The 70,306-nt window shown below is 44.9% G+C and overlaps 2 protein-coding genes, 1 long non-coding RNA gene and 1 pseudogene across 4 annotated transcripts in view; 3 read left to right on the top strand and 1 right to left on the bottom strand.

Moving 5' to 3' along the window:
- Positions 1 to 26,485: 26,485 nt before the first annotated feature.
- On the top strand, positions 26,486 to 32,537 carry LOC147185906 (uncharacterized). Its single transcript, XM_086103862.1, has 4 exons — positions 26,486 to 26,576; positions 26,761 to 26,852; positions 29,272 to 29,445; positions 31,362 to 32,537. Exons 2-4 carry the CDS (start codon positions 26,781 to 26,783, stop codon positions 32,145 to 32,147), a joined length of 1,032 nt encoding a protein of 343 aa, XP_085959988.1. The 5' UTR covers positions 26,486 to 26,576; positions 26,761 to 26,780; the 3' UTR covers positions 32,148 to 32,537.
- A 2,333-nt stretch (positions 32,538 to 34,870) lies between these two features.
- LOC147185905 (uncharacterized) lies at positions 34,871 to 46,062 on the top strand. Its single transcript, XM_086102924.1, has 4 exons — positions 34,871 to 35,063; positions 35,232 to 35,323; positions 41,814 to 42,182; positions 43,391 to 46,062. The coding sequence occupies exons 1-4, from the start codon at positions 35,059 to 35,061 to the stop codon at positions 45,301 to 45,303; spliced, it is 2,379 nt and encodes a 792-aa protein (XP_085959050.1). The 5' UTR covers positions 34,871 to 35,058; the 3' UTR covers positions 45,304 to 46,062.
- Positions 46,063 to 47,672: 1,610 nt separating this feature from the next.
- LOC147185904 (uncharacterized) lies at positions 47,673 to 64,248 on the top strand. The gene is made up of 3 exons (XR_015099190.1): positions 47,673 to 48,369; positions 54,659 to 54,835; positions 63,510 to 64,248. It is a non-coding gene; the product is annotated as an uncharacterized LOC147185904 (long non-coding RNA).
- A 5,552-nt stretch (positions 64,249 to 69,800) lies between these two features.
- The window catches only part of LOC147185903 (caspase recruitment domain-containing protein 8-like), a 14,841-nt pseudogene continuing 14,335 nt past the window's right edge, over positions 69,801 to 70,306 (bottom strand). Inside the window, exon 4 of the transcript XR_015099397.1 lies at positions 69,801 to 70,306. This exon is cut by the window's right edge and continues 2,855 nt beyond it. The product of XR_015099397.1 is annotated as a caspase recruitment domain-containing protein 8-like (transcript).

Genomic DNA, 70,306 nt, shown 5'->3' with positions numbered 1-70,306 from the left:
GAGGTGGAACAAGGGCGCCCCGATGCAAGAGAATCCCTTCACGAACCGTCTGTAGTACGAGGCCAGCCCCAAGAAGCTTTTCAACTGCTTCTGGTCCCTTGGTACTGGCCAATCTTTAATGGTGCGGACCTTCTCCTCCAGCATGCTGATGCCCTCACCGTTCACTCGGTGGCCCAGGAACTCCACCTCCCGCTGCATAAAGTGGCACTTTTCTGGGTGCAGTTTCAGCCCAGCCGCTGCAATTCTTCCCAGCACCAGTCTCAGAGACTCCATTGCAGCCTGAAAAGACCCACCATGGACGAGGACATCATCCAAATACACCAGGCACCTTTTCCTCGGAATGTTCGAGAGCACTGTGTCCATCAAACGCTCAAATGTTCCTGGTGCATTGCATAGTCCGAAACTCATGACCTTAAACTGCCAGTGTCCTCGGGTGGTGCAGAATGCTGTCTTGGGTCTGGACTCCATGGTGATGGGGACTTGCCAGTAGCCACTGCGCAGGTCAAGTGATGAGAACCACGCGGAGCCTGAGACCAAATCCAATGTCTCGTCTATCCGTGGGAGTGGGTAGCAGTCCTTCTTTGTCACCTTATTGAGCGGCCTGTAGTCTACACAGAACCGTGGTCTGGTGCTCTTTTTCCGGGGGACCATGACCACGCCAGACGCCCACGGACTATCGGAAGGCTCTATGATCCCTGCCTCGAGCATGGCACGGATCTCCTGATCCGCGGCCTCCTGCTGGGCCAGAGGCAGGCGTCGGGGCCGAACCTTTACTGGTCGCGCGTCACCGGTGTCGAGGTGGTGCTCAACCAAGTGAGTGAGGCCCACCTCATTCTCACTGAGGGCAAAGATGTTCTCAAAGTCCCACAGTACCTGCCACAGCTGCTCACGCTGCTCGACATCCAAGCCATCACAGTTCTTCTCCCAAATGGACCGGATAGCCCCAGTCCGGTTCTCTGTTGGCCGACCCGGGGTTAACTCCACTGACGTGGCTGGGCTGGATGTCATTGGCCCCGCCAGTGAGCAGTCCATCACGGGGCGAGTGGACTCTACCCGATCTACCGTCGACTGTCGAGGAGTCAGCGCTGCTGCTGCATTGGACAGGCTGGGTCTGGTCATCCGCACATCTGTGTTCTCCGCTGCAGGGTCTGCATTGTTGACGGCCACCCCCGGAGTACCCTGCCTAGACGCCAGGATCAGCCCTACATGCTGACCACTCGGCAGGGTGAGCACCCCAGCTCCCAAGTCCACCACACATTTCGCAGCTTTCAAAAAGTCAGGTCCAAGAATACAGGGATCACTCACGTCAGCTACCCAAGCTGAGTGGGTTGTCGAAAGACCCCCCAGGACGAACGAAAATGTCCCTTTGCCTCTCATCTCGGCTGTTTCACCGGTCACGGTCCTCAGTTTTGTAAAGGTCGATGTTAAGACGGTCCCTACTGGAACAACGTCAGGCCTCACAATTGTGGCTGAAGACCCAGTTTCCACCAGGGCTGTACAGGAAACGTCCCCAATCTGCACACGAACGTGACTGGGGTCCCCCACGTCCGTCCAGCCCACCGTTATAGCTTTCTCTCCGAATGCGGGTTGCAGTTCCCGGTTAACAACTGTAGGGGTCCGCGTTGTCGGGGCTACACGGACCCTTTTCCGTTTCCCTGCTGGTTCAACACTTTTGGGCAGCGCCGCAGCAGATGACCTGGCTGTCCACAACCCCAGCAGACAGCGGGGCGTGCACGATGTCCGCTTCTTTCCTCCTGCTGTGCTGGGCGGGTCTTTATTGCGCACACCAGCTCCTCCAACCACGCTGGCCTGGGCTCCTCCCCTTCCGACAACGAGGTGGCCAAAACGGGGGAGGCGGATGTCTGTAGCGCCGCCTTGGTTGCAATCTCCCACTCTGTAGCGAGAGAGAGTGCCTCTCCCAGGGCTGCCGGGTGGGCAAGCTGGACGTGCAGGCGCAGCTCATCCGGTCTGAGAGCTTGGATGAACTGATCGCGTATCAGTTCATTTTGGATCTCATTTGGCATTCCAGCATATGCGCGCCGACCCAGGCTCTCGATCTCATGAGCAAGACAACGGAGTGGCTCACCGGGATGTCGATCCCGCTGCTTGAACTCACAGCGCAAAGAGTCCCTCAAATTAAACTCCCCAAAGCGCCTCTGCAAAGCACCCACCAGGGCGCTGTAATCGAGTCTCTCTCCGGGGCTCAGCAGCAGCAGACAGGATGTAGCCTCCTCCGTCAGCGAAAGCGCTAACTGCACCGCTTTCACCTTGTCCGACCAATCCGCTGCGTTGGCCACCAACTCGAACTGTGCTCTATACGCCTCCCAACTCCCTTTCCCGGAGAATTTAAGAGCTTTCATGGAGGGCCACGCGAGCCCAAGGGCGCCGCCATGCATGTTTACATCCGTTGCGATGGCGACGGCACCTGCCGCTACGTCATGGCGTAACTCCGTTTTGGCGGGCCCGCGCTCATTTTGGCGCGAATCAACAGCTTCATGGCGACCGCGCCCGTTGCAACTCGACAAAGGCATATCAATCACGCACGGTACGGCTTCATCCTTTACCGTCCGCCGGGTAACGGGATCGCCGCACGGAACGGCCTCTTCCTTCACCTTCCGCCGAGTACCAGAGTCGCCGAACATCCTTACGCAAAAACGGGAGTGCGACGGGTGAATCCAAAACTTCTGACACCAATGTAATGCCCTTCAGTAGCGGAGAGAAGGATGCTCGCAGTCGCTGATACTGTCAATCATTTTTAATAACAAAATAAGTAATAAACACACGCATTCAAAGGAGTTGCTGTTAGCCACAACTCACGCCCATGCGCTCCTCACTCAGACTAACTGCCTGAGCCAATATTCTCCCAACCTGGCTCCTCCCCTCCCTATGACGTCACACAAATACAAGAAACAGATATTACACTATGAAAGCTCTCTCAGAATACCACCAAGAAGCGTTCTAATGTTGAAACAGAAAATAAAGTTAATGTGAACTCTCCATCAATCACTAAAATGTCACCTCATTCAAAATAAATGAATAAATTGACAAATTAATTAATTTTCATCTCAAGCTGCTTCAAACAACAAAGCGTGTGACGGAAAAGTGGTTAGGACTGCACAACTGTCCGTGTGTTGTGTTTATTATTTTACTTGATGTTAACTGTTTTGTTAAGCGCTTTGTTATAGCTGCCGCTGTTGTGAAAGCGCTATATAAATCAGCATGTATTGTTTTGTATTGTATTTCAAAATAAAAGGCCTCTAAAATCAGAATTTTTACCTTTGCGCTTGTTTCAAAAAAAGTACCGTAATAAAAAATGTGGCCCTTGTGAGAAAAAGCGAATCGGAAATGGATGGATGGACGGACGGATGCATGTTTGGTTTCTCTTTGGTTGTTGTTGTGTTTTCTTTTCCCCTGGCTGTTTCATTTGGGTGAAATTAACAGTTTGGTTTGTTGAGTTAACCTTAAATGTGCGGTGATTTTGTTTTACTGTATTCCAAAGCAGTTATTTCAGCTTGAGTTCTTCAATTAAACGATGTGGACTCAAATGTTACTTTTAAATTCAGTTTATATACTTCACACAAATATCAATAAAATTGCGTTCAATAATGTTGTACTGATTAAATACGTATTTACTTTATTATATGTCAATTGGTTGGATTCAAATCAAGATAATGACGAACCACAGTGCGGTGCTGCGACGCAGGGCGTCAATCAGAGCAATGCACGACTTGATTGATTGTGATTGTGAATGTCACTGTTCAGAACAAGTCGGCATTCGTGCAAACTACGAGTGCAGACATGAGTCGGGCGTTTCTAAGTGCTGTTAAGGAGGTGCGAATCACGAAGAATGGCCGGTAAACTCGTGTAATAGTAAGACACGTTTAGATGATCAGTTCAGGCATATTTATTCTATTGCCAAAACAACTTGGCAGCACGGTGCAACACAACCGACGGGAGCGGCTCTATTGGAAGTGAAGAGGCTGCCGGTCTAAGGATGGCAAAGTGCGGATGTCCAACACTCAGACTCAGACTGTGCTCAACCACAAACTGTTGCGGTTTTGGAGCGTCTCTGCAAGATGGTCAAGAACTTGGAGAAACTGGAACCCGTGCTCAAATATTGACTGAAATCACGGATTTGGTTGATCGACGCCACTAAAGAGACATAAGCCACGGACTCAAGGCTGTCGTAAATTCTTGGGCAGCCTGCTACCAAAACAACATCTGTTATCTCGACCTTCCCCTGATGAAAGTATGCACGGAAGCTCGTCCCCCACAATCACCCCCTCCTTCATACATTTCCTTGGTTCACCGTCTTCATTGTTTATGTCTTGTGACCACTGTCATATGTTTGTGCATGTTAAGAAACAATATCTTGTATCCTCATTTCTGTAATGATGTGTTCTTTATTTTGAACGGATCTGGCAACCCAAGAAACTACGCCATATCGAGAACGAGGAGCAGCAAGCAGGCCACTCCGACTGGCATTCGACGGAGATGAAGCTAAGTACGAAATATGGGAAACAAAAATGCTTGGACATTTTCATTTATTGGGACTGAAGAAGACTGTGCTAGGAGAGCCAGTGACAAGCCCCGAAAGAGTGACTGACGCACAGAAAAATGCCGATGCTTATGCTGAATTAATACAAATGTTAGATGACAAAAGCCTCTCACTAATTATGAGAGATGCGCCTGATGATGGAAGAAAGTCTCTGAAGATATTAAGAGAGTGTTATGCCGGGAAAGGAACACCACGGATAATAAATCTGTACACCACGCTCACATTGCTTCAAAAGGGGAACGATGAATGCGTTACGGATTACATTATCAGAGCTGAGACCGCCATCACAGCACTGCGGAATGCAGGCGAGACTATGGGCGATGGACTACTTGTTGCCATGGTTTTAAAAGGACTACCAGAGAGTTTTAAACCATTCGCAATACATGTGGCACATTCAGATGACCAAATCAAGTTTGTAGATTTCAAGACTAAACTACGAAGTTATGAAGCAACTGAGAAATTAAACAAAGAGTCAGGTGACGGTGTGATGAAGACACAGGCCCAGGGTCGAAATGGGCGGCGACCCACAAAGACCAACACCCGAGAACGGATCAAGGATGACACCGATATGATTTGTTTCAAGTGTGGAATCAAAGGCCACAGAGCAAAAGAATGTCGACAGAAAACTTGGTGCAGTCGTTGTAAAAGCGACACACACAAGGACGACACATGTAGGCGCAGGGACAAGGATAATAAGAACAGACGAGATGACGCCAGTAAAGTTTCAGAAGATGGTGACACCGACAACGTGTTCAAGATGAGAAACAGCGACACCGGGTACAGAGAGCGGTTGGATGCCAGCATCCGGGAGAGAGGGCTGATGGTGGACACAGGGGCCACTTCTCACATCATCACAGACGTGACCATGTTTAAGGATTTCGACAGCACGTTCAGGCCGAAAAACACAGTGTGGAGCTGGCGGACGGCACGCGATGCAGCGGGGTCGCACAGAGGAGGGGGAATGCTGAGGTTTCTCTGATAGACAGCAAAGGACTGAGACACAAAACGACGCTGAGGAATGCTCTATACATTCCTTCATATCCCCAAGATATTTTCTCCGTGAAGAAGGCGACCACCAGCGGAGCTACAGTTGTATTTAAAGAAGGCAAAGACGAACTGATTACTAAAGGAGGTACAAAATATGATATTCATGTGTATGGCAAGTTGTATTATTTGCATACTGAGAGTGAGCCTAATGACAAATGTAATACATGTCACGACATTCAGAAATGGCACGAGATATTAGGCCACTGCAATTATGATGATATCCTTAAATTGCAGAGTGTGGTTGATGGCATGCAGATTAAGGGTAAAGCATGTAAACCTGAACAAGAGTGTGATGTCTGTATTCAGGGAAAGTTCACTCAGAGTAGGAACAGGAACCCCGATACCAGAGCTAACGCTCCCCTAGAGCTGGTGCACACCGACCTTGCGGGTCCTATGAACACTGAATCTATTGATGGTCACAAATATGCAGTATCATTCACCGATGATTACTCGGGTGCAATGTCTGTTTATTTTCTAAAGAAGAAAAGTGACACGGTACAAGCGACGGAGAAGTTTCTTGCAGATGTAACCCCCTATGGGAATGTGAAGCGTATGAGGTCAGGTGGGGGCACAGAATACAAAAGTAATGATTTCCAAACATTGATGAGGGAAAACAAAATCAGACATGAGACATCAGCTCCCTATTCACCCCACCAGAATGGGACAGCGGAGAGGGGCTGGCGTACTCTTTCTGAGATGGGAAAATGTATGTTAGTTGAAAGTAAGCTACCAAGAGAGCTTTGGCACTATGCAGTACAAATGGCAGCGCATATACGCAACAGATGCTTTAGCAGACGTACAGGGCAGACCCCCTATCAGATGTTAAGCGGAAAGAGACCTAATGTATCCAAACTGCAAAGATTTGGGTCTACATGTTACACATATAAACACGACAAAGGAAAGCTGGATTCTAAATGTGACCAAGGACTTTTTGTGGGATTTGATAAATATAGCCCATCTTACTTGGTATATAATCCAGACACAAACAGAGTATCAAAACACAGGTTTGTGAAATTTGTGAACAAGGCAGCTGTTGAGAAACAGACACAGACAAATGAGACAGACCTAAACACAGATTATGACATGAGGCAGCCTCGGACTCGTGAGCTCATTCAAGAAAACGATAAGAAAGTAGAGAGTACTCGAAAGCCAAGTGTACACAACAGGGATGTACAAAATGATAGTCCAGGTACAGAAATGGCATCAAATGAGAATAGCCTCACACAACAGAGTGACACAAGAGATGAACCTGAAAGTAGAAGATATCCTACAAGAGAGAGAAAGAAACCTAGACACTTAGATGATTTTGTGGATGAATGTAATGATAACGATGCGACACACACCACAGTGGACTATTGATACAGAGCAGTGTGTGGTGTTCCACAAACATATACAGAGGCTATGAGGTCGACTAATTCTAAAGAATGGGTAAAGGCTATGGATGAGGATATCCGGTCGTTAAATGACAAAACGTTTACCCTAGCAACCCTACCAGTGGGCAAGAAAAGAGTGGGGGGTAAATGGGTATACTCGATCAAAAGTGATTTGGATGGAAAAGACAAGTACAAAGCTCGGTTTGTGGCAAAGGGCTACAGCCAGGTGAAGGACATAGACTATGGAGAGACGTTTTCACCAACTGCAAATCTAACAAGTGTAAGAGTGGTGCTACAAAAAGCAGCTCAGGAGAATTTACTCCTTCACCAAATGGACGTGAGCACAGCGCACAGCGTACACGCGCCATTGGACTATGACATCTACATGAACCCTCCAGACGGTTTTGAAGAGAAAGATGATGGACTAGTGTACAAACTACAAAAATCACTTTATGGTCTCAAACAATCTGGACGCAACTGGAAAAGAGTTCTACATGACTATTTAACAGATAATGAGTAAAAGCAAAACCCAGCCGACCATTGTATCTATACCAAAGAGTCAAAAAGTGATCATAATCATATGGGTCGACGATTTGATTATCACGGCCAGCAATGAAATGATTTTGAAAGACGTGAAAGAGATGCTTTCGGTAAAGTTCAAAATGAAAGATCTTGGCACACTCAAGCATTTTCTAGGTATCGATTTCAATCAGTCTGATGGATGTGTAAAAATGTCACAGGAGAAATACGTTAACAAGATATTAGAGCGTTTCAATATGCAAGACTGTAAAGTACGAAAAACACCCTGTGAACAAAAGCTGGAATATTCAAATGATGCAGTGAAAATGAGTGATGTCAGAACCTACAGAGAAGCAGTAGGTAGCCTAATCTATTTGACCACTTGTACCAGACCAGATTTAAGCTTTGTTGTAAGCAGGTTGTCACAGTATTTTGCAGAGCCGACAGAGGAGCAGTGGGTTACTGTGAAACATGTGTTAAGATACCTAAAAGGCACCTCCGACAAAGGTTTGAATTTCAAAAGAGATGAGAATGAGGAGTTAGGCATTAAGGCATACAGTGATGCAGACTGGGCATCTGACTCCAATGACAGGCGCAGTACCACAGGATATTGTGTTAGTCTCAGTAAAAACAGCTCTTTATTTTCCTGGAAAACTAAGAAGCAGCCTACAGTTGCGCTTTCCACCTGCGAAGCGGAATATATGGCTCTAGCTTCAACAATACAAGAGTGCTTGTATCTAGAACAGTTGCTAGAGGCTATTGACAATTACCAATACACAAAAACAACGGTGTACGAGGACAACCAGGGGACAATTGCCCTTGCTAAAAATCCTGTTCAGAGACAGAGGTGTAAGCATGTGGACATAAAGTACCACTTTATCAGGTCCACAGTTAATGAGGTTAAAATAAATTTGGTATACTGTCCTACTGAAGCTATGGTTGCTGATATTATGACTAAGCCAGCCACCAAGTCAAAGCTGATTGCGTTTGCACCTATTGTTTTTGGGATTTGAAATGTGTGAGACAGGGTCCACATTGTTTTCTACTTTGGTGCATTTAATTTTGTTTACATTACAGCAAACTGAGTATAAGTGGGGGTGTTAAGAAACAATATCTTGTATCCTCATTTCTGTAATGATGTGTTCTTTATTTTGAACGGATCTGGCAACCCAAGACACTACGCCATATCCGGTCTGTACTCGGCGCGAAATATTTTTTTTCTTCCTGTTCGGTGGCGATGAGAAGCGGCTGCTCTCTGTGCAGACGGCAAATAAAACATGCCACGTGTTTGAGTCTAACAAGTAAATTCATCTCTCGTCGTTATTCTCCCAAATACATCCCGACGAAGCGCACACCTCAACAGTGCAGGAGGGGTTTTTTTTCGCCTAATTCAAATTATCCTCAAAATGAGGGTAGTTCGAGCGTGTTTTTTTTCTCCCCCTCTCCCTCCCTTGTGATTTCTTTCTGACTTCTGGGTTGAGTGAACGCTGGCGCGTTTTGGCTGCCGCTGCTCAACCCGTATTGTTTTGTGTTTTTTGTTATTGTAAAGTGTCCTTGGGTGTCCAGAAAGGCGCTTATAAATAAAATGTATTATTATTATTATTAACACGAACCGTGGCCATGAGCATAGCGTCTGCTAATTGAAAGCGGAGGTTTTGTTCATATGTACATCCGGCATGCTTCTCCACAACAAAAGCAGTGAGCAAGAGCGCTACACATAACATGAATCTCCAACACCCCCAACGCTGTTAGCTCACTGGGTAAAACAACAAAATTGCATAACACAACACATTCACATTTCAACACCCTCCACAGATCCGCATCGCAAATTCCCTCAACCCTTGTTTTGTCGCTGGTTTTGTTGTTCTTTTAAATATCTGAATACATGTTTTACTGTATTCCAATGCTCCACAGTTGGTTCACTGAAATGCTGAGATAGTTTGCTGACAACATACAGTAATTGATTTCAGGTCTTGTACATGTAGATAAGTATATGATACTTCCCACTGCTTCCCTGTACTGTCTCGGCTGTTTTAGCTTTTCTCCATTTTCAGTGTATTCTAGTTTTGGTTCACAAGGGGTCTGTCTTGGTTGGCAGTTTTGCATTTCAAACCTTTCTAGAATCTTTTTCACATATCTTTCCTGTGACATTTTAATTTGTCCATCTATTTGTTCAAAATCGATTCCTAGGAAATGTTTCAATGTCCCTAAGTCCTTCATTTTGAATCTCTGAGTGAGTATTTGTTTTACATCATCCATTACTTTTTCCCATTTTGCTGTCAGCATACAGGGAATAAACTGCTGTCACCACAACCTTGGTTAGCTCCTGTGATTTTGTTTCTGTGAAGATATTGTCACCTTTGCGTGTGAGCCGAAGCAGGTTTTGGATCCCAATAATCGCAGACGTCAACAAGATATGCGTGAAAAACAAAATAGTTTAATATTTACAATAAGAATGGCTAACAAAAAAACGCTTGGATCCAAAAGGCAAGGGAACAGAAATAGAACCGAGTATGCGAAAGAAAAACAACGTATCGGAAAACACGCGAGAAAAATCCAATGTGTAAAATAAAGGTCTGCCGAGCAGAAAAAATAGTACAGAGAAACTGGAACGAGAAACACAACGAGAACGATAGCAAACAACAGGTCAACGAGCGTGAAAGTGGCAATTAGTGATGGGTCCAGCGACACCGATGCGTTGACGCAAGGTGGTGGGCAGGGTGCGGGGGATCCAGGAGGATTTTCCGTGCCCTTGTCTTGATTCTTGCAGTGTGCAAGTCCTCAAGAGTGGTGTATCTACCCCGGTCAAGGATGACGCCTCATACTGATGTCCAGAAACGTTTAATCGTGGAACACCGTGAAAACTAAAACACATTTCAAACAACATCAAAATTACAATATCTTTAACAAGACATTAAAATAAATCAACACAAAATGACATACCGTGTGCACTTTGGTAAACCGAAAGTAGATCAAATTAAATCATGTAGACCACACGGTATCGTCGCTCTGTCTCTGTCTCAAGTTGTCTTCTCGATCTTTCTCTCATTTCTCGCTAGCCACGGCACGTGACCCGGAAGTGAGTCTTAACAAAACATTCCAAATAACATATTCAGAGGATTTAAAGAAAAAACAAATATGAAAGTTCACATAGAAATATAAAATACTTTTGCAAAACAACAAGCCTAAAATAAATTGTATTTTCGTTGTCATGGCAGTTACACCGGTATTTTTCCATCAAAAATGAAAACAGCTAAAGCCATTCCAACTTTTAAAAGTGGAGAAAGACAATTATTTACAAATTATAGACCAATATCACTGCTACCACAATTCTCAAAAATATTAGAAAAATTATTTTCTCGCAGACTTGATAACTTCATACATAAACACGTGCTATGAAGTGAAAATCCGTATGGTTTCAGAGAAAAACGGACCGCCTCAATGGCAGTAATGGAGTTTGTGGAAGCAATAGCCACTAATATAGACAACAAAGAATTCACTGTTGGGATTTTTCTAGATCTAAAAAAGCTTTTGATACAATAGATCATAGTATATTATTGAATAAATTAGTATTAGAGGCATAGCATATCAATGGATTGAAAGTTATTTAGAAAACAGATAACAGTATGTGCAGTTCAATAACAAAAAATCGAACTTACTGAAGATTACTCATGGAGTTCCTCAGGGATCAGTGCTTGGACCAAAACTATTCATCTTATATATATAAATTATATCTGTTGTGTCTCAAAACAATTCAAATGTGTCCCATTCGCGATGATACAACCTTCTACTGCTCTGGAGAAAATATGAAACAACTCCTGAAAACTGTGGAAAATGAATTAAACAAATTAAAAAACTGGTTCGACAGAAATAAACTATCACTAAATTTGACAAAATCTAAGTTTGTTGTTTTTGGCACGAGACCAATTAAACACCAAATTAAAATAAAGATAAACTCAATTGAAATAGAACGAATTGATGAAAATAAGTTTCTTGGACAAGTAATAGACACTAAACTATCCTGGAAGCCACACATAGATAACGTTAAAAGAAAACTATCCAAAACTATAGGGATCCTCCACAAAACTAAGGATGTGTTGAATAAGAGTTCTTTGTACACATTATAATTACTCATTATTACTCCCATATATGACCTACTGTGTGGAAATGTGGAGGAACACCTGTAAAACAAACACACTCCCTGTCTTAAAACTACAAAAAAAAGCAATCAGAATAATCAACAGGTCGAAATATATAGAACCCACAAATCCACTATTCATCAATTCAAACACAATGAAATTCTATCACCTGGTTGACTTCAAAATCACCCAATTAATGTATAAAGCACATAATAATCTCCTTTGCCAAAATATCCAGAAGCTTTTTGAAATTAGAGATACTTGTTATAATTTAAGGGGTACCAACCAATACAAAAAAATCCTAAACAAGAACAAACATCAAGCAAAGGTGTGTATCAGTAATCGGTGTCAATCTGTGGAATAATTTGGAAACGGACCTGAAAATGAGTAAATGGCTGGTTGGGTTCAAAAACAAATTCAAAAGATGAAGACAAAAAAACTACACAAATCAGAGTTAAAAAGATACATTTGACATACTTTAAAATAAAGTAACAGAATTACACTGATCAATTTATGACATGTATTAAAGAAATGCAGTATTTATAATGAATATGAGAAAATTGATATATAAAGGAGAAAGAATGAGTATATACAGTATATACAAACCGAAAGGTGTATAAATAGATAAGTACAGTAAAAGTATTTGATGATATGTCGATTTTTTCTTTTCTTCTTTGTCTTGAAAAAAGATGAATTCATATACTGCTACATAACAAGGGGTAGGACTCGAAAAGTTATTTACTTCTTCCTACTCCTTTGAACATAAAAACTGTGATGATGTCTGTCTTTATTTTTCTTTTTATAATTTTTACTTGCCTTCACTTTTGTCAATCTGTTATTGTATTGTATGTTCTATATGTTCAATAAACAATAAACAAACAAACAAAACCCCTTTAATGCCTGACCCATCAATAGACAGAAAAATCGGATATTTGGGAACTGAGATGTTCATTAGTTTTCATTTGGTTTTGAGTTGTGGTTTTTCAATGTAGTTTGTTGTATGTCGTTTTCAGAGGAGGTTTGGTCATTTGTGTTACCGGTAGTTTTTTTTCCTGCTCAAAATTGAACAGTCCTTGAATGTATAAAATGTATTGTGTCTTCAATTTTGCTACATGTGCTCATTTCTCCCCACCCACTTGCTGTCAATCACCTTTGGAGGTACTCAGAGTTGAAAGGGCAGTTGGGAAGTGGAGGTTAATTTAATGAATGACGAAACAATATTAATGTAATCTATGCCCAAAATGGTCATTTGTGTGCATTTGACATAAATTTCTGGGTTCAGTTTGTCTTTTGTCCACACTGCTTACTGGAAAACCCCTGGACTTGTTCTGATCCAGTCTGTGCCACAGTCCACAGGAATGAAAATGCCTTTGAGCTCAAGGTTCGGAAGCTCTTCTTTCAGAGGCCTCATCATGGCGCCTGGATCACGTCGCTTTGGTCATTGCCAGTCGTTTCACACTTTCACCCACTTGCATTTTGTATTCTCCAGCCAGACAACCATCTCCTGTGAACAAATCTGCAAAGTCTGTTTTTATCTGTTCCATTGTCCTTCAGTGTTGCTCTCAGCCATTTTGGTGCCCTAAGCATAAATGCTTTGTCGCGCCCCCCTGCCCCCACACTCTCTGCACTACCTGTGACAGAAATGAATCATATCTTTTGTCAGTTTTGCTTTATTTTACAACATATTTAGCAAAAATATTTTACAAAATAGGGTAGCCCGGTGGTGCAGTGGTTAGCACATCAAACTCACAGTGCAGAGGTTGTGCGTTAGATCCCGCCCCCGGTCTCCCTGTGTGGAGTTTGCATGTACTGTACTCCCTAGGCCTGTGTGGGTTTCCTCCACTTTCCTCCCACTTTCCAAAAAATATGCATGGCAGGCTGATTGAACACTCAAAATTTGTCCCTAGGTATGAGTGTGAGCGTCGATGGTTGTTTGATCCAGAAAAAAAAAGTTATATTGTATATCTGATTAATTTGCATTGCGTTCACTGTGCTGGATAGGTTTTCTTGTGCGCTGAGAGTGTGCGACCAGTGCGTAGTTGCGCAGCTTAGAGGGAACATTGGTGCCGTTGCATCTCTGGTAAAAGTAAATCTAAATGAAAGATACTGTTCGTTGTATTGCCTCGCGCTGGAAACTTCGCTTGTCTCGAAGCATGAGGCAATTAGCTAGCCTCTGTTGCTATCAACCGGTATGGAAAAGTACTACACGATTACTCTATCAGGCGATAAACTGCACAGGCATACATATTGGATCATTTCCCATGGCACACCTGACAATATCTCAGGCACATTGGTGTGCCGCGGCGCAGCGTTTGAAAAACTCTGCAAGATAGGACCCGTTCTGGCGCCCAAGCAAGCATTCCCAAGCATTTTCGTTTCAGCACGCATTCTTCAATCATCATGCAGCCAATCAGACACGAGGCACAAAAGGTAGGCAACGTCAACATCATCTCACCATTTTCAAACCACAAAATGTCAAAAAAAAATCAAACATCTGTGGTAATCCAAAACACAACAACCCCAAAACAACATCAAGAATAAAATGATACAAGTTTTTTCATACGTTCATGCCAATAAAGTGGAGACAGAGAAATTCAGGTTTACATGACAACTCCATACCTATTAATAGCTCATTCACATTGACAATAATGTTTGGATCTCAGCTCACCAGCCCATCAGCTTCCCGAGTTCGAGACGACCGTCCCTCATTGTCAGAAATAGAATTGGACGAAAGGTGCTTCTCTCTCAAATGCTCGTGCATTGCCGTCGTGCTGCCATGAAAGGCAAAGTCACATTCTTTGCTCTGACGTCTTTGTTGAAATGTTCCCAAACCTTTAATGTCCAGTGACGGTTAGCCATGATAGCATAAGCATACGACTGTTATAATATCCCAGGGGTGGTCAACTCGCGGCTCGTGGGCCGTATGCGACTCTTTGGCTGGTTCAATGCGGCTCCGGGCTTTTACATGACAAGCATCGAAAAGGCCTCTGCGGCGGCGCTGCCATTCAAACAATGGTGCTCAGTACAGCAAAACCTACGATTTTAGCCTATGATCAATCCAGTTACTTGATTGACATACAGGACAAGCAGTCAGATGACAACTGAATTTTGACCTTTACGTCACCGTTCATCCGCGAACAACATGGCTTCAGCTTTTACTTTTTGAGAAATAACATTAAGCTGTTTTAAAAATGGTTAATTATTTTCATTTTATATTTGATCATTATATTCTTTTTTTACAGTTACCTAAATTATATTCTGTTTAATACTTGCTGAAATATTCTTATGTTGCTTGCATCTGATTGGCGAAGAATAGCAGGAAGTGTTTTCGTTACCGGAAGGAGGGGTGTTTGTTCGAGAGTTACGGACCAGACGTTGGAAAATAAAAAGCTGCGTTCAAAGGAAGTCCATCTCTCCTTTTTGCCCATTCCGAACGTAGGGCCATCCATCCAAAACCTACGAACCCCTCAACTTACTTGGTGGCAGTGGTGTTGGTATGTTTTGTGTGTCTTTTTGACTATTTTTATGCAACGATTTCCTTGCTAATTGTCATCTTGCTAGCCACGTGGATTTTTGCGCTCTACTGAATGGCTGCTGCTTGTCGCTAATTTGGATGAGATTTGAGGTTTCCTGCAGTTTGAACCTCTAACTGGCAACAAGGAAAGCAGCTATGGCCAAATACCTCCAGTGGGTGAGGCAAGTCCTAAGAAGCCAGCTCAATGGCAAGAATAAGACCCGGGCAATAAACAGCTATGCCCTGCTAGAGCTCAGATACCCTACAAGAATAATAAGGTGGCCAAAGGAAGAGATTCAGACCACGGATATTCAGACCCGAAACATCCTAACCATGCATGGAGGGTTCCATCCCAAATCCAGCACCCTGAGACTGTACGCAAGCCGAAAGGAAGGAGGCCGGGGACTAGTGAGTGTGAGAGCCACTGTCCAGGATGAAACATGCAAGCTCAATGAATACATCAAGGAGAAGGCTCCAACGGATGACGTACTCAGAGAATGTCTCAGACAATGGGGAACAGAGGATGAGGCGCTGGAAGAGGGATCATCATGGGAGGACAAGCCCCTACACGGGATGTACCACCGGACCATAACTGAAGTGGCTGATCTCAAGAAGTCCTATCAGTGGCCAGAGAGGGCTGGCCTGAAGGACAGCACAGAGGCACTCATCCTGGCTGCTCAGGAGCAGGCACTGAGCACCAGAGCCATTGAGGCCCAGATATACCAGACCAGACAAGGCCCAAGGTGTAGGTTGTGCAAAGAGGCACCTCAGACGATCCAACACATAACTGCAGGGTGTAAGATGCTGGCAGGGAAAGCCTACATGGAACACCATAACCAGGTGGCTGGCATAGTCTACCGAAACATCTGTGCGGCGTATGGACTGGAAACCCCAAGGTCAAAATGGGAAACACCTCCGAAGGTGGTGGAGAATGACAGAGCGAAGATCCTGTGGGACTTCCAGATACAGACTGACAAGATGGTAATGGCTAACCAACCAGATATCGTGATCATAGATAAAGGGCAGAGGAAAGCCGTTGTAGTGGATGTAGCGGTCCCAAGTGATGGAAACATCAGAAAGAAGGAACACAAGAAACTCGATAAATACCAAGGGCTCAGAGAGGAGCTGGAGAGAGCCTGGAAGGTAAAGGTGACCTGTGGTGATCGGAGCACTCAGGGCAGTGACCCCCAAACTAGATGAGTGGTTGCAACAGATCCCGGGAACAACATCGGACATCTCAGTCCAGAAATGTGCAGTGCTGGGAACAGCAAGGATACTGCGCAGAACCCTCAAGCTTCCTGGCCTCTGGTAGAGGACCCGAGCTGAATGAGGGACGGACACCACCCCAGGGGTGAGACGAGGATTTTTTATAATAATAATAATAATACATTACATTTGCAAGCGCCTTTCACAACACTCAAGGACACTATACAACCAAGAGCAATAATAAAACCACAGATAAAATAATAAACAAAGAATGAAAGATTTAAGGTGGATAAGCAAGTCTGAATAGGTGGGTTTTGAGCTGGGTTTTGAATATGGAAAGAGAGTCAATATTACGAATGTTGGGAGGAAGTGAGTTCCAGAGTTTGGGGGCAGAGCGGCTGAAGGCTCTGCACCCCATTGTACTGAGACGGGCAGAGGGTAGAAAAAGGTGGAGGGAGGATGAGGACCTGAGTGAGCGAGAGGGAATGGATATTTGAAGATCTGACAGATAGGGGGGGCGCAAGGTTATGGATGGCTTTGAATGTATAGAGAAGTAATTTGAAGTTGATTCTAAATTTGACAGGAAGCCAGTGGAGCTGTCGGAGGATGGGGGTGATATGATGGAAGGAGGGGGTTCTTGTGATGATCCGGGCTGCTGAATTCTGAACAAGTTGAAGTTTATGGAGGATTTTTTGATGGACACCGAAGAGAAGTGAGTTACAGTAGTCGATACGGGAAATGACGAGTCTGTGAACAAGGATAGCAGTTTTATATGTATATTGCCCAAAAACTGTTTATAACACAAAAACTGCAGCATACACTACAGGTATATAAAAAAAATACAAAACAAGAAACATACAAAATATAACAAAGTTAGGACTATTTGCTACAAAATGAGACGAATAAAAGACCTGGTGGCTTTTTTTCCACTCACTCACTGTCTCGAACTTGACCTCCCCCGATTACCACACATGACAGCATTGCTCAGCTGATGTCGTGCAACGAACCTTTGAAGCCAGCCACGGGACGCTTCGAAGCCTTTGATGCTCATTGTTAGTGCTTTGGAACTCGCCTCATCTCTTTTTAGCAGTTCAGTTTGCGGAAAGTTTTTAACACGACAACAGTCAAACCATTCCAGGAAATGGTCATTGACTCGACCGTCTGTCGAGCAGCAAGCGATTCACTCCAAGCAGGGAAATTGCCAGAATCTGACTGAGCAAGAATCGCTTCCTTGTTTTTCAAAGTCTCGTCGATTTGAGTCTTTCCGACTCCAGGCATCTCCTGAATGTTTTGTACTTTGTAACTCGCTTCGTTTCATCACATGCATCTCACTTTCTCTTCTGTGATCATTACTGTTCCTCTTCGTTTGGATGCCATGATCTACAGGGCGTAAATGTAAATGAATGAAATTAAAATCTTTCGCAATTCCAGTAAAACTTACTGCAATCGAGAGTCACTTGCACATCATCAAGTTGGATCCAATGATAGAAAATAGCGGCAGAGCTCCACACTTACTCCGCGTCGTATCGAGTGGGAGTTGCTGGAGTTGGCACGACTGCGGGCTTCCGTATGACTTCCGGAACTTGTGTTGTTCTGAATCAATTGTTCATGGAATATAGTAGTAGAAAGTTTCATGCATACGTTTTTTTTTTTTTTTTTGGGACGCTGTTTATTGAAGAATTGAACAAAAAGAAGTCTGCAGGTAGTAGAAAGGATTTCTCCCTCTGTCTCTCTCCCCCTCCCTCCCTGTGCTCTGGAACTTCAAGTAACTGCCCCACCTGGCGTTGAAATACCTGTCATTACATCTCCAAATGAAATGAATGCAATCATTCACATCAAACCATAATTGTGTACCAACCTTCGGCGGGCCGGATTAGAAAGACCAACGGATCCGGCCCGCGGGCCGTAGTTTGCCGACCTCTAATCAAGACAATAAGAAGTATATTCACTCAGAAACGGTGTCCCCCAACATCCTTTCCATTGTGGAAAGCATAGAAGTATCCGCTCTCCTCGACACTGGGTCCACCATTTCTACCATCAGTGAGGATTTCAGAGTATCACATCCAGCAGTGAAGAAGCACCCTATGAAGACATCCTTCACTTTGGCTCGCTCTGTCAATGGTCAATGCTTGGACACACTGGGGACTTTGTCATTAGGCATCCGCTTAGGAAGAGAACTGTTGCAGCACGACTTCCAGGTCATCAGAGGAGCTCATCATTCTGTGATCTTAGGATGCGACTTTCTGCACCAGCATCATGCCCTGCTAGATGTCAGCAAAGGCCAGCTGATACTCTGGGACATGAATCTCCCTCTACTCCCAAAGAACCACGAAGTAGCTGCCTGCTGCAACGTCTCGATGATGACACCTGCCTGCATTCCTGCTCGGAGTGAAACCATCATCACCGCATGTGTTGCGGGTGCGACGGCCGCATCTCCAGTACCAACCGACTATGTTGGAGTCCTGATGCCCAACCCTTCATCTGAAGTTGTCGTGGCCTGTACTCTCAGCGGAGTACAGAATGGAATGACTGTTGTGCGTGTTCTGAACACAACCGAAGAAGACATCGAGCTGCATGTCGGTCAACACCTTGGTGAGTTTCATTCCACCTCATCTATTGACACTGTAGCTGTAGAAGAGTCACGCTGGGCTGCTTCGCATGTTTCTGATATGACTGCTCCTCCTGTTGAGATAGATGAAACCTGTCTGACTCCAACACAAACCCAGTCACTGAAAGCCTTACTGTCCAAGTATTCTGTCGTGTTCAGCAAACACCAAGACGACCAAGGTAGAACAGGTCTCATCAAGCATCGCATTCGCACAGGTGATGCATCACCAATCAAGCAGAGAGCGTACCGGGTGACACCAGACCAGCGACAGGAAATCCAGCGCCAAGTTTTTGAAAGCAGACGTCATCGAAGAGAGCTACAGTCCTTGGGCCGCGCCTGTCGTTCTGGTACGCAAGAAGAATAATATATCCTTTATTTGTCCCACACTGGGGAAATTTACAGCCTACAGCAGCAAGAATGTGGGTAGAAAGAAGAAAGAAGAAAAAAAAAACACTGTTCAATTAAGTGCAATATAAATACAAAATGGATAAAGCGTAGTGCTATTTACAATTGTTTTTCACATCATTTAATTATTATTATTATTATTATTGTTATTTTTATTCAGCAGCCTGACAGCAGTCGGTAGGAACGAGCGTCGGTGTCTCTCCTTCTTGCAGCGCGGGTGTAACAGTCTCTGGCTGGAGGAGCTACCGAGTGCTGTCAGGGCGGGCTGGAGGGGGTGGGAGAAGAAGAATGGATCTTGGCGTTTCTGTTTAGATTATAGAAAACTATTTATATTTTTTATTATTTTTAGTAATCATACATTCGCATATTATTCGATTGATTCTCGCAAAGACAATTTATGCGAATGTGTGATTACTAAAAATAATAAATCCAACAAAAACTTAACGCCAACCTGGCCTTTTATCACCTTGTCTGGCCCCACTGGAAAGGCCTCAGCCAACTGATGCAGACTTACCTGTTCCCTCATCTGTGGACCACAGGCCTACCGTTCTACCTGCAGCACTGGGCTCAAACGCCGGTTCCTCTTCACGCCCAGGCCGCCACCAAGTTAAACTTCCTTCTCGTTTCAAAGATTTTGTTCTGATGTGATTGTATGTTTCTGATGCCTTTTTACCCTCCGTGCAATGTTGTTAATTTGTTATGACTTGGATTTGATAGTTAAGTGATCACAGAAGAAACTATTTCTTCTGTGGGAAGGGGAAGAATGTAAGCTTTTGTTAAATTGTTAATTCTGATCATTTTATGTTTGAGCATTGTTCTTTTATGTTACACGTACCTAAATTATATTCTGTTTAATAATTGCTGAAATATTCTTATGTTGCTTGCATCTGATTGGCAAAGAAAAGCAGGACGTGTTTTCGTTACCGAAAGAAGGGGTGTTCGTCGAGTTACGGAGCAGACGTTGGAAAATACTGCGATTGGCTGGCAACTGATTCAGGGTGTCCCCCGCCTACTGCCCGGAGACGGCTGGGATAGGCTCCAGCACCCCCCGCGACCCTAGTGGGGATCAAGCGGTTCGGAAAGTGGATGGATGGACGTTGGAAAATAAAAAGCTGCGTTCAAACGAAATCCATCTCTCCTTTTTGCCCATTCCGAACGTAGAGCCATCCATCCAAAACCTACGAATCCCTCAACTTACATAACTTTGGCTATTTTTTATTTAAATTTGTGTGTAGTCCACCGCTTGCCCAAAGGCAGCTGCGACACGATCAGCGTTTCGGTGAGTTCAAGTCGCACGACACTGGATGTTGTAACATAACGTACGACAATAACGTAATCAGGGTCTCACCCAAAAACAAAAAACAAACAAACAAAATAAAAGAAAGTAAAAACTAGAAGTGATCAAACCTGCTCTGCGTGAGTGAACTCGAGACTTCCTAAAAACAGCGTCGTTGCCCTCTTTTGTTCCACAAAGCTCCTTCTCCATTTCAGAAATGGCATTTCTGATGTAATTTTGGCACACATTTTCACACCATCAATCCGAAAACATTTCCGCTCACGCTTGATCTCTGCCTCGCAACGAAACGCGTCTGCTTGTTGGCGGCGAACAAACTCGGCTAAATGAAGCCAGCCCCGGCAGCACGAATGAGTGATGTCATCGTCCAAACAATATATCGATGGACGTTCTGCGTGACAGACCGGAGTTGACGTACCTTCAGTTGTAAAGAAGGGTTTGTTTTTATTTTGAGGATTTTTTTTGTACGGCAACTTTTTATGGACAAATTTCGAGACAAGACGTGACTCGACTCTAATGTAAAAACCTATGGTGACAAAATTTCACCGAGTTTGTATTAAATTTATATTGTAAATAAATACGTTATTCATAATATATTATCTCCAGGAAATTACAGAACTCATTTTTTCTCTTTCCTTTCCTTTATTTCGCTTCGCACGTGACACAAAGTTTGACCCAATGGACTTGCCGTAGTGTACATTCGTCGCTCAAGCGCTTTTAATCGACCGAAGCGCGCACTTCCACAGGCCACATTGTATTTTCCTGTATTTGTCTCAAATGTTACTTTCACCTTCACGTGAAACCGTACACAGCAATATTGCGGACACATTTCGTCTGTTCTTCTATCGTTTTAAAATATACACGGGGACAGAATTGTCTTACCCCTCATGAATGAAAGAAAATACCACAGTGGTCACAGAAATACAGTAACTGAAATCTTACCAAAGTCATACGAAACAAAAAAAATAAAAGGAATGATGAAAATTAACTTTTCAAAATCAGACAATATTTTCGAATGCTATTCAATAATGATATTTTACAAAATCATGAAACCGGCCTGGAAAAAAATGACGGTACCCTGAACTTAATATTTGTTTGCAGAGGCAATCACATCAATCAACGGATTGTTTTCAACTTCCGGTGAGACTTCTGCACCTCTCAGCAGCTATTTTGGCTAACACTGTGGGCTTTGCTTTCATTAACAGGGAGATACCAACAATTTTGTCCCGGTGTAAATCACACAGTGTTGTTGTGTTGTGGCATGTAAAGATCATTCAGTAATTTTTGAACTAAATGATATTATGGCATTCCCATTCTGGAAAGCAATTGTACTACGATTCTGCATCATCTCCACAGGAAGAAAAAAAAAAGATTATCAAAACGTGGAGTGGGAAATGATTCACCTTGAGAAGGCGTAATGCAATTACTTTTTTGTTACCGTTCATTCGAGATGTGTTTCTCGAGTCGGTCCTTGGTCTCGAGGACCAGTCCTTGGTCCTCGGCCTCAGAGTCAAGTCCTTGGAGTCAGGTCCTTGGTCCTTGGAGTCAAGTCCTTGGCCTTGTATTGCTGGTCCTCGGACACATTGAGTGATTAGAGCCTCGAATCCCTTGTATAAGGACCGCAACAATCACGAAGAAATCTAATAAATCCCATCCAAGGAAATTCATATTGATGGATTAACTCTGCCGCTTTCAGAGGGGCGGGTCTGCCCCTCTGATATCGGACAGCGCAACGTATAAAGAGCGGCATCACCGTTAGTTTCAATCACGGTTTGTTGCGTTCGCGATCGGCAGTTTAAATAGCGTGTAAAGCCTTTCTGTAACAGTGGTGTCTTTTATTAATTTATTTTTGCACAGTCGTCACGTTTGTGCGGTCGCACTAGAATGTTTGTTTGAACCAAGTAATTTGCGTTCCAGCTGGAGTCAATAATGTCGGCACTTCACTTCCGGGTTTGGCTGTTGGGATTTGGAGTCCTTTTGCTCGATTCCAGTTATGTTTGCTGAATGCTTTCTCATGTTTGGAATAATGAATATTGATAATACATAGTTTAAAATCATGGTTGATTTAATTATTTATTATTATTATTGTGAAATTGAAGGTATTAATTAATGTAGTATTAGTGGTAGTGGTAATAATAGTCGTACTCAGAGAATGTTTAGAGATTCAGCCATCTCGTTACCTCTGCGTCCCGCGTCCTAGACGCATAATTTTCCCACGGGACGCACAGTTCCAAATAATGTGCGTTTTTGGGACGCAAGGAAATTTCTCAGTCAAAACAAACAAACAAACAAAAAAAAAAACTACGGCAAGCCTGGGGATTTCACGGTAACAATCGTTACCAGTGGCGTGTCGTTTCCGTGGCCTAATTTTAACGGTACCGAAAAATAGTTGAACTATAAATGTCACCGCACACGAGTTGACTGTGTGATCCACGCGATTCACTGCGCCTGTATGTGTGTTTGTGATGTGGTGTGGTGTGTGAGTGTGTTTCTTCTAATTTACTTTCGTTTTGTTTTGTTTTCGGGGCTGGGGGGGACACAACAGATGACGTTATGTGCGCTTGCGGGTTGTTATTTTAGTCCGAAAACTGAGGAATCGCGCGGATGAAAGTTTGAGATGGCGGCGAAAAAAACTCACCAAGGTCTACTAATTACGATATTTAAGAAATGGGAATGCTTGTCTGATTTTTCGTATGAATCGTCCAAAGGGCGTATCACTAAACTCACCTGTGACGTATGCACAGAACGCGAGAGCGAAATACGACGCGAGGCACGATTACGAGGCAAGTTGGTCATTAGATTTGTAGGCTAATCGTTATAAGATAAGAAAATAAGATAAGAAAACCTTTATTAGTCTCGCAATGGAGAAATTCCCAATTCACAGCAGCAAAGTTATGAAAGGAAGAAGTAGAACAACAAAATATAGGAGCTGCTGGAAAGGCAGCCACTCTCGCGGCGCCATTTTGAAGTCAAAATAACAAAAATAACACAACACAACACGTAGGACACAGACAGTCGTGCAATCTTCACCACTTTTCTGCATACACTTTGTTGTCTGAAGCAGTTAGAGATGAAAGAGGAGAGGATCAAAGTGTCCTTTCACCAGTGCATCAGAGACGTCATGCTGAAAATGTGCACACGTCTGCTACAAGCTAAGTTTTGAAAGCAAACACGAAGCTGTAGCGTCCATTGACGAAAAGAGATGAGTTCACTTCTCCTGTCCCACGTAATCCGCTTCAAACTCCAAGCCGGGACTCCCAGTTCCAAATCCGCATCGGCGCTCCGCGCTAACGCTCCTTTCTTCTCATCGTCGGCTCCTCAAGACTAACATCCATCCAGCCGCAGACCGTTCAACAGCACCGATCTCTCCGCTGAACAAAGCGGGGCTGTGAAAAATGCTGCCCATTCCAGGCGCAAGACACAAGCGCCCCGGGACTGTCAAGCAACGACCGTCAAATGGCGCCGACATTCCTCCCAGTCAAAAACAGTGCTGGTATACCCCTGCTGCCGAGAAGGCGCAACCACCAAGCACAGAGTCTCCTCCTTGATGAATGTCGTGGCCAAAAAATGCTGAAAAAAGTCCACATCAGGTCCACACGACGTAACAACAAACAAAAAGTGACAAAACAAACACAAAAAAAAAAAAAAAAAGCAAGTCTCATGAGAGCACTTGCTGACGGCCTAAAATATTATGAAACAGTATTGGTTATTCTATAATTTACTGGTTGTAGCATGGTAACTTCATGAATAATACATTCGTCACAAGGTGTAGTAATGCTAATGTTAACTGTTGGTAGAACGAATGATGACGTGTGTTAAATTCTTTCGTCAAATTGATCGTAGATTACACATGCATCGTCTTGGGAAGAGGATGTCAAGCCACATCAATACTTACCTCTATTAGTGATTACCAGTCAATTAATCTTTGCAGTGTGAGATTGGAAAAAATACTCTGATGACGCCACATGAGTACACCAGTTTTTGATCCATTTATTTTTTGGAATAAACCTGGAGTACACAGCTGCTGATGTAATGTTCTTTGCTAATGCATAGTTTTCAAACATTGACCCTTGAAACATTATACTTTTGAGTTTGGGAATTCTTGATTATCAATATCAGTCAAAATAGAAAAATGGGTTCCCATGATGAACGTTTACGGAACCCAACATTTGTTATCGTGGTTTCCCATTCAGTAATCCGACGGAACCGAAAAACGGTTACCATGAATTTCCAAAATCCTCTGCTACTGAATTATTAAAATTTTTGCAACATTTGTTTATCATTGTATGTACAGTATATGTTGTTGTTTGTGTTATTATCATATGCAATTGAATAAGTAGACCCTTTCAGAATTCGAAATTTGGGACTCTCTCAATCCATAATGGCACTCATACTTTTCTGATCAGCGAGTCCCTGCGACTCGTTGCCGGTAAACTGTAAAATTATCACTGAGAGATGACCGCTTTTTCTGCAGTCAGTGATTGACTTCTATGCAAAGTCATTTCTCAACTTGTGTTCCGAGCCATGTCATGCCTGTTGAGTGTTGATTTACTTCATATTAAGAAACTACTGCACTAAAACATCCATCCATTCATTCATTTTCCGAACCGCTTGATCCTCACTAGGGTCGCGGGGGGTGCTGGAGCCTATCCCAGCCGTCTCCGGGCAGTAGGCGGGGGACACCCTGAATCAGTTGCCAGCCAATCGCAGGGCACACAGAGACGAACAACCATCCACGCCCACACTCACACCTAGGGACAATTTAGAGCGTCCAATCAGCCTGCCATGCATCTTTTTGGAATGTGGGAGGAAACCGGAGTACCCGGAGAAAACCCACGCAGGCCCGGGGAGAACATGCAAACTCCACACAGGGAGGCCGGAGCTGGAATCGAACCCAGTACCTCTGCACTGTGAAGCCGACGTGCTAACCACTGGACTACCGGGCCGCCCTGCACTAAAACATTAATTCATAAATGTATACCATGTGATTTTATTTTTTTTCTCAGTATAAATAACACGTACCCTGACTGTTCTACTCTTTGAATAAAAACACTTCATTCAAGCGTTCGGGAGTGCAAAGGGTTATGATGGAGGGGTGTTGCAAATCATGAAGACCTGCCAAGTGGTATGATAGCATTGTTTTATACATGTCCTCGGCTAGGCTTAGTTTCAAAATCAGTCCTTGGTCCTTGGCCTTGGCCTCGGAGGCAAGTCCTTGGTCCTTGGCCTTGGCCTCGGAAAATTTCTCAAGTCCTTGGCCTTGGCCTTGGCCTCGGAGTCAAGTCCTTGGCCTTGGCCTTGGCCTTGGCCTCGGGTTGCCGGTCCTTGGACACAACACTGGAAAAGTGGTGATGGAGATCATAAGGCTTGCGTATATTTGAGACAACTTCGAGGGGAAATGCAATGCCGCGCGCAGAGGTGTTGTGTGTCGAGTAAGTTTCAGCGGAAGATCTACTCAACTCAACTCAACTGAGTTTATCAAGCACTTGCAAACAACCATCACTGTATACAAAATGCTCGGCATGGAGCAAACATCATCCATAGAACTATAAACAGTAAAACAAAAAATTGATAGAAAAAACTGTAAAAAAAAATCTACGGCAAAGCAATATTAACTGATTTTATGTCAAGCGCGAACACCAATATTAAGCAGCGCGCGCACACACACACATACACACACACAAAATGAAGCAAAAAATTACGAAAAAATACAATTTACAGGCAGGTGTATTGGTGTCTTTGACTGGTTTGTCTTGCGATGAAGTTTGTTCGAAAGGAATTGCCGTATGTCGTTGCAGCGGCCTGTATATCTGCAGAATAAACTACCTACACGCACTTCATTATAAAAATGCACCCGTGAAAATCTCATTCCCTCTTCGTCATTACAACTGAACGCACCGAAGCCTCGATGCGGTACGTCCATCATTTCTTACTGGGCTATAAAATAATTCGCTCAAACTTTATTTTTTGAACGTTGAGCTTCCTTTGCCTAGCTTCCTAACCGCTTGACAAAGAGACTCGTTTCGTCACCCGGCAGAGTTACAAAAGTTGTGAGAGTGTATGGTGTTGTAATGAATCGTGTGAAAATGTTGTGCAGGAGGACGGCAGACGACGAGGATGATTTCTTCGGAGCAAAAGAGGACAACGACTCTGTTTTCGAGAAGATCGGAGTTGGCTCGACCAGAGCAGGTTCGGGCGCTTCTCGTTCTTTCGCCTCCAACCTTTTTTGAAAGTGAGCTCTTTCCTGGTCGCTGATTATGCGATGGGCAACCACTTTCATACACAATTCTGAATTCACCCTTTTGCTCAGATTACTTTTTAAGAATCTGATCATGATATCTCTATATACCAAAAATGTATCCAAAATGGCTGCTGGTTAGACACTGTGTTGCCAGCTCTACTATTCCGACAAGTATCATGAAGAGGATTCGTCCTCCAATCTCTTTGTGATTTGTTTAATTTAAGCATAAAGCGTCAATTTGCAGGATGCAATATTTTGAAAAATAAAAGATTTAGGCACTTTTTATCAGCATAATCAGCAAAACGGGACAACCTGAAATCTCAGCAAGATGCCACCCCTCCACGGTTTCCCGAGGGATTTTTTTATTCTTGTTTTTATTTCTTTTTTCCGCAAGTTGAATAGTTGTTTCAGAAAGAAATGTAGTGTCGGATTACATTGCAGTGGTTTGACAACTGTTGTTGACAGTTTGATGGAACATGCCTATTATAAATTATGTTTAAAAGAGAAAAAAAAGGTGTTTTTGAACACCCAGGGTAAAATGATTTCTGAATTAAATCCAAAATACCATGGCATGGTGATTTTTGTTTGGGGCGCTATAAACATTGATTTGTTGAAATTCAATAATCACATGAAGACCGCTGAATTAATGATGCTCAGTTTGTGTTTCAACCCCTAATCTTAAAACTGAGCTGATTAACTAAGGAGAGTGCAACATTGATTGATAATATTTATGGGAATAAATGAGGTTAAAAAGTGGATTATTAGTTTGTGGTGTAAGTGACCATTTACCAGTTTTTGCATCATTAGTGTTAAGGAATCTATTCCTTAATGTGATTTTTTTTTCTTGCCCCTCTCTGTTGTTGGTTCTGTTCAAACAAAGAATGTTGAATGCCATTGAAGGTATTTCCTGCTCACTGTGATTACAATCACCTTTAGTGCTCCCTCAACCCCACCACTTTTAGGACCCCCCTCCAGAGGACATGTTTAACATCAAAAGAGGAACTGTTATCTCAAGCATCTGTGTTGCTGCCATCACATCAAAGCTTAGACCGAAGACAATCGGGGGTAGTGGTGGTCTGGTCTCACCTCACCACTCCCAACTTTTTCCAGCCACACCGGGTCAGATGACATGCTAATTTCTTTGTATCCAGGATTTGCATGGAGCCGTAACTGCCCGCCTCTCATTATCATATTGTCTGTATATATTCTCGTGACTGAATTTTTTCTACACTTCCTGACGAAATCGGAAACGCCCAAATCGATTCGTAAACTGCAGAAAAGAAAAATAAAACCTTCAAAGTTACTGTTCATAGTCTCCAGCCTGCATTTGGATAACCAACATCCTCATCATCCAAAATTAATAAACACGCGGAGGAAGAAAAAGGTCGACTCCCCCCCAACATTTGAAATGGATGATAAGATAATGTCAAAAATGGAACGACAGACGCCGAAGTGAAACAGGGTAACATCAACAGAAGCAGTGGAGCTTTTGAATCATGATTGGCAAGAAGTTAAGATCCCCCCCCCTCCCAAAAAAAGGATACATGGAGTGTTTAGAGAGGGCTTATAATGAAATAAAAAAAATTGCCATCATCGAGACATTCCAACAAATATTGTTGAGCAAGACAATTCGATTATTAGTGAGAAAAAGAAGCTTGTTAAAGAATGTGATGATTTCTTTGTCAATGTAGGTCAAGAATTTGGCAAGAGCCATTGACCTGCCTACTCTTTGAGTGATGTGCTCCAAGTTTTTAGATTTAAGAACCTGTTGTAAACTCCAGCTTCTTTCATCTGAGGCAGCACGGCTTCGTCACATCTCGTCCGGATGACTGTCATGCACTTTACTTCGGAGTCACCCAATCCTCCAGCTGGTCCAGAATGCTGCCGCTCGCCTCTTGACTGGTACTCGTCAGAGGGAACACTTAACTCCTCCGCTGGCATCCCGACTGGACCCTATCTATTTTTTAGTTCTTTTGAAGATTCTATTACTTGTTGTCAAGTGGCTGTGTTTTTGAGACTACATGGAAAGAGGAATAAAAAAATAATATTTAGCACTTTCATCGTGGCCCAGCATTGCAGCTGCAGTGAAAATACGCTGCCACAGAAGGACCGCCGTCACTCAATCAGTACGGCTCGAGCTCTACGCGATGTTAAGTGATCTCAATCGGCCTGGCTGGGGGTGGCCGCCATGCAATTTTGAACGCAGGAAAAACATTGAACATCTTTTTACCCATAGATTGGAATAGCTTTAAGCACCGATCAACCTCAAGCAGGAGTACAAACAGCCATGTGCAAATTCCAATTTCCAACATGAGAATTGACTTGACCAAATGTTTTGTTGAACTTCATGTGTTTTGTCCTGGACAGCAGGAGCCAGAGTCCTCCCACATTAAGGAGGAAGTGGAGGATGAAGACCGCCCCTGCATTCAAGAAAAGGAGGAGCCAGAGCCCCTATCATTAAAAAGGAGGACGGAGGGCACACTCATATCAAAGAGGAAGAGGAAGAGCACGTCCACACCAAGGAGGATGAAGGGTATATCTGCAAGTTGTCATCAACTGGTGTCCCTTTAAAAAGTGAAGACGAAGGCCAAAGTGAAGCGGGGCGAGGAGCGGGGCCTCCACGCAGCAGCTCATATCAACACATGATATCAGAGGGTGATGGAGACCACTGTGGAGTGTCACAAGTGGACAGCCTCCTATGTATCCTAACACCACGCCCCACAGCACCACTCGGGAGGATGGTGAAATTGGCTTCACCACAACTGAGTCCTAAATTATTGATGCCTATACATGATGTAATCATCACCACATTGTTCAAATAGAGCCGCCCAAAGTCAAAAACCTAAAAAACACACAAACGTCAATTTCAAGTCTGATAGTCGGCCAAATATTCACGAAACACATTTGTATTTTGATCACGTTTTGTGGAGTTACGGTGGGCGACTGGTTAACACGTCCGCCTCACAATACAGAGGTGCAGGGTTCGATTCCCGCGCCAGCCTTGTGTGTAGATTACATGTTGTCCCCCGTGCCTGCGTGGGTATTCCGGTTTCCTCCCACATTACGGATGGTTGTTCGTCTATGTGTGCCCTGCGATTGGCTGACACCAGTTCAGGGCTACAGCCCGAAGTCAGCTGGGATACACTCCAACACTGCCGCAAACCCTGCGAGGCCAGGCGGATTACAATATGAATGGATGGATGGCTAATGTTTTGTCCATGGTGTTTCATTAACATTTGTTTTTGCCTAAATGTGGCCAGATTTAGTCACACCAGCTGACTAATAAATGTTACGAGCCTTATTACCTTTTTATTGTAATAGCCTTAAATTACAATCGACCACAAGGCATTCTTGCTTGGCTCTCGATGAAGGCGGACACTTTTGCTTTCTGCTCCTGTTCCCCCACCCCGCCCCTTTCCTGCTTGCCACTCAGTCCATGTGCTGACTTTGTCTGACTTTTCCTAGCCTCCTGTCATATTTTCATCCTAAAAACAAATATGGAATTGGTTGGCTGGTCTCTCGATGCCATCGACAAAATTTTCTCGATGAGAAGAGCAGGCTACTTGCCCCTCGGGGACTTTTGCTGCTGGGTACACCCGAGATCCTTGGAGGAAGCGGAGAATGGTGTGCCTGTCAACACTGTCCGTTGAGGATGTGGATGACATTATTACATTATTGGCCTTCCGATAATGGGTATGCTGTTGTTTGGTGTGAGCAGTTTCCTGGTCTATCGCAAAATTCAACCGACGGGAGCGGCTCTATTGGAAGTGAAGAGGCTGCCGGTCTAAGGATGGCATAGTGCGGATGTCCAACACTCAGACTCAGACTGTGCTCAACCACAAACTGTTGCGGTTTTGGAGAAACTGGAACCCGTGCTCAAATATTGACTGAAATCACGGATTTGGCTGATCGACGCCACTAAAGAGACATAAGCCACGGACTCAAGGCTGTCTTAAATTCTTGGGCAGCCTGCTACCAAAACAACATCTGCTATCTCGACCTTCCCCTGATGAAAGTATGCACGGAAGCTAGTCCCCCACCATCACCCCCTCCTTCATACATTCCCTTGCTTCACCGTCTTCATTGTTTATGTCTTGTGACCTGTTGTAACTGTCATATGCTTGTGCAGGCGTTTTTTGCCTCACTCAAATTATCCTCAAAATGAGGGGAGTTCGACCGTGGTTTTTTTTCTCCCCCTCTCCCTCCTTGTGGTTTCTTTCTGACTTCCGGGTTGAGTGAACGCTGGTGCGTTTTGGCTGCCACTGCTCAACCCGTATTGTGTTTTTTGTTCTTGTAAAGTGTCCTTGGGTGTCTTGAAAGGTGCTTATAAATAAAATGTATTATTATTATTATTTTTTTTTAATAAGTATAAATCTAAACAATGTCTGCCATCTACAGTTACACTATGAGAATTGACTTTGCCAAACCTTTTTTCTTTATCTTCTTGTGTCTTCAAGATGACAGTGAAGATGTTTGTCCTGGGCTGCGGGAGTCAGAGTCCCCCCACATTAAAGAGGAATTGGAGGATGAGGTGGACCCCTGCATTCAAGAAAAGGAGAAGCCCGAGCCTCTTATTAATCAAAAAGAAGTTATCAAACCACACAAAAACCCATACTGGGGATAAACGTATTTTCTGCTCAGTCTGTGGTCAAAGCTTCTCACGTAAGGAAAGCTTAAGAATTCACACAAGAACCCACACTGGTGAGAAGCCTTTTGCTTGCTCAGTCTGTGATAAAAGATTCTCTCAGACGGGAACCATAACAAAGCACATCAGAACACACACTGGTGAGAAACCCTTTGCCTGCTCAGTTTGTGCCCAGAGATTCTGTCAGAAGGGACAGTTATCAAGACACACCAGAACCCACACTGGTGAGAAGCCTTTTGCTTGCTCAGTTTGTGGTCAAAGATTCTCACATAAGGAAAACTTAATAATTCACACAAAAACACACACTGGTGAGAAACCTTTTGCCTGCTCAGTCTGTGGTAAAAGATTCTCTCATCAGGGGAGCTTAAAAAGACACACAAGTACCCACATGAGCGAGAAACCTTTTGCTTGCTCAGTCTGTGGTAAAAGATTCTCTCAGAGGGGAATCTTATTAAATCACATCAGAACACACACTGGTGAGAAACCCTTTGCCTGCTCAAATTGTTGCCAAAGCTTTTCATGGAAATATCAGGCGAAGAACCATGAGTGTTGCAATGCACCAACACACTCTTCAATGAAGCTTTGGTTTCTCATCTGATTAGGCTTAATCACTTCATGCTCCAAGGATGACTGAATTCTATGCAGCATCTTGCAAGGTTCCTCAATGAAAGAAATGTTTGTGTTTGTTGTGTTGAAAATATTGTGAGTTGTCAGTTTGTTGAGATTTTTTTTTTTCATTTTGAGTTTTGGCTATGAAATTTAGTTTTAGTTTAGTTAGTGTGTTTGATCATATTTAGACCCTTTTTTTTAAGAAAATGCATTTTAGTACATTTATTCATTTATTTTATTTGATGTCATCGTGTTGTGGATGAATTGATAGTGAAGGGATTTTCATGAATACGCTTTCATATTACTTTTTCACAGTTTTTCATGTATTCACAACACACTTGTTTTGTGTCACGGCTGCCTCATATCATCATAGTTAAGGTAATACAGTAGTTGAAAATGTATGACTGCAAATAATACTGTGTTTCTGAGTCTCAGCGAGTATCTGTTTGTGGTGAGTGTACATGAGAAAGTAAGAGAGAAAAGACAGATCCAAGTTCTTCTGTAGTTCTCTATTGAAGCCCAGGCTGGCAGGTGTACCCCAATGGTTTGAAGAAAATCTGACATTTGTTTTGACACGAGTCGAGGGCCAGTATTGGAAACAATTTGGACAGGTGCACCAAATCTACTCAAGATTTCACCGCAAAATTAATATGAATACACCAAGGCTCCTGAGGAAAATCCCATAGTTTAAGTGGTGCGGCTGCAGGATTGTTGCAAGTTTTAGGACATGATGAACAACTCATTTCCATATGTTCGACCTCTTTGTTTCGCTGTAGCCACCCAAAGGAACTTCTTACTATCTCTTTATTTTCACGATTCCACTGTGTCCCGCATGAAGGGGCTCTAGCATTTTAGTGTGCCCTTACAGTGGAATGATTACGGTATCCTCCTTCCACACGGCAGACACCCGGACTGGACGGTAAGCTTCCACCTTCTATCGTGGTAAAGTTTTAGGTTAGAGTTATCATCTACTGACCACCCATTCGTGACCATATCTATCACTGCCGATAAATCATGTTCAGCACGTGGAGCCTTTTTCACTGTGGCTCCAGTTATTGGCGCTCTTTCAATGTCCCTGGAATGAAAGATTTCTACTGTGTTCGATTCAGCTTTTCAGAGAACACAGTAGGAACCTTGAAAGTCCATCTGCGCATCAATGAGCATTTGATTTGCGATGCTTGATGTCGTAGGAGTGAGCCGACAACAGTAAAGGCCACCGCTGAAAGACGGGGAGCTGCAAGAGATGGTAGTCCAAAACTGCTTCACCTTTATGTCACTCCCTTCTCCTCTGCGCTCACCGACTTTGACTTGAATTGATTTGCACTGACAGAAATGCTCGCTTTGTGTTCACATACAAGGGTCGTGGTTCGCGCTGGAGCCGATCCCGGCTGTCTGTGGGCAGTAGGCGGGGCACACCCTCAACTGGTTGACAACCAATCGCAGGCAATTCACAGCTGAACAATCACACTGAGGGACAATTGAGACGCAGGGGTGTCAAACTCATTTTTGTCGCGGGCTATTTTGGAGTTACGTCTTCCTCTGGAAGGCCGTTACACAGCTAAGCTATTCAGCTAAATGATAATTTTTTAAAAATTACTTGTACACAGCAAATTGATGGATCACTTGTTTTGAAATCAGTCAAATATTTTTTTGCTGAATTTTTGTACAAGTGAGTGTAAATAGAGTAACAACATTATTGCAGAAGCTCAACGTTATTTATTACACATGACAACTTGTGTGTTCCAATTACCTGCCATGCATGTTTTTGGAATGCGGGAGGAAAACGTACCCACGAGGGTGAGAACAAACCAACTTCACACAGTAAGGCCAAAACCAGACTTCTGGACCTCTGCACTGAGGAAGACAGCCTAACCAGCGGACCGCCGTGGCACCCCCAATATATTTTTAGATCAGAACAGGACTGACTGAAATAGACTGCGGAGAAAAAATGCTGAAAACCGCATTTATGACCCGGAATAAAATGGAGGTTTTTCAGTTTCGAATGAAATGTGTTATGGAACTATGCATTTACTTTTAGCTTCATATTTTTGAATTTTCCTCTGCTTGCACACTAGCAGATCGCCACTGCAAAAGAAAATATCTGAATGGCTTTCCTGCAAAAATAAGAGCCACTTGAACACTGCACACCTTTTTAAATTGTGAAAGTAATTTTTAGATCAAGGAAAGCACGCCAAAGGTGTGGACAATGCCGATGACCATATTAGTAGTCAGGAAGTCGTACAACGAGGTGATGGCGTCCCTGCAGTTTCAGCGTCACCAGTGTTGAATAGGACACTTGCCATGCTTTTCGGGAGATGGTAGCTCCAAAATCTACTCCTTGTATAACTTCATGGCGAGGATGGCTTGACGACAGTGAGGAGCTCCAACGTGCACCTTAAGGAAAAGAAGGTATAACGGAAGGTGTTTTAGTGTAGAAAAATAGTGAGTGACATTTGAGTACATTTCAAAAACATTCTGGAAAATGCTGTGCAGCGGGTGTAAGCAGGCGAGTCGAGAGAACGTCAGCGGAGAATCTATGGCAATGCCACTTGGACAAACCTTATGTCGAACGCGAATAGCCATGCACAGAGGCGATATCGTTGAGGGTGATTATTCCATCATCGTGACACATAATATCCGAATAACGAATCCACTGTTTACAGGCACAAGTTAAGCGCACGCATAGTCGCATACATGCGTATTAAATGCGTATTAAAATACTAAACGTGTTTGTGTTGCGACTAAGTTTGTCCTAAACGATTTGCCGTAAACGATGCTGCAGCCCGTGAATTAGCAGAATAAGCTACTGATACGCACGATACAAAAAGAAAAAAAAAAGGTTGAACCCTTGGAAATCCCATTCTCTCTTCTTAATTACAACCGAACTCACCGCAGCCTCGATGCAGTAGGTCCATCATTTCTTACTGGACGATAAATTCGCTCAAGCTTTTTTTTGACTAACTTACTTAGCCTCGCTTGCTAACCGCTAAACAAAGAGACGCGTTTCGTCGTCCAGCACAGTTCAAGATTGAATGAGAATGGTTGCAATCAATCGTGTGAAAATGTTGTACAGGAGGACGGCAGATTACGAGGATGATTTCTTCGGAGCAAAGGAGGACAACGACGCTGTTTTGGAGAAGTCCCAAGTTGGCTGGACCAGAGCAGGTTAGGCCTAGTCTCGTTCTTTCGCTTTATTGCAGGGGTCACCAACGATTTTGAAAGAGAGAGCTAATTTTTGGTCGCCGATCGACGCGATGGGCTACCACTTTTATACACAATTCTGAAATAACACATTTGCTCGGATTACGGTTTAGTAATGTTTCATTGATGTCTCGTCATACCTAAAATGTAACCAATATGGCTGCTGGTTCGACACTCCGCTGCGAGCTCTTCCAATCCGACAAATATCATGAAAAGAATTTGTCATTCAAGGTCCTTGAGGGTTTGTTTAACTTAACGAGGAAATAGAGCATCACTTTGCAGGTTAACTTCATGCTATTTTTGGAAATTTAAGCACTTTTCATGACAACCAGCAACTCTGGATTGACTGAAATCACGGCAAAACAGCGCTTTTATTCCCTCTGTTTGGAGAGGGATTTTCTGTTTATATGTGTGTGTGAGTGTGGTGTGTTTTGCAAGTGTAAAGATTGTTCAGCAGTTTCGGCAAAAAAATTACATTTGGATGACATTACGGTGGCTTGACATCTGTTTTTGACAGTATGATGGAATTTGTTTCTTTTGAAATTATGGTGAAAAGAGCAAAAAAAAATGTTGGTCAATTGCATGTATAGAACATCCTTGTAAAACCATTTCTGAGTTATATCCAAATCACGATGACGTGGTGATTTTTGCTGTAAATACTGATTTGTTGAAATCTAATCATAAACGGAGCACTCTTTATTTGATTTATACTATATTCAGATTGTTTCAATCCTTTAATTTTAAACCCAAGCAGAATAATTAAGGAGAGTCAATATTTTTGTTCATGTAACTAACCCATAATTTGACAGATTTTTAACGATGATTGTGTAATAAATAAATAACAATATTACTGTCAATATCACGTTATTTCTAGACCACTTCCTGTTACGCAAAAAAGAAGCAAAGTGTGGCAAATTTTATCCTGTCTGGAGGAAATCAAGACCCGGATGTCACAGAATTTCTTGAATTTCAATGAAGAGAAAACAGAAGTGATGTTGTTTGGGCCCAGTGACCCTTGTACATCCCATCTTGGGGATTTGGGCCCCCCTGGCTTCTTATCTGAAGCCATCTCAAACTTGATTCTTCAACTGGACATTGATTTTAAATTCGACTGGCAAATTGGTGCCGTTGTGGTCTTTGGCAGCTGGGGAAAGTAAAGCCTCTCTTTTCTCAAGAGCACTTTAAACTGTAGTTCATGTTTTCGTCACGTCTCGGCTGGATTATTGTCATGCGCTTTACTTTGGAGTCAACCAATGCCCCATTGAACATTTTCAGTTGGTCCAGAATGCTGCCGCTCCCCTCTTGACAATTTTCCTTCTCTGGCATCCCTTCACTGGCTCCCCATCCATTTTCTTGTTCTTTTTAAGATGATTTATTTTCAACTGGTTTATGGGTTTTTGAGAGGAAGAACAAAATAATGTTTCAATCATGTACACATTTGCTTTGCGTTGTGATGCTCCTAATTGGAAAGGGTATTTATGTAGCCTCGCCGACTCGTCACCGGGTTTTCAAACCAAATTTCCACATGTTGTCACCGCCATGAATTATGACATTGTAACCACCAGTTGCGGTAATTTTTCTGCTCTGTTAACGCCTTTTTCAAAAAAGTGTCTGATCTTCCCTGCCGTATCTGCAACATTAAAAATCATAAATGTCACTTTGTCACGGAGAAACCTTTATTTTAGTAATCACACATTCTTAAATACAAAAAAAACCCCTTGGCAATGTTTACCTGTTTCTAGCGTCCGGCAGGGAAAAAAAGGACACCGCATAGCACTGACCCGTGGGGGGAAAAAATGCAATACAATACAGTATATCTTTATTTATACAATGATCCCTTGCTCGAACGCGGTTCACTTTCCGCGGCTTCACTGTTTCACAGATTTTTTTAGTGCATTTTTTTAATGCCTTTAAAGAATGAATTGCATTCTGCATCCTGATTGTCTAAGGCACTGACCGACGTGAACAGTCTCCCCACCTCGTCTCTGTACAGCTTGCCAAAATGACCTTTGCAAATTTTTCGTCTTTGGTTTCATTGTATCAGTGGCGGATGCTGCTCTGTCAAGGAGGGGAAGCTCAATTTCGGCCTACACCATAAAATGTGTCCGTTTATTTATACGTGAATTCTACTCTCCGTTCCTATTCAAAAAAAATGACGGGTTGCCATCACCATAAGATCGGAGATTGGCTCATTTCATTCTCTCGACGCCCAGCGTCCGCGCGGTCGACGCTCAGCATCCACACAGTTTAAAGCACAGTGAAGCTGTGGGAATGAATGAGAAGAGAGTCGCGTCATATAGCCAGTAGTAAGCAGCTGATTCGGAACAAAAGTTGAGCGCGTTGTAGCACATATTTAGTCAATGACATGTCCACACAATTGTACGTACACACGTACAGTATATTTGATCACTTACTTTTTGACATTTTAGGGGAAGTTGAGCTTCCCTTGTGGTCTTAGAGCAATTGCCTCCGCATTGCATACATAGTTCAGTATTGTATAATAACTGTATAAAATAAAGCTGACTATCAAGTACCAAGAACAACTTTATTGTCAAATGTGCTGCATGTGAAACATACAGCACATTTGAAGTTTGGTCCGTCACATTTTTTTGCTTTTTTTTTTCATAAATCCTATTTCTAGGATTTCTCTTATCACTGGTTCTTTTTGGAACGTAACCCCCGCGATAAACGAGGGATTACTGTACAGCGCTTTCACAACAGCTGCAGCTGTAACAAAGTGCTTTACAAAACAGTTAACATGAAGTAAAATAAAGCACAACACATAATATAAAAACACGGACAGTCGTGCAATCTGAACCACTTTTCCGTCATATGCTTTTTTGGTTGAAGCAGTTCTAGATGAAAGAGGAGAGAATCAAAGTGTCCTTTGACGAGTGCACACGTGTCAATTTCAAGGCCCTGGGTCCAGGTCTGGCCCGCCACCTATGTTTCTGTGGCCCGCAAAAGCAAATCAAATGTGAACTAAAATCTGTCTCAAAAATGTCAAATTCTCATCTGCAATAAATAAGAAGGATATTGTAAGCCAGTGGTCCTCAACTAGAAATGCTGTAGGTCCACTTTTTTTTCTTTTTTAATAAGACCAAGGTCCAATCCCATGCACGGCGGTCATGGGGAGCAGGGCTATATGCCCATTTAGTATGGTCAAGCCAAGCTTATACAAATCGACATTCCTCACAACCAACCAATAATGGGGTGCATGAAAATAACAATTATTCTTTGCCAGTACACAGCAAATAATGAGAGGTATTGTGTTGAGGCACAGGAACTCTTGTTGAAATTTTGTTAAGTTGTGCCTGCTTAATAATAGAAATAGCCCTTTTAGGGAAATAAGACATTTTTACTTTAACTTTGTTAAACAGTAGTTGTCTTTTTTTCCCTTAATTTAACAAAAGCAAAACAAAATACTCATTTTACCAAAATAAATACTAAACGTGAAAACAAAAATATCCTTTTCATTTGTACAATTCCCCTTTTCACATCCCCTCTGAAATCACTGAAAAATATATCAGAAGAGGAGTTCAGAACCATTTTAAATACTGACACAAGGGAGCACAGGAATGTGCAGTGCGGTTCTTCCACTGAAGGTGAATGCAATGTCTGAGGCATGCAAATATTATTTGAGGACGCCATTGTGATGTTCATTTACCATGTTGCGGTGTTCTGCTGTTAAACAGCTGCAAAGATCCCCGGGTAGACGGGAGCAGAACTGCACACAATCGAAACCTCCCGCGATTCGTCTTGTCTAATTGTCTGTGTGCGGCTCTCTTGGGCTGAAGCTGTGAGCACACTGTGGCGTCGCGCATGCGTCTGTTTCCTGACACAATCATCCATTTTGAATGCGTGTGTTGGAATAGACGGGTGCTGACGCTTATGTATGGGCACACCTTAAGTTCAGAGGAGCCAATCAGCGCATCGTATATGCTGACGCTTATGTATGGGCACACCTTAAGTTCAGAGGACCCAATCAGCGCATCGTTATCGCCGACATGCCCTGCTCAACCAGGGTCTCCAGTTAGTCAAACATTATACACACACACAGTCGCGCTGCTGCGGTCCTCTGCATTACATCTGTTAGTGCACGCAAAGAATGCAACGGATAATTTTAACAAGCAATCGCGGTAATGCGCAGATTATAGTCCAAAAATATAAAATGTATAACGTAAAAATCACTTTATAATTTATTATTTTATACAATTTGCCGAGGGTCCGGACAGAAGAGGTCGGCGGTCCGGTCGTGGATCGCCGTCCGCCAGTTGAGGAATTCTGTTGTAAGCATTTTCTTGTAACCAAACCCGCCATGACAGTAACTTAAACAAAAGTGGAGTAAACCGTTATTCTTGACTTCATTATATGGTTTCAGTCATAATGATCCTCCGAGAGAAACAGTAACTAAAATATGACCCACAAAAAAATGAATTTAACACCCCTGTACTCCTGGCTCAGAGACGTCATGCTCAAAATGTGCACACGTCTGCTCCAAGCTAAGTTTGAAAGTAAACAAGAAGCTGTCGCGTCCATTGACAAAAAAAAAAAAAAGATTGGCTTACTTCTCATGTTCCATGTAAATCCGTTTCAATTCGAAGTGGTGACTCTCAGTTCCAAATATGCATCCACGCTCGGCACCGATGTACCTCTCTCCTCATCCTTGGCACCACAAGCCATTCATCCAACCACACCAGCGCAGACTGTCCAACAGTGCTAACATCTCCACTAAACAAAATGGCTGTGAAAAGTGCTGCCCATTACAGGTGCAAAAAACACAAGCAGTCAAATAGTCACGTAATGCTCCTCTCTCATGTGGTGTTCCATAGGGCTCAATTCTGGGGCCTCTGCTGTTCTCACTGTACCTGCTCCCATTGGGTTCCATCTTAAGGAAACGTGGTATTTCCTTCCACAGCTATGCAGATGACTGTCAGGTCTATGTCCCACGAAGCAAAAAAGACGCTTTCTCAGTGAGGCCACTTTTATCCTGCCTGGAAGAAATCAAAACCTGGATGACACAACATTTCTTGAATTTCAATGAAAAGAAGACAGATGTGATACAGTTTGGTCCCAGCGGCCCTTGTACATCCCATCCTGTAGACTTGGGCCCCCTGTCACCTTATCTTAAGTCAACTGGTTCAAACTTGGGTCTTAAACTGGACAGTGATTTTAAACTTGACTGGCAAATTGGTGCCATTGTTAAATCCAGCTTCTTTCATCGTAGACAGCTGGCTAAAGTAAAACCTCTCCTTTCTCATGAGCACCTTGAGACAGTAATTCATGGCTTCGTCACATTCCGGCTCGATTACTGCAATGCACTTTATTTTGGAGTCAGCCAATCCTCCATCAAGCGTCTCCAGCTGGTTCAGAATGCTGCTGCTCGCCTCTTGACTAGTACTCGTAAGAGGGAGCACATCACTCCCACTCTGGCATCCCTTCACTGGCTCCCTATACATTTTAGAGTTCTTTTCAAGATCCTGTTATTTGTTTTCAAATCTCTAAATGACCTTTTGCCACCTTACCTCTCTGAGCTCATCTGCCGCTACACACCTGCCTCAGGTCTGCGGACCAGACATTATTAGAAGTTCCAAGAACTAAACTGAGGCTCAGAGGGGATCGAGCCTTTTCCGTTGCTGGTCCCTCTCTCTGGAATAACCTTCCACTGAACTTTCGGCAAGCCCCCTTGCTACCCATCTTTAAAACCCGCCTCAAAACTCACTTGTATTCTTTGGCAATTGACTCGGCATGACTCAGATTTGATCTTGGTTTTGCTGTTTAGTGCTTTCTACCATCTTTGTTACTGATTTGCTGCTTTCCTATTGTACATGTTAGTTGCTCCATGTACAGCACTTTGTATGCGGCGATGGCTGTTTGAAAGTGCTCTATAAATACAGTTGAGTTGAGTTGAGAGACATTCCTTCCAATCAAAATCAGCACTGGCACACGCGTGCTGACGAGAAGGCGGTACCACCTCTCCTTTGACGAATGACGTGGCCAAAAATACTGAAAACAGTCCACATCGGGTCCACACGAAGTAACAACAAACACCATGTGACAAAAAAAAAGACAAAAACAGCAAAAAAAGTAAAGCTCTTGAAGCACATTTGCCGGTGACTGCCAACTAGGACCCCATCTTGGTCTTTTCCGTCCACTTCTGTTGATATCGCGCTTCCATAGTCGCACTGTTCTGCAAATGCATTTAAAATACAAAGCTGCAGCACAGCTGGAGCTCCACGCTGTGTTGAGTGATCTCAATCAGTCTGGCTGGGGGTGGCCGCAGTCCAATTTTGAACGCAGGAACAACGCTGAACAACTTTTTACCCATTTATTGTAAGAGCTTCAAACACCAATCAACCATTGGTATAAATATAAAGAATCATGTGCAAATCCAAAGTTTAAACATGAAAATTGACATGACCAAACCTTTTGTTTATCTTCATGGGTCTTGAAGACGTCAGTGAAGACGCTGGTCCCAGGCAGCAGGAGCCAGAGTACCCCCACATTAAGGAAGAAGTGGAGGATGAACAGTGTCCCTGCATTCAAGAAAAGGAGGATGAAGGGCACACTCACATCAAAGAAGAGGAGGAAGAGCACCTCCGCACCAAGGAGGATGAAGGAAAGCCTCCCTACATCAAAGAGGAGGAGAAGGAGTACATTTGCAAGTTGCTATCGACTGGTATCCCTTTAAAAAGTGAAGATGAGGGGCAAAGTGAACCGAGCAGAGGGGCGCGGCCTCAAAGCAGCAGAATTTCAAGTCAACACACGACAACAAAAGGTGATGGAGGCCACTGTGAAGGGTCACAAGTGAACGGCGTCTTAGGTATGCTTCCACCACACCGCACAGCACCATTGGGGAGGATGGTGAAATTGGCTCCACCACAAATTATTTATGGCTATACATGATAAAATCAACACCACATTGTTAAAAATAGAGCCATCCAGAGGGAATAACCTCAAAAACACGCAAAACTCAATTGTAAGTCTGATCCTCATATTTTCAATGAACACATTTGTCATCTCGATAAAGTTTTGTGGCGACACGGTGGAAGACTGGTTAACATGTCTGCCTCACAATGCAGAGGTGCAGGCTTTGATTCCGGCTCCAGCCTTCCTTTGTGGAGTTTGCATGTTCTCTACTTCACTCAACTATATTTATAGAGGACTTTAAAACAACCCCTGCTGTATACAAAGGTCTGTACCTGGAACAAAAATAATTTAGACAACAGCAAAGACAGACAAGCAATGGCAAAAATGGCAGTGGATGCCCCTTTTGAACGCCAAGCTAAGGGAAATTCCGTCAAAATCTGAAGATGGACCCCTCGTCAAAGGTGGCGTGGACGGCAATAATGCCGTGGTGCTACGCAGGGAGCTAACGACTGGTATCGGGCATGGGTCGACAGGGTCCAGGGCCACGCCACGACTGAGTAATTCCTTGCATTCGGGAATGAGCAGAGCTGAAAGCGTGTTTCAGTTCCTATTTTAGCTTCACCAGCTGACCGCTGCGTATGCCGCCACGGTGCTTCCATGAAGGGCATGTGTGAATGTGGAAGAGGTCAGCCGGTGTGTATGCCAGAAATGGAGGCAACGTCCTCTCACCGCCGTCATGAACCTTCGATGTATTGTTGAAAAACTAACAAGAATTTTCTCCCACACCACGGACTGTATATGTGTGATCCACCATGTGTGCCCTGTGACTAGTTCAGGGTGTACCCGCAATCCATCCGAAGTCATCTGGGATAGGCTCCAGCATACCCACAGCACTTGTGAGGATGAGCAGATTAGAAAATGGATGGATGGAAAAGGTTTTGTCCCTGGTCTTTCAATAACATTTGTTTTTGTCTCAACGTGGCCAAATTAAATCACATCAGCTGGCTAATAAACGTTATGAGTCTAATTACCTTTTTCATTGCAATAACCTTAAATTACAATAAACCACAAGTACAAATATAAACAATAATCTGTCATGTAAAGCTACACCATGAGAATTCACTTTGCCAAACCTTTTTTCTCTATTTTCTTGTCTTGAAGATGTCAGTGAAAATGTTTGTACTGGGTGGCAGGAGCCAGAGTCCCCCCACATTAAGAAGGAAGTGGATTATGAAGAGCACTCCTGCATTCAAGAAAAGGAGGAGGTAGACCCACCTCTCATTAAAAAGGAGGACGAAGGGCACACTCACATCAAAGAGAAGGAAGAGCTCCTCCAAACCAAGGGAGATGAAGAAAAGCTTCTCGACATCAAAGCGGAGGTTGAGGAGCAGAATGTATGCAAGTTGTCTTTGACTGCTATCCCTTTAAAAAGTGAAGATGAGGGCCAAAGTGAAGCGAGCAGAGGGCTGGGGCCTCCAGGCAGCAGCTCATGTCATCACGTGACATCAGAAAGTGATGGAGGATCATTTGCAGATGGTCTCTTAGCTCAACCATCGGGTGGTGAAGACATGACTCCATGCTCTACTGAGACTGATCCTAAAGCGTATGAAGGTGATATGACATGTGAAACTGACAAACGCTGGAAATGTTCCCAGTGTGGGAAAACTTATGCTTGTGCCAGCAGTTTGAAGAGGCATATGATTTGCCATTGTATTGAGAAACCTTATCCATGCTCATTATGTGGCCGAAGATTCTCTCAGAAGGGAACCTTAAAAAAACACATAAGAACACACACTGGTGAGAAACCTTATGTCTGCTTGGTGTGTGAGCAAAGATTCTCCCGGAAGGAAAGCTTAAAATGTCACACAAGAACCCATACTGGTGAGAAACCTTTTGCCTGCTCATTGTGTGGCCAAAGCTTCTCAGAGAAGGGATACTTAAAAAGACACATTAGAAGACACGCTGGTGAGAAACCTTTTACCTGCTCAGTTTGTGGCCAACGTTTCTCTGAGAAGCGAACCTTAAAAATACATATGAAAACGCATACTAGTGAGAAACCTTTTGCCTGTTCAGTTTGTAACCAAATATTCTTTGATAAGGGGCAGTTAAAAATACACACAAGAACCCACACTGGTGAGAAACCTTTTGCCTGTTCTGTTTGTGGCCAAAGATTTTCTCATAAGGGACACTTAAAAACACACACAAGAATCCATACTGGGGAAAAACCCTTTCCTTGCTCAGTTTGTGGTCAAAGATTCTCCGAGAAGGGAAGCTTAAAATTACACACAAGAACACATACTGGTGAGAAACCTTTTACCTGCTCAGTTTGTGGACAAAGATTTTCTCAGAAGGGAAGCTTAAAATTGCACACCAGAACACACACTGGTGAGAAACCTTTTACCTGCTCAGTTTGTGGACAAAGATTCTCGCAGAAGGGAGGCTTAACAATACACACAAGAACACACACTGGTGAGAAACCCTTTGCCTGCTCAGTTTGTGGCCAAAGATTCTCTTGGAAACAACACTTAAAACGTCATACAAACACACACACTGATGAGAAACCTTTTCCGTGCTCAGTCTGTGATAAAAGATTCTCCCTGAAGGGATATTTGACAGCACACATCAGAACGCACACTGGTGAGAAACCTTTTGTCTGCTCAGTTTGTAACAAAAGGTACTTGACAAAGGAACAATTGACTGAACACACAAGAACACACCCTGATGAGAAGCCTTTTTCCTGCACAGTTTGTGGTCAAAGATTTTCTGAGAAGGGAAGCTTAAAAAGACACACAAGAACCCACACTGGTGAGAAACCTTTTGCCTGCACAGTTTGTGACAAAAGATTCTCTCTGAGGGGAAGCTTAAAAATACACACAAGAACCCACACTGGTGAGAAACCTTTTTCCTGCACAGTCTGTAGCCAAAGATTCTCTCACAAGATATCTTTAAAGCGGCACAAAAAAAGACACATCGGTGAGAAAACCTTTTCCTGCTCAATTTGTGGCCAAAGCTTCTCGTGGAAGTATCAGGTTAAGAATCACAAGTGTGTTGGTGAGATAAGCAGTCATCAATGAAGTTTTGGCTTCTCATCTGAGCAGACTTAATCAGTTCATGCTCCAAGAATGGCTGAATTCAATGCAGCGTCTTGCAAGGTTGCTCGAATTCTGTTTTTCTTTGTTGGAGTGAAATAACAAGTCAAAATGTTGTGAGTTGTCGTCTTGTTAATAATCTTTTTTTTTTTGTTTTGTTTTGGTTTTGAGATTTTGTTTTACTTAAGTTAATGTGTTGGCTAGGATTTATACATTTATAATATATGAAAAATGTCTTTCTTTTCACATTGTGGATGAGTAGATAGTTAATTCATTTTCATTTGTACGTTTTCAGTTTGCTTTATTGCAATTTTTTTATGTTTTCACAATATAATGGCTTTTGTGTCAGTGCTGCCTTATATAATCATGTCTCAGGTAACAGTTTAAAATGTATGACGGCAAATAATGATGTGTTTCTGAGTATCTGTTTTTGGTGAGTGTCCATGAGGAAGTGAGAGAGAAAAGGCCGACACGGCGCAGAGAGCAGAAGATCGCATCGACACATCATAAGCGCCCACAGTCAAGGTTTTGCATTTAGTGCGATGATGCACACATCAGATTGCTCAGAGGACAGATAAAAATAAAAACAACATAGACTAAGTGAAGTTCAAGAATCGCTGTGTTTAAACTAATTCACGGACCAGCAGTATCATAATGTCACGCATGATTAGCATCCTGTACGAATGTGCCCATTCGATCGAGAATTTTTGCCATAAAAGTGCAATAAAACAATACAGAGGTGTATATTGCAACTTTATGCTTTTCCCTGGTACACTTAACCATTCCTACCACCGTAGGTGTTGACAATTAGCCCTTGCCTTTAATCATTAGAGCAATACATTCCCTTTGTCCAATGTTTAGTCATCCATCTATTCTCCAATTGCCTGCGTGCACACCAAATCTGTTGCGAACTTTCCGCCTCGCTTGATTCATGATGGTGTCATGCGCAACGATGTGAATTCGTACAGACCAAAATACCGTCAGGTATGCCAACCCCCTCACTCATCAAAATCGACCAAATGAGTGGTGGATGGAGCATGCACACTTCCCGACGCTCCAAACGTGTCATCCACCATGCATCCGCATCCCACCGCATCAACTGCATTGACTTTAATTTTAATCGCACCACCAGAAATGCTTGTAACTGATTTGGTGTGCACATACAAAGGTCGTGGTTCGCACTGGAGCGGATCCCAGCCGTCTGTGGGCAGGAGGCTGGGCACACCCTCACACTGGCTGACAGCCAATCGTAGGGCACACAGACAAACAATGACACCGAGTGACAATTTAGACACAAGGGTCAAATGAGTTTGACACCCCTGAGGGGTGTCAAATTCATTTTTACCTGGGGTTTTTCTCGGACAAAGTTAAAGAAATGACTCGGCACACAGGGAGAATTGTCTTCAAGATCGGCGGGAGGGATCTTCAAAATGCATTTAAAGCAATAAAAACTCAATTTGAGTGTCACGCCTAAACCAAAGGACTCATGCACACATTTCAACATGTATTTAGTTCAGGATGACCTCCTGAAGCCTAAATGACCATTAATTTGATCACACAACTCATTTCTGTGAAGATACATTCAAACTCAGAAAACGTGCTCAGCTCGGCCTGAAAATGCATTTCACGGTGTCTGTTTGTTGTGTTTGGTCATAATATTACAAAGTTCAAGTATTCAATTTTGCGAGGGAGTGTGGAGTGGCCGTGGTTGGGACTTTTGTTTGATGCGTGCAAAGCTTGTTAACGCAAATGAAACGAGTGCTTCCACAAATCCCAATGGCACATATATCGTTACCATAAACAAACTCTGGCCACTGTCGGCTTTTATATGGTCTACTAAGTGCCACATAAAGACTTTAAAAGGTTTCAAACATTGATCCGCAACACCTGCGGCGGCGCAGTGCAGAGATGAGGACAAATGACAAGAGTATCTCTCCAGTCGACGTTTCCTCACATTGCCGTCTCATTTTCATTCGAATAATAATCGTTATCTTCGTGAGGAAAAGTTTTTGGGTGCCCAAATGAGAGGTGGGCGCGCTTCGCGATCAAACTGGGGGGAGTCTCCCTTCTCGGCCCATGGCGTCTCTGTTGTGCTGGTCTTGACTCTTCCTTCCGGAGGAGGAGTTGTCGTCCTGTCATTTGGTTCACAGCCATCTTTGGTCCCGTTTGGGAAGTAGCGTGTGATATTTATTGGAAATTTTCTCCAACTATTTTTCACTCATAACAAACATAGTAGGTATATGACACTGGCTCACAAGAATAATAAAAATAATAATAATTAAAAAGAAAACCAGCCAATGATCGGCATAATGGATGTCACTTCAGTCTAGAAACCCGCAGAGGGCTGAATCGAGTCGTGCTCATTCATTGATATTCATGCTTCTAAAATATTGCAAAGAAGAAGAAGCCAATGAGGAACTTGAAACTTGCCTCCTCATAATGATACAATTCAGAGGTAGTTCCCCCACGACCCTGTTTCAGATCAACGGTGTTGATCCACCAGACCCTCTCAACACAAGTCCAGTCATATGCTTATTTTTCCCATGTTCTCTTTCACTGTCGTCATGCTACTTGGCAAGCAAATTACTGCCCACTTGCAATTGTAGCTAAAAATGTGACAGTGGTGAAATGCTGGAAAGGAGGGACAGTGAGGTCAAGTACAACACAAAAAAAGACAAGGTCCACAGGTAAAGCACACTGACTGCTTGCTTGTGCTTTTAGCAAAAGCAGACAGTCATCTCGCTCTTGTGTTCTGGTAACGTTTCTGTTTCAGACAATATAACCAAGGCACCCACACCGGGCTCATCATCACAATGTAAGTACAGTATTACGCCCACCCCCACCATTTACTTTTGGTCTTCGATGTAGTCCAAGTAACAAGAGGTCAGTTTCGTATCATCTAAACGTGACATGGACTCTGAACACCAATAATATTTGACCTTTTTTTTTTTTCTTCTTCCAACTGACAGGAATCATCCGACTGGACCCTCTGCAGTCGCATACAGCGAACTACTCTGGGGGAACTGGGCCTCCTGAGGGGATATTAATTAGGTATGTTCACATTATACTTTTACAAAACTCAGATGAATTTAAATGCAGTACTCGTATTTAAAAATATAGAATGTAAAAACCCTGACAATGTTCTTCCACACTGGTGTTTGTCTTCTATCTGCCACGAGGGGGCGACAAAGTTCGCATTAACCCTTATAACAAAATCCACAAACATATTTTTGCCATATTATTTTTATTTAGATATTTTGTTATATACTGTATATATATATATATATATATATATATATATATAATCTCATATATATATATAATCTCATATATATATATATATAGCGGCTGGATAGCTCAGTTGGTAAGGCATCGGTTTGGCACCATCCAGTGTGGGTCCTTGGGCAAGATCCTTCACGCTCATGCCTACCTCATACAATGATGAGAGACAATAAAACGAATGATATGCCGGCTCAGACGTCGCCCGGCCAAACAAGGTCTGCGTCAGGTGCTTGGGAACCAGAGCACCTTGATGAAAAATGGGCTACTGGAACAAAGCGGAGATGGGCGAGATGCGACAACATGGCTCTGTTGGAATGCTACTACTCAAGCCAGCATAGTCAGAGGGGTTACATCCAGAGAATGTGGGCTAAATGGTTACTTCGAAACCCACAGTCACGGCTGACCACGAAACAACTAGTAGCTCAGTGTTCCAACATCCACAAACGGCAACTGCTGTCACAACTTGAGATTGATGAGGTACAATGGAATTGGTTGGCTGGTCTCTCGATGCCATCGACAAAATTTTCTCGATGAGAAGAGCAGGCAGTGGGGAGCCTACTTGCCCCTCAGGGACTTTTGCTGCTGGGTACACCCGAGATCCTTGGAGGAAGCGGAGAATGGTGTGCCTGTCAACACTGTCCGTTGAGGATGTGGATGACATTATTACATTATTGGCCTTCCGATAACGGGTATGCTGCTGTTTGGTGTGAGCAGTTTCCTGATCTATCGAAAATTCAACCGACGGGAGCGGCTCTATTGGACGAGGGTGCCGGTCTAAGGATGGCATAACGCGGATGTCCAACACTCAGACTGTGCTCAACCACAAACTGTTGTTGTTTTGGAGCGTCACTGCAGGATGGACAACAACTTGGAGAAAACTGGAATCCGTGCTCAAATACTGACTGAAATCATGGATTTGGCTGATTGACGCCACTAAAGAGACATAAGCCACGGACTCAAGGCTGTCTTAAATTATTGGGCAGCCTGCTACCAAAACAACATCTGCTATCTCGACCTTCCCCTGATGAAAATATGCACGGAAGCTAGTCCCCCACCATCACCCCCTCCCTCATACATTCCCTTGATTCACTGTCTTCGTTGTTTATGTCTTGTGACCTGTTGTAACTGTCATATGCTTGTGCAGGAGTTTTTTGCCTCACTCAAATTATCCTCAAAATGAGGGTAGTTCGGGCGTGGGTTTTTTCTCCCTCTTTCCCTCCCGTGGTTTCTTTCTGACCTTCGGGTTGAGTGAACGCTGGCGCGTTTTGGCTGCCGCTGCTCAACCTGTATTGTTTTGTGTTTTTTGTTATTGTAAAGTGTCCTTGGGTGTCTTGAAAGGCGCTTATAAATAAAATGTATTATTATTATTATTATTACAATGCAGGTTTCATGGTGAGGGGCCTCAGGCTGCCAGATCAGAGGAGGAGATCATACCAGATATTGGGAGCAAGCCCCAATGAATGCAGATAATGAGATTGGGAGGCCAGCCCCAATGAATGAAATGCTGAGCGAGGCAGCAACTGACCTGAAAGCTAAGATCATGGCGAGAATGAAAGCTGGGCAAGCTAGAAACCGATTACAACGTCTATGTGAAGTACCACCTGAAAGTCTCATGGAAAGTGTGAATGCAGCACTGAGGGTGATCCCTACCGTAACGATCACGGAAACCAATGAGCTGATATACGCTTCAGCATCAGTGATCAGAATCAGAATCATCTTTATTGGCCAAGTATGTAGAACACACAAGGAATTTGTCTCCGGTATAACACGCTGCATTAGTATCATCGTAAACAACAAAATCATTGAACCATTTTAGAGTAACCAGTAGCAGTATTTGTAGTACAAGAAGAGTGACTACGTCAGTGACTGTTTAAGGAGTTAATGGCTAGAGGGAAGAAGCTGTTTAAGTGTCTACTGGATTTGGTGCGCATGGATCTGGAGCGTCTGCCTGAGGGGAGTAGCTGGAAAAGGTGGTGGGCAGGGTGCGGGGGATCCAGGAGGATTTTCCGTGCCCTTGTCTTGATTCTTGCAGTGTGCAAGTCCTCAAGAGTGGGTAGGGCGGTGCCAATGATTTTTTCCGCCGTCCTAACTGTCCGTTGAAGTCGGATTTTGTCCTTTTTTGTGGCGGCCCCAAACCAAACCGTGATGGAAGAACACAGGATTGATTCGATGACTGCCGTGTAGAACTGTCGTAGCACCTCCTGTGGCAGGCCATGCTTCCTCAGCAGCCTCAGCAAGTACATCCTCTGCTGGGCCCTTTTCAGGATGGAGATGGTATTGACTTCCCACTTCATGTCCTGGGAGACTGTGATTCCCAGGAACTTGAAGGTCTCGGCGGTTGACACAGGGCAGTTGGATAGTGTGAGGGGTAACTGTGGAGAAGAATGTTTCCTGAAGTCCACGATCATCTCTACAGTCTTGAGCGTGTTCAGCCCGAGGTTGTGTCGGCTGCACCAGAGCTCCAGCTGCTCCACTTGTTGGCGGTACGCAGACTCATCGCCGTCTTTGATGAGAACGATGACCGTGGTGTCGTCTGCGAACTTTATGAGTTTGACAGATGGATTTGTTGAGGTGCAATCGTTTGTGTAGAGGGAGAAGAGCAGTGGAGAGAGGACACACCCCTGGGGGGCTCCAGTGCTGGTGGTGCGTGTTGATGATGTTGTTGCTCCCGGTCTCACCTGTTGTGTCCGTCCCGTCAGGAGGCTGAGCATCCACTGGCAGATCGTAGGGGACACACCGAGGTGGAGAAGTTTGGGGGTGAGGAGTTCCGGGATGATGGTGTTGAATGCAGAGCTGAAATCCACAAACAGAATCCTTGCATAGGTCCCTGTGCTGTCGAGGTGCTCGAGGATGTAGTGCAGACCTACGTTGACTGCGTCTTCCACAGACCTGTTTGCCCGGTAGGCAAACTGGAGAGGGTCCAGCAAGGGTCTGGTGACGTTCTTTAGGTGGTTCAGCACAAGGCGTTCTAAGGACTTCATGACCACAGACGTCAGGGCGACAGGCCTATAGTCGTTCAGTTCCGATGTTGCCGATTTCTTGGGAACTGGGATGATGGTAGACTGTTTGAAGCAGGATGGGACCTCACACAGCTCCAGGGATCTGTTGAAGATTTGTGTGAAGACCGGAGCCAGCTGGTCAGCGCAGACTTTCAGGCAGGAGGGGGACACTTTGTCGGGCCCCGCAGCTTTCTTGATCTTCTGCTGCTTGAAGAGCCGTCTCATGTCCTGTTCGTGGATCTGTAGTGGAGAAAAAAGGGTGGGGAGGGGGGAGATAGAGTAGTTTCTGGTCGAGGTGGGTGTGTTTGGGAAATGGGGTTGTCCTTTTCAAATCGGCAGAAAAACATGTTTAGTTCATTAGCAAGACCCTTATTGTTCACTGTTTGGGGGGATGGCATTCTATAGTTGGTGATTGCTTTCAGGCCATTCCACACAGATGCAGAGTCGTTAGCAGAGAACTGTTTTTTCAGCCTCTCTGCATAGCTTCTCTTAGCGATGTTAATTTCCTTTGTCAATTGGTTTCGGGCGTGTTTGTACAGTGCCCGATCTCCACTTCTAAATGCGGCCTCTTTCTCTTTCCTGAGTTGCCTGAGTTTGGGAGTAAACCATGGCTTGTTATTGTTGAAGGAGCGGAAGGACTTCGTTGGTACACACATGTCCTCACAGAAACTGATGTATGATGTTACAGTGTCTGTGTATTCATCCAGTGTGCCCGTTGAAGTTTCAAAGACGCCCCAATCAGTGCAGTCTAAGCATTCTTGTAGAGCTAGCTTTGCTTCATCTGTCCATTTTTTTCACAGTCTTAACAACCAGTTTAGCACATTTGAGTTTCTGTCATTATGTAGGTATTAAGTGGATTAAATTGTGGTCAGAAAGACCCAATGCTGCACGGGTGACCGATCGGTATGAATTTTTGATTGTTGTATAGCAGTGGTCTAGAATGTTGCCTTCTCTGGTGAAACAGTCGATGTGCTGCTTATATCTGGGAAGTTCACGGTTAAGATGTGCTCGATTAAAATCGCCCAAAATGATCAGGGGTGACTCTGGGTATTTTAGTTTGAGTTTGTTTACTTGTTCGGCTAGCGTTTGTATCGCCGTGTTAGCGTTATCTTGTGGCGCAATGTAAACACCGACTAGTAAAAAGGAGGTGAACTCACGTGGCGAGTAGAATGGCTTGCAGTTTAAAGACAGCGACTCCAGGTCCGGGCTGCAGTGTGCGTCGAGCTTCGTGACATCAGTGCACCATTCTTCGTTGATATAGAAGCAAATCCCACCACCTTTCGATTTCCCTGATAGCTCCGTGTCGCGGTCGGCTCGGAGAAGGCGGAAGCGGTAGATGTAGCGCGGAATCCGGGTGGCGGTCACTGAGCCAGGTTTCAGTGAAGCAGAGCGCAGCAGAACGTGCGAAGGTTTTGTTGGTCTTTGTAAGGAGAAGAAGTTCATCCATCTTGTTTGGCAGAGATCGTAGATTAGCAAGATGGATCGATGGAAGCGGGGTTCGAAATCCGTGCTGCCTGAGCTTGACGAGCACGCCGGCTCGCTTCCCCCTCCTCCGGCGGCGTTTCCATGCTCCGTACAGCGCAGCCGCTGCGCTCGCGATTAGCTCTGAAAAACCTTGTGGATTTTCGTGTGCTGGTGAAAAAAGACCGAGCGTAGACTCCCCAATGCGCAGCAACTTTTCCCTCGTGTAAGTAAGCCGCTCAGGGTCGAAAATGACAAAAACAGGGATAATATTAGGGAGCGTGTGACCGAGGCTGCCATACCTGTCAGCGCCTGATGACGTCGTCATTTCAAATCTGATGATAGAAAAAGGCGAAGTGAAAACGTGTCTTCTGTCGTGTCTTTCCGTCGCATCGGGTGGGCGTTGCGTGTATTTAAGCTGGCCGTGGCCTTCCGTCTCCATCCGGGTTATGGCTCATGGAGTAAGTTCCCCTTAACATGTAATATCGTAGTCAAAATGTTCATGCATAGCTTTTTATTCCGGGTGAAGGAAATTCCTTTTCATAGAATTCCAGGGATGGGAATGTTTACTGTACTTTTTGTCAAACACAAAATGTGTTTGTCTTGAAATGCTGGTGGCATTTTATTTATAAGACTCTTATTAACACGTTAAAGTGTGTGTGCATTGGCATCTGGTGATATGTATCTGTGTATGTTGTGGAGGGAGGAGAAGGGTCCTCCTTTTGTGTTTTAAATTTGATTTTTTTAATTGCACTTTTCAGTTGCACTTTTATGTTTGAAAAGTGCTATCCAAATTCACTTTGATTGATTGATCCGGCTCTTCGAATAGCCTTCGTTCTAAATCCAAACCATAATACTAAGATAAGATAACCTTTATTTGTCCCACACTGGGGAAATTTTCACTCTGCAGCAGCAAAATTAGTGGGGGGAACAAAATGTTTCAGAAAAGAACTGTACACAGTTCAATATAAGTGTTATATAAAATATAGCATAAGCAATATATTTGTAGAATAAATGTGATAAATTAGCAATAGCATAGAAAACACTGTGTAAGGTGGGTGTGCTATTTACAGTGGTTACAGGTTTCCATGTATGTTTATTCAGCAGCCTGACAGCAGTCGGTAGGCATCAGCGGCGGTATCTCTCCTTCTTGCAGCGCGGGTGTAACAGTCTCTGGCTGAAGGAGCTACGCAGTGCTGTCAGGGCGGGCTGGAGGGTGTGGGAGGGACTGTCCATCATAGCTTTTAGCTTAGCGAGCATCCTCCTGTTGCCCACCTCCTCCAGAGTGTCCAGGGAGCAGCCCAGGACAGAACTGGCCCTCCTGACCAGTTCAGTTTCCTGAGTAGGAAGAGTCGGCTCTGTCCCTTCCTAAAGGGCGTCCGTGTTGGTTGACCATTCCAGTTTATTGTTTAGAAGAACACCCAGGTACTTGTAGGAGGTCACCCTCTCTATGTCCGTACCCTCGATGTTCATCAGTGCAGGTGAGGACTGGTTTCTGCAGAAATCCACAACCAACTATTCCCGGGGTTGATCTAGAGGTGATTCTGCTGGCACCAGTCCACAAAGTCCGCACGTGTTTGTCTTTTTGTGTCTTTCAGACATCAGCGAAGATGTTTGTCCTGAGCGGCTGGGTGCTGAGCCTTCTCACATTAAAGAGGAAGAGGAGAAAAAAGAGGTATCCTACTTGAAAGAGGAAGAGGAGCAGCAGGCCCATTATATTAAAGAGGAGGAGCTCGAGCACCCTTGCACAAAAGCGGAGGTGGAGGAGCCTAGAGGTAAGATCTAAAGGCTGAGTCCGACTCGAATTTAGGGCCTAAAATGTCCGTCATTGCTTCAGGTCGGGCCGGGCTTCTCTCTCGCTGACTTTTTTAAAAATAAATATCACTGTGATGTTGCTTCCCAAACAACACAGTGCGCTGAGGCTGTGTTTTGCAAAAAAACAGAAGTCACCTCATCACAACACGGACTGTACTCTTACAATGGCAATTCAAAGAACTCCTTCCTGTCTCTGTCTATGATCCACCCATCATTCTTTTTTGTCTCTCTGCAGAAACAGAAATATAAAAGATGGAACTGTTTATACAGTCTTATTTAACTTTGATTTCGTTACAAAAGACAGGCTTTAATTTGTTCTCCCCCTCCGTGAGTCGTCACCTTACCGTGGTGGAGGGGTTTGTGTGTCCCAATGATCCTAGGAGCTAAGTTGTCTGGGGCTTTATGCCCCTGGCAGGGTCACCCATGGCAAACAGGTTCTAGGTGAGGGGCCAGACAAAGCACGGCTCAAAGACCCCTTATGATGACAAAAATATATGGACCAAGGTTTCCCTTGCCCGGACGCGGGTCACCGGGGCCCCCCTCTGGAGCCAGGCCTGGAGGTGGGGCTCGTTGGCAAGCGCCTGGTGGCCGGGCCTACACCCATGGGGCCCGGCCGGGCACAGCCCGAAGAGGCAACGTGGGTCCCCCTTCCCATGGGCTCACCACCCATGAGAGGGGCCAAAGGGGTCGGGTGCAATGTGAGCTGGGCGGCAGCCAAAGGCGGGGACCCTGGCGGTCCGATCCTCGGCTGCAGAAGCTAGCTCTTGGGACATGGAATGTCACCTCTCTGGCAGGGAAGGAGCCCGAGCTGGTGTGTGAGGCAGAGAATTTCCGACTGGATATATTTGGACTTGCCTCCACACACAGCCTGGGTTCTGGTACCAGTTCTCTCGAGAGGGGTTGGACTCTCTTCCACTCTGGAGTTGCTCAAGGTGAGAGGCGCAGAGCAGGTGTGGGCATACTCATTGCCCCCCGGCTCAGTGCCTGTACATTGGGGTTCACACCGGTAGACGAGAGGGTTGCCTCCCTCCGCCTTCGGGTGGGCGGACGGGTCCTGACTGTTGTTTGTGCATATGCACCAAACAGCAGCTCAGCATACCCACCCTTTTTGGAGTCCTTGGAGGGTGTGCTGGAGAGTACTCCTGCTGGGGACTCCCTTGTTCTGCTGGGGGACTTCAATGCTCACGTGGGCAATGACAGTGAGACCTGGAGGGGCGTGATTGGGAGGAACGGCCCCCCCGATCAGAACTCGAGTGGTGTTTTGTTATTGGACTTCTGTGCTCGCCACGGATTGTCCATAACGAACACCTTGTTCAAGCATAAGGGTGTCCATATGTGCACTTGGCACCAGGACACCCTAGGCCGCAGTTCGATGATCGACTTTGTAGTTGTATCATCGGATTTGCGGCCGCATGTTCTGGACACTCGGGTGAAGAGAGGGGCGGAGCTGTCAACTGATCACCACCTGGTGGTGAGTAGGCTCCGATGGTGGGGGAAGATGCCGGTCCGTCCTGGCAGACCCAAACGTATTGTGAGGGTTTGTTGGGAGCGTCTGGCGGAATCCCCTGTCAGAAGGAGTTTCAACTCCCACCTCCGACAGAGCTTTTCCCATGTTCCGGGGGAGGCGGGGGACATTGAGCCCGAGTGGACCATGTTCCGTGCCTCTATTGTTGAGGCGGCCAATCTGAGTTGTGGCCGTAAGGTGGTTGGTGCCTGTCGTGGCGGCAACCCCCGTACTCGCTGGTGGACACCAGCAGTAAGGGATGCCGTCAAGCTGAAGAAGGAGTCCTATCGAGCCTTTATGGCCTGTGGGACCCCAGAGGCAGCTGACGGGTATCGACTGGCCAAGCGGAAGGCAGCTTCGGTGGTCGCCGAGGCAAAAACCCGAGCGTGGGAAGAGTTCGGTGAGGCCATGGACGCCGACTTCCGGACGGCTTCGAGGAAATTCTGGTCCACCATCCGACGTCTCAGGAGGGGGAAGCAGTGCACCACTAACACTGTGTACAGTGGGGATGGGGCGCTGCTGACTTCGACTCGGGACGTTGTAAATCGGTGGGCAGAGTACTTCGAAGACCTCCTCAACTCCACCAACACGCCTTCCTTGGAGGAAGCAGAGCCTGGGGACTCTGAGATGGGCTCTCCTATCTCTGTGGTTGAAGTCACCGATGTGGTTAAAAAGCTCCTCGGTGGTAAGGCCCCGGGGGTGGATGAGATCCGCCCGGAGTTCCTCAAGGCTCTGGATGTTGTGGGGCTGTCCTGGTTGACACGCCTCTGCAACATCGCGTGGTCAACAGGGAGAGTGCCTCTGGATTGGCAGACCGGGGTGGTAGTCCCTCTTTTTAAAAAGGGGGACCGGAGGGGGTGTTCCAACTACAGAGGGATCACACTCCTCAGCCTCCCTGGTAAGGTCTATTCAGGGGTGCTGGAGAGGAGGGTCCGTCAGGAAGTCGAGCCTCAGATCGAGGAGGAGCAGTGTGGTTTTCGTCCCGGCCATGGAACAGTGGACCAGCTCTACACCCTTAGCAGGGTCCTCGAGGGTATGTGGGAATTCGCCCAACCAGTCTACATGTGTTTTGTGGACTTGGAGAAGGCGTTTGACCGTGTCCCTCGGGGAGTTCTGTGGGGGGTGCTTCGTGGGTATGGGGTACCGAACCCCCTGATACGGGCTGTTCGATCACTATACCACCGATGTCAGAGTTTGGTTCGCATTGCCGGCAGTAAGTCGGAATCGTTTCCAGTGGGGGTAGGACTCCGCCAAGGCTGCCCTTTGTCGCCGATTCTATTCATAACCTTTATGGACAGAATTTCTAGGCGCAGCCGAAGCGTTGAGGGGGTCAGTTTTGGGGGCCTCAGTATTGCATCCCTGCTTTTTGCAGATGATGTGGTGCTGTTGGCTCCTTCAAACGGGTCTCTCCAACTCTCACTGGAGCGTTTCGCAGCCGAGTGTGAAGCGGTTGGGATGAAGATCAGCACCCCCAAATCTGAAACCATGGTCCTCAGTCGGAAAAGGGTGGAGTGTCCCCTCCGGGTCGGGGAGGAGATCTTGCCCCAAGTGGAGGAGTTCAAGTATCTTGGGGTCTTGTTCACGAGTGGGGGCAGGAGGGAGCGGGAGATCGACAGGCGGATCGGTGCAGCGTCTGCTGTGATGCGGACGTTGTATCGGTCTGTCGTGGTGAAGAAGGAGCTGAGCCAAAGGGCGAAGCTCTCAATTTACCGGTCGATCTACGTTCCAACCCTCATCTATGGTCACGAGCTATGGGTCGTGACCGAAAGAACGAGATCCCGGTTACAAGCGGCCGAAATGAGTTTTCTCCGCAGGGTGTCCGGGCTCTCCCTTAGAGATAAGGTGAGAAGCTCGGTCATCCGGGAGGGGCTCAGAGTCGAGCCGCTTCTCCTCCACATCGAGAGGAGCCAGATGAGGTGGCTTGGGCATCTGATTCGGTTGCCCCCTGAGCGCCTCCCTGGTGAGGTGTTCCGGGCATGTCCCACCGGGAGGAGACCCCGAGGAAGACCCAGGACACGCTGGAGAGACTATGTCACCCAGCTGGCCTGGGAACGTCTCGGGATCCCCCGGGGAGAGCTGGAAGAAGTAGCTAGGGAGAGGGAAGTCTGGGCTTCCCTGCTAAAGCTGTTGCCCCCGCGACCCGGCCCCGGATAAGCGGTAGATGATGGATGGATGGATGGATGGATAATTTGTTCTCATAAATCACCCCTCCTCCTCACAAATAAAACATGAAATTTCGGGTTTGCTTCGGGCTTGGGCCTGCAAATCAAGTTAATTGGTCGGGCTCGGGCCGGGTCGGGCTGGACTTTTTTTGGCTCGATCTTACCTCTCGATGAGCCCCCTGACATCATAGAAGAGGAGGAGGCGGTTATCTGCAAGGTGCCCTTTACTGGTGTCCTTCTGAAGAGTGCAAATGAGGCGGACAGAGAGGTGTCGAAAACCACCAGCAAGAACTAAAAAGCAGATGGCTTCTGAGCTCCACTATCAGATCGTGAAAACATGCGCGCGCGCACACACACACACACACACACACACACACACACTCACACTGATGAACAATTGTAAAAAAAGACATGGCAAGGCACAGAGAACTAGTGATGGGCATCATGGAGCGTGTTGACACAATGACACACTCTGTTGATACTGTGTCGCTGACCACTGGCACCTGCTGGACTTTCAAAATCCCTGAAGGCAACTGTTGGGGGAAGAGTGGCCTCCTCTTCCCCATGTATTCATTGAATTTCGGACGAGGTGAATGTTGGTTCTTCAAATAAAGGCTGGAATCCATGAACAGTTTCTTCAAAGCTTTTAATGACAGAATATTCCGGGGACCCGCGGTTACAGACAATGGCTGCGATGGTCACGAGTGCGAAGCAGGAAGAGAATCACATCATTTTTATATCATCAGAAGGGCGTTACCAGGACGCAAGGTGTGATATCATAACTTTCGTTTCTCCTAAAACGATTCTCAGCTTGGCGCATTCCAAACGTCTTCAGCAGGGAGTATTCCAATTCTAGGTGAGGATTGTTACAAGTACGCCAAGCTGCACTGCGGGCATGGGAAAGTTATACAGCATGGCTAAATATGAGCAGAATACAGACTTCAGAACCCACTTGACATACTGAACTGACTGATTTGAAAATGAAGAGTATACAATATCATTCACACCTATGCATTCATATTGTATTATTCAATATGTTTGAATAATGTGAAAATTATGTAAATGAGGATGCTTGTGGGCTTTGTCTTCACAAATTTTTATTCAGAAAAAAAATTGCTCCAGTGTTTTGAATTTCAGTCTGTTGCGTTTCTTGCATGCTATTTCCCCTGCTGTGGAGAACACAAGCTCGCATGGTAGTGGTGATGCCGGTGTACAGAGAAACTGCTTTGCAAGGTTGGGAGAGGTTTGGAACAGTCGTGTGTTGGTCCTTCGATGACAATAGAGGGTCTTGACTGCGTGCAATTTTCCCCTCTGCCAGGTTGCACCGCTGTTGCACTTCTTCGCAATCTCCCTACTTCATCATCCAAATGTTACCACAGGTCATCTAAAAAACCAAACCTAACAACATTGGCATTTTGAACAGTTTCCAAAAAAACTGACTAATAATGGTGAGTAACATGCCAGATGTAGTTGCAGAGGTTCTTTTGTTGGTATATGATATTTTTGTATGGCAAATTCAACATTTCACCTGCAATAAAATATGTGAATAGTGAACTAAGAGTTACCTTGAAATTCATTTCAATTAGGATGGAATAAAACATGTCAAAAATCCGAGAGGCACATGGTGAGACAAGGAGATTTGAAGAAATACTTTATTCTCCAAAAGGAGATCAAAATGGCTGTACACGGCGGACAATTTGCGTTTCTCCGGGAGCTGCTCCATAATACGCACGGACTGTAGCAATGCCACTCGAGTGAAGCGCGCCTCAGCAGTCGATAGTCAGCTGCTCTCTGCTGTGCGTGGGTGAGCGCGAGGACATTCTCACCTGGTTCGACCAATCAGCGCCGACGCAAACTACGTCACATATCAAAGAAGCTTTGAACCACGACAACAGCTAAGCTAGCCTAGCCGACACGACGCTCGAAGTCAGACGGACACGTTTTTCTGATAATCTGTATGTTTTCCTTTTTGCCCAAATATATGCAGTATTTTTGTTCGAGCGAGGGTGAGGTCTGGCTTGCTTCGGCGCTATCGACTCCCGCTGGATTGAGTCGACGCAGTTCATGTATTGGTTGGTCACGTGATGGTCTTGAAGTAGAACGTGCACCGAACCAGGGATTGCTCTGTGAGCTCGACCCGTGCGTTGACGCATCCGTGTTGCGGGAGCCATCACTACAAGACGGCCATCATTGCTTTATTGGACTGTAACATCAATATCTCAAGCTTCGGGGCCAAGTTGAGCTGACTTCGCTCAACTTACTTGGCCTCGCTTGCTAGCCGCTGCGTTGCAAAACAGATTACGTGTGAATGTAAAGTGTTGTGATTTTTCCCTAAAAATGTGCACAACAAGAGGAAGGGTGGAGTACGAGGAGCAACTTTGTAGGGCAAAAGAGGACAGCGGGGCTGTTTTCAACAAGTCTTGATCTCGATTTGGCTCACGCAGAGCAGGTTTGGTCATTACTAGTTCTTTATCTATCGGTCACAACCTGCTTTTCTTCCTGTCATTATTAACCATTTTACGCGACGTCTCTGATACACTGGTGAAAGGACACTTTGATTCTTTCCTCTTTCATCTCAAACTGCTTTAAACAATAAAGCGTGTGAGGGAAAAGTGGTTAGCATTGCACAACTGTCCGTGTTTTATATGTTGTCTATTATCTTACTTTATTTTAACTGTTTTGTTAAGCGCTTCGTTACAGCTGCAGTTGTTGTGAAAGTGCTATATAAATCAGCATGTATTGTATTCTGTCAAAAGCATTTAACTCATTCACTCCCAAAGACGTTTTAAACGTCTTTTCAGACTTGGTCTAGAATTGGCTGGTACTGGATGAGTTAAGAGAGCCAAACTGACTTTTTATTTATTTTCTCCCAGTTGTCTTTCCTGAACTTGAGGACTGCGTTCTTACTTTTTGGTATGTATTAAAAGTATTAAAGTTCTGCCAGTTGATTGTAATATTGTTGGTAATCCTGTTTCCGTCTGGTCCCGGAAATTGTTTGTCCGGGGGGGATCAGGGCTTTGCCCTGATTCGTCCACCCGCGCGCCACCGGACTGCGGTTTTTATAGCCCTGAATAGGCTCCTGTGGTTATGTCAACCACTACAGCTGGTCCGGTTTCTGCAAATGATGTTTTTTCTGTTCACAGCTGTTTTTCCCTTCAAAGGGTGAGGCGGCTTCTTTCACTTTCTAACTGATCAGAAATTTCCACTGCTGTGCAGTCAGGCGTCCTATCACACCCTCACAGCTCTTCTATTTGAATTCGATACTTTCCGGTTTATCTTTTTTTTTCTTTCATTTCGTTTGTTTATTGAACATAAAACATATACAGTAATAATTTGACGGAAAGTAAGGTAAGTAAAACAGTAAAAAGGAAAGAGAAATCAGTCATCATTCAACAGTTATTTTGTTCAAGGGAGTAGGAAGAAGTAAAGTAATCTTTCGCGCTTTACCCCGAAATCTTCCCTCAAATCAATGATAGTCATCGTGCACACACTTGAATGAAAATCACATGTCAAAATCACATCTATGCATCTTAAAAAGGATATCATGTTTACACAATTCATATTGATTCATTATCTCCCATGCAATCAACAGGTTTTTGATCTTGTCTGGTTCTTCATCAGGAGGCACCATTTGGGAGTAAATAACGTTCTCTAGCAATAATGTTGACAACAAGCAGTTTCAAAGCATTTATCACAGCACACAACTATTCTAAATTAAATGAATAATACCATGTTGTTATTTCATGACAACACTCAAAAAGAAGAAAGAAAAATAATAATCATAAAAAAACAGTTAACAGTAAATTCTGTAAAACTGTATGATCACATCTTATGTATTGCCATTTGTTAAACATTTGTTTAAGGCGTATTTTAAAGGCATTGACTTAAGGATGTTCGATTTAACCATATTTAATTTATATACCGTACTCTGTAAATGGACCTTTCGCGAGCTGGCGAGAGCTCAGTGGACAATTTGTTCTGATGTTATCTAGTTTTTAGGTCAATGTCATATTTAACTATCAATCGTACCATCACTCCTACCTTCCATCAACGACTGATCGCAGACAGACAGACTATGACGAAAGCATGACCTTACTCTGAACCTTGCAACATGACCACCACTTGAACCTTATGATGTGACCTTGACTTAATATTATTTTTCGTTGCTAAGACAGTTTAACACCTTTTGCAGGCATAGACCAGACAACGCTGTCAGTGCATCATTTGGCTTGATTGCGGTTTCCTGCTTGCAGCTGTGTTCCAACCAAAAGTAGAGGGCCTACAAGCAATTAGGGTTTTCGTGGAAGCCAGCATTAAGATGACTTCTAAAAACATGTTGTAACATTAGAGCACCTGTCATCATGTTATATGAAAACAAATGTCTTTCAAAAACAAAAGCATTGGATTAAGAAGAAAGATTAAGAAATGAAAAGAAGCCGAAAACATAAGAATGATGGAACGGTCATCCAGAAACACACAGGATGATGTCCATTACAGAAAGGATGTTATCCATTAGGAGTTACGCCCCGCTTAGCATATATAAGACTTGCATAGAGATGTTGCCTTTGCGCATTTGTGCCTTGACCACAACAATTGCTTGTATCACACTTGTGTCCTGAATGTTCAGTAAAGCCTCTTGCAAGAACTTCTCCATTTCCAGCCTCTGATTTCGCACCTCACCTCAGCCTGAATCAAACGATCCCGCCGTGTCCACAACAACCTCTCCCTCCCGCGCCTCCAACATTCTCTGTGACTTGCCATGTCTTTTTTTGATGTAGTTCATCAGGTTGTGCGTGTGTGTGTGTGTGTGTGTTTGTGTGCGCGCACATGCAGCACGTGCTCATGGGTATCTTGGGATATGTGATATGTGATATGTATCTGTATCTGTGTTGATTGGGCTCTTCTAATAACCGTCATTCTAAATCTAAACCATAATTCCACACGTGTTTGTCTTCTTGTGTCTTTCAGACATCAGCAAAGATGTTTGTCCTGAGCGGCTGGATGCAGAGTCTTCTCACATTAAAGAGGAAGAGGAGAAAAAAGAGATCGCCCACTTAAAAGAGGAAGTGGAGCAGCAGCTACAGCACCGTTGCACGAAAGTGGAGGTGGATGAGCCCCTGACATCAAAGAAGAGGAGGAGGAGGAGGGTATCTGCAAGGTGCCATTTACTGGTGTCCTTCAGAAGAGTATAAATGAGGCGGACAGAGAGGCTCCAAGCACCAGCTCATGTCAACACATGACAACAAAAGGTGTTGGAAACCACCAGGAAGAATCAAAAGTAGCTCCACGATCAGAAAGTGACAACATGTCATTAAATGCAGATGAGGATTAGGAGGATGAAGATGACTCTGAAGGTGATCTGACATGCACCTCGCTTGGTGGGATGCCTCCACGTGGCGCGAGGGGGAACGCCGGGGGTCTCGAGCCCCTGCTGCGGCTAAAGACCTACCAGCTGACGGGGAAGGAGAAGGGACCTCACCGGAAGGAGAGACACCCGATGCTCGCCCCGCCGGAACGGAGGGAAGTGGGAGTAGCCGCCCCACAACCCTCCTTAAACAAAAGTCAGGCGAGGGCCCTTTCAGGACCCGCACGTGGTGCGACGAGGGGGGAAAAAGGTTCCCCAGGGGGTGAGATGGGGATGGTGAGAAGGAAGCGTAAGCAGGGCGGGATGGACGAAAGACATGTGGGAGGATGGGTGAAAGACAGACTGGTGGGGATTCACCCCCATCCAGGCCCTGGCAGGAAGAGGGGAGCGAGGAGCAGGGATGATAAAAGAAGGGAGAGGAATGAAAGGAGGGGAGACAGGAGGAAGGGAAGGGTGGGACGGGAAAGGGGCAATAGACTGGAAGTTCGGGGTAAGAATGAAGAACGAGTGATAGTCACATGGAATGTGAGGCGACTGAGTGTGAGAGAGACATTTAGAAAGAGGTTGAGGAGAGTGGCAGAAAGAGTCAACAAGGAAAAATGGGAAGTGGTACTGATGACGGAATTAAAGGCAGAAGAAGCTGGGGTGGTGTGGTTGGGTGAGGAGGAGGAACAGGTAGCGCTTGTTCATGGGAGGAAAGCCGGAGTGATGTTGAGGGGAACGGCATTGAGGATGTGGATAGAGGAAGGACAACAGAAGTGGCTGGGAGAGAGAGTGGTGGCGGTGGTGCTGGGAGGGCTCAGGCTGGTATCAGTCTACCAACCGAGCTGGGGAACGGATGAACGAGAAATGGAGAGATGCCGACGAGATATGGGGAGTCAGGTGGCGATGGGAGGGAGTGAAAGACTGGTGATTGGAGGAGACTTCAATGCAAGTGTGGGAACGAATGTGAAGATAGGAGGAGTGTGTGGGGGGCATGGGTTGGGGAGGATGAATGAAGCCGGAAGGGGCCTAATAGAATGGTGCCAGGAGCACGATCTGGCATATGTGAATAGCTATAGGAGGTTTAGAAGGAGGGGGACGTGGCGACACATGGCGAGTGGAAAATGGTATGAGTTGGATGGATTTCTGGTGAAAGGGAATGAGAGACACCGCATGGTGAAAAGGATGTGGACTATGAGTGAGTATGAACTGTCAGATCACAGGCCGGTGTGTATGCAGGTGAATGGGAAGTGGAAGAGATGGAGGACAGAAGAGAGGATCCAGAGGAGAGTGGTGCAAGCGAAGTGGGAGGGGTTGAAAGTGGAGGAGAAGAAAAGAGAATATGAGAAGAGGACAAGAGAGAAATTGGGGGAGTTGAACAAGGAAGGACTGGTAAAGGAGGGCGGGTGGACGGAGCTGGCGAAAATAATGGTGGAAACAGCAGTGGAGGTATGTGGAAGGGAGAGAAGAGAAATATCCAACCCGTGGACGGTAGGGAGAGAGGAGGAGATAGAAGAGATAAAGAAGAGGGTATGGGAGAGGGTAGACAGAAGGAATAAGATAATGGAGACACTGAATGCGAGGAGAAGGCTAAGAGTGAGGGGAGGAGGGAGAGGAGTGGGGGAGATGGAAGAAGAGCTCACCAGACTAAAAGCGGAAGTGAAGGAAGCGCGAAAGGAATCGAAGAAGTTGCTGAGGAGGCTGGAAAGAGACTGGTGGGAAGGAGTGATTGAGGACTGTCAGGAAGCATGTTCTAGAGGGAGGATTGGCGAAATGTACAAATGTTTGAGGAAGATAGGAAAGAGGGATAGACCGGCCACTCGGAGCACGACTGTGACGGCAAATGAGTTTAGGGAGCATTTTGAAAGTGTGTCGAGAGAGAGGTACGAGGAAGAACCAAGAGTGATTGAGGAGGCGGTTCGAGGAGCCGTAGATCTCAGGGACGATTGTAGGGCGAGCGAAGCAAATAAGATCATGAATGAGGTGCCAGATAGGGAGGAAATCATGGAGGCTATGTGGGAGATACGAGAGTCGGCACCGGGAGAGGATGGGGTGAGAATAGGATATTTACGGAATGCGTGTGAGGAAGTGTTAGGAAGGGGGATTAAGATAGTGAGGGAGATGTTTGAGCAGAGGGCGGACCAGTGGGATAGAAGTGTAAAAGTGGGACTGATGGTACCGTTACATAAGAAGGGGGACAGGAATGACAGAAACAACTACAGGGGAGTGTGCCTGCTGAGTATGTGCAGCAGGGTGTTAGGAAGAGTGTTAGCGAAGAGACTGAGTTGGTGGGCCGAACACCTGAGGCTCCTTGATGAAAACCAAGCGGGCTTTAGGAAAGGGAGGTCCACAGCAGATGTGACGCAGATGATGGTACGCATACAGGAGGATGTAAAAGATTGTAAGAGAAGAGTGACTCAGGAAGGGGTGAAGGATGTGAAGGATGACGACTGGCCATGTGCAAGACTGTTAGATCTGAAAAAGGCGTATCCGAGAGTGAGTAAACCAGCGTTGTGGTTGTTGCTGGAACGGTATGGGCTAAAGGGCAAATGTCTGGATACCATTATGGACCTGCATGAGACGACAGAGTACAAGGTGAGGGGAAGGGAGGGAGTGAGTGGAGGATGGATGCCAGCAAGAGGGCTGCGAGAAGGATGCTCTACATCGCCGATCCTCTTTAATATCTACCATCAGGCGGTGATGAGGCAGGCACTGGCGGCGAGGAACCGAGATGGCAGGGAGGAGAAAATGGTGGTGTGGAGGTGGATACCAGGAGGGTCGTTCGCAGGGGAACATGGCTGGGAGAGAGGGAGCTCGGAAACAAAAGAAGTGCGGGTATCGAGCGCCTTGTTTGCAGATGACACTACTATAGTGGGAACGAAAGGAGAGATACACGAGAGTGTAAGGAGGGTGAAAAGTGTGATGACGCAGTGGGAAGAGAGGAACAATGAGGAGAAGGAGGAGGTGCTGGAGTTTGGAACGCAAGAGGGGGAGGAGATTAGAGTGTTAGGAAGCTGGATTGGGACTCAGATAGACGTGAAGAACAGGATCAAAAGGGCGGGACAGCTATGGGGGAGTGTGAAAGGGTGAGAGTAGTGGAGGCGTGTGTGGAGAGCAGCTTGTTGTATGACTGTCAGGTAAGAACGTGGTTGAAGAGGGATGTGGGGAAACTACAGAAGTGGATGGATAGGTGCTATAGGTATGTGTGGAGTGATAGAAATGGAGAACCACTGAGGCAAATGCAAGAAAGGGGAGTGAATATGTATGATGTGAGGAAAATGTTGGGAGTAAAATCCGTTGAATGGAAAATTGAGAGGAGAGTGTTGCAGAGAATCGGACATGTGATGCGTATGGGGAATGAAAGACTAACAAAAGCTATGGTATTGGGATGGTGGGAGGAATTGGAAGGAAGAGGGAAGAAGATGGGGCACAAAAGGAAGACGGTGTTGTACTGGAAGAGAGTGATGAGGAATGCAGGAATGGACTGGACGGAGGTGGAAAGATTGACGAGTGATAGGGAAGGATGGAAGCGGAGAGTGAGCGAGCGAATGGATCACCTGTATAAATGGGAAAATCAGAAGGGTCACAGATATGAGGTGGGTAGGAACGAGGAGAGACTGGGAAGGAATGTTAGGAGAGTGAATGATGGGTTGGTATGTAGGTATGAGGGGTGCGGAAAAGTATGCAGGAGTAGAGCTGGTCTAACCATGCACGAAAAACGCACACACCGCAGGAACGAGGAACAGGTGGAGTTTGAGTGTGGGAGGTGTGGGAGGAGGTTTGGGTCGAAAGGGAATAAAATAAGTCACGAAAGGAGTTGCACGGGAGGGGCGTATGAGGAGAAGGGAGAAAGGAGACAGTGCGGAGGGTGTGAAAGGTGGGTGACGAAAGCAAACTATGCCAGACACGTGAGAGGCTGTGAAAGAGTGGACGGAGAGAATGAGGGGGAGAAGGGAGGAGGGAGAAGGGAGGGAGCGGGTGGGGCGTGTGGAGGGGGGGCTGGGGGGAAACGAAGGGCGAATGGGGGTCGCGGAGGGATAAGGGTGGCTTGCGGGAGGTGTGGGAAGGAAATGTTGGCGGGGAACCTTGCAAGACACCAACGGGATTCGTGCCGGGTGTGGGACCCGGGAGGGGGGGCAAGTCCCTGACGGGGGCCGATTGCCCAGGATCGGATCTGACATGCAACACAGACAACAAACCCTGGAAATGTTCTCACTGTGGGAAAATGTATGCTTGTAAAAGTGCTTTGGAATTCCACATCAGAACACATACTGGTGCAAAACCGTTCACCTGTTTAAACTGTGGCCGGAAATTCTCTTGTAAGGCAAGCTTAAAAAGTACACACCAGAACCCACACCGGTGAGAAACCTTTTTCTTGCACAGTTTGTGGGCAAAGATTTTCTGAGAAGGGAAAGTTAACAAACCACGTAAGAACCCACACTGGTGAGAAACCTTTTGCCTGCGCAGTTTGTGGGCAAAGATTTTCTGAGAAGGGAAGCTTAAAAATACACAAGAATTAACACTGGTGAGAAACCGTTTACCTGCGCAGTTTGTGGCCAAAGATTCTCTCCTAAGGGATACTTAACACGTCACACAAGAACCCACACTGGTGAGAAACCTTTTGTCTGCGCAGTTTGTGGCCAAAGATTCTCTGAGAAGAGAAAGTTCACAAACCACGTAAGAACCCACACTGGTGAGAAACCTTTTGCCTGCGCAGTTTGTGGCCAAAGATTTTCTGAGAGGGCAAGCTTAAAAATACAAGAATACACACTGGTGAGAAACCTTTTGCCTGCGAAGTTTGTGGCCAAAGATTCTCTCAAAAGGGAAACTTAAAAAAACACACACAAGAACCCACACTGGTGAGAAACTTTTTGCTTGCATAGTTTGTGGGCAAAGATTTTCTGAGAAGAGAAAGTTAACAAACCACATAAGAACCCACACTGGTGAGAAACCTTTTGCCTGCGCAGTTTGTGGCCAAAGATTCTCGTGGAAGCATCAGATTAAGAATCACAAGTGTGATGATGAGACAAACAGTCATCATTAAAGTTTCCACTTCTCACCTGAGAAGGTTTCAGGTTTGCATGCGCCAAGGCTGATGTATTTTATCCACCTTCTTACTGGGATGCTCATGTTTTCCTTGAGTGCATTGAAAAGTTTTTATTTTTTGGTTGTTGTAATGATTTAGAAAATTTAGCATTTTCATCAGGGTTATACTTTTGGAATCTTCATGGGAGTTAGTTTTCATTTGGTTAGAGTTGTGGTTTTTAAATGTAGTTTGTTGTGAGGAGGTTTAGACGTTTGTCTTCATTTTTTTTCCTCCTCAAAATTCAACAGTCCTTGAATTGTAGAAAAACCTCTCTATCCTGTATCATTTGGGCCATGAATAAAATATTATAAATGTCAGTGTCATTACTTTTTGCATGTTATGCTTTTTGAAAAATAACACAACTGATTATTCACTCACTTTGTGTCAGTTTGAACTTTACTGGGTTCTGTTCAATTGTCTTTTGTCAGCACCGCTTCCTGGAATACCCCTGGACTTCTTTGGATCCAGTCTGTGCCACAGTACACAGGAATGAAAATACCTCTGAGCTCAAGGTTCCTTAGCTTCCCCTTAAGAGGCCTCATCATGGTGCGCGGATCACTTTGCCTTGGTCATTGCCACAAGTTTCACACTTGCATCCACTTCCATTTTGTATTCTCCAGCCTGTGAAAAAATCTGCAAAGTCTGTTTTTATCTGTTCCATTGTCCTTCAGTGTTGCTCTCAGCCCGTTGTTAGCCCGTTCGCCCGACGTGTAATTACGAGTGACACGGTTTAAAATCTGCCATTTTGGTGCCCTCAGCATAAATGCTTTGTCGTGCCCCCCTCCTGGCTCTCCCAACGACCTGTCACAAATGAATAATATCTGGGTATTTGTCAGTTTTGCTTTATTTTACAACATATTCAGCAAAAATATTTTACAAAATGGGGCAGTCCTGTGACCCAGTGGTTAGCTCATCGGCCTCACAGTGCAGAGGTCGTGGGTTCGATCCTGGCCCCGACCTCCCTGTGTGGAGCTTGCATGTACTCCCCAGGCCTGCGTGGGTTTTCTCCGGGTACTCCGGTTTCCCCCCCACATTCCAAAAACATGCATGGCTGGCTGATTTCACACTCAAAATGTCTCCCTACGTGTGAGTGTGAGCTTTGATGGTTGTTTGAAACAGAAAAAAAGTTATACTGGAGATCTAATTCATTTGCAGTGCGTTCTCTGCGCTGGATATGTTTTCTTGTGCGCTGAGAGTGTGCGACCAGTGTGCAGTTGCGCATCTTAGAGGGAACATTGGTGCCGTTGCATCTCTGGTAAAAGTAAATCTAAATGAAAGATACTATTCATTGTATTGCCTCACTCCGGAAATTTCGATTGCCTTATGCTTCGA

Source organism: Hippocampus guttulatus, chromosome 22 (genome assembly GCF_054856545.1).
Source record: "Hippocampus guttulatus isolate MCC_2025c chromosome 22, RoL_Hgut_1.0, whole genome shotgun sequence".
NCBI classification, from domain to species: Eukaryota; Metazoa; Chordata; class Actinopteri; order Syngnathiformes; family Syngnathidae; genus Hippocampus; species Hippocampus guttulatus.
The sequence above is the reverse complement of the archived record's forward strand: the minus strand, read 5'-3'. Positions and strand labels throughout refer to the sequence as shown.

Bases quoted from the DNA above. Each gene is read 5' to 3' on its own strand.
- LOC147185906 (XM_086103862.1), top strand. From the start codon at position 26,781: ATGATTTCTTCGGAGCAAAAGAGGACAACGACTCTGTTTTCGAGAAGA. The intron at 26,853-29,271 runs GTTCGGGCGCTT...TGTCCTGGACAG, and splicing joins AGTTGGCTCGACCAGAGCAG to CAGGAGCCAGAGTCCTCCCA. The intron at 29,446-31,361 runs GCAAGTTGTCAT...TGTGTCTTCAAG, and splicing joins GGAGGATGAAGGGTATATCT to ATGACAGTGAAGATGTTTGT.
- LOC147185905 (XM_086102924.1), top strand. The intron at 35,324-41,813 runs GTTAGGCCTAGT...TGGGTCTTGAAG, and splicing joins AGTTGGCTGGACCAGAGCAG to ACGTCAGTGAAGACGCTGGT. The intron at 42,183-43,390 runs GTATGCTTCCAC...CTTGTCTTGAAG, and splicing joins ACAAGTGAACGGCGTCTTAG to ATGTCAGTGAAAATGTTTGT.